Below are 72,089 nucleotides of genomic sequence, written 5' to 3' on the forward strand. Positions count from 1 at the left end.
TTGCCCCTGTAACTTGTTTCCTGAGTCCATGCAGCCCAGCTGGCTCACTTCTTCTGCCTCTGTGACTTTTCTTTCTAAAAAGCTAAATAACCTTCTTACACTAAAGTTCTTGGCTCTGAACTTTTACTTTGCCAAACTCAAGAACCAAGGTCTAACATGGCCACTAACAGAATAACAGAGTTTCTTGTGTTCTTGGCAAAACAGTAAAGTGGGCCAAGTTTGCCATGGGTACCTCTGGGCATCTCCTGCTTTCATCTCACTTCATGGGTGCAGTGCTTTTGAATTGTGTTTTAATTTTCCCTTTGGGTAGACGCAACTCAGGCCAAGCTTACCTCAACCCCCAAACACTCCTCCCCATCTTCCAAATTTGCAGATCTAGGAGTGAATATAGGATTTTTTTTTCTTTCTCTGTTTAGGTTAAGTTGAAAACATGACAGCTTTTTCTTACAGTATTCATTGTCAGGTGTGTGTATGTTTGTGTGTCTGTTACTGTGCCATTTAACACAACTGTGTGGAAGGTGCCTTAACATGCCATAGAATACATTCATTGTGTTCCTGGGTTGTCATCGTTTCAATTTGATTAATTTACTGTCTCATAGAAAACCTCCTGTGTGACTTACATTAGCTTTGTTGAGCCCATTGTGTACAAAGGCAGTCTGTGTAAATACTGTTCTAGTCTTGACAGTTTCACCTTAATAGGCTTAATATTTGCCTGTCACATGTCCCTTGGCCTTTTAAAGAATCTTGTGAATAGTTACTGTTGAGCAGTCAATATGAAAAACCTTCAAACATGGGAAAAAGAGTAGAATCATACATATAATTCAGTAGATTAGTAGTGGGTAAAAGAAAGTACCTTTGTAGAAAATTTTGAGGACCTTGTAGGAAATAAAAATGTTTAATTCCATGAGAATATCCAAGGTTGAGATAAGGGCAAGTTTGGGGAAAAGATTTAAGCTGAAGCGTAATTTTGTGCAAGGACGACTGATATTTTTAAATTTTAGTGTACAAGCTGCAGTGAAACCTACAAATAGAAACAACAACTTTAAAATAGACCATATAAATGAAACTTTTAACTAAAATAAGATAAATTCTATGGGGAAATGAAGATTTTATTTTAACAAGAAGTTTGGAAACAAAGAGATGTCATTAAAATATTTTAAGCTATGAAATAAAAACAAAAATGTGGTTAATCAGAGAAATGAAATATAAAGATTAAAAATAAAAATAGAGCATGCAGTTGGAATCTGGACTGCCTTAATTGGTTTGGCTTTTATTAAAAGATATATTGTATATGCTAATATTTACTCTAAAATATATTTCTCAAATGAGAAAATAATTTGTATTTATATTACATTGTAAATATAAACTCAATTATGTTTTCAAAAGTGAATACTGGAGCCCTGCTGGTGTGGCTCAGTTGGGTGGAGCATTATCCCAGTACACTGAAAGGCTGCTGGTTTAATTCTCAGGCAGGGCACATACTTAGGTTGTGGGTTTGATCTAGGTGAAGGTGCATATGGGAAGGCAATCGATCAATGTTTCTCTCTCACATTGATGTCCCCCCTTCTCTGTCTCTCTTTCTTCACCTCTCTCTAAAATCAATAAGCATGCCCTTGGCTGAAGATTAAAAATTTTTTTGAAAAAACTTATTTTATAAAAATGTGAATACTGGTAAGTATAATAACACACCTTGAAATAATACAACAAAATCTTAATATTCCCTGTATTTTTAATAAGAGAGAGCTTGTCTTTATGGCTTTTACACTAAGGAAAAATATTGGAAGAACATATGTAAAGAAAGTGAGAGAAAAATTAGGTAGGGCAAGAAAATGCAAACAATTTTGAAGCAATGTACAAGCAAAGCATATTATTTTAGCAAGTCAAGGCAATCTGTAAATACTAGCTAAATATTCTTTTTTACTGGCATTCAAAATCATAAATTATGTAAAGATTCATCATACTGTGAGGTATAAGCAATTCAGAAATGGGTATGGCTGGCTGTCGGTCACATAATTACGAATTTTAAAAATCCAAAAGATTATAGAGCTCTTATATAAGATCTCCTTTCCCCTTTAAAATGTGTTCAGAATAAATGAACAGAAAGCAGGAGCCTAAAGAGACACCATTAAGGAGCTTCATCATAGCTGCATGCCTAAGGGGTTTTATTTACAGCTGACCCTTCCAGTGGTAGCTCTTTCCCCTTTCATGCATTTTGAAAGTCTCTGTAATTTCTAAGTGAGGGTGATTTGTTGGTTACTACTGACAGACCTACAAAAGAATGCTTTTAAATGCCCATTTCAAACACAAGACCACACGGGTATTGGAAAAATGCTGTGAAATCACTTAACTATTTTTGGCTGGAACACCTCTTTGTCCTTCTGTGGAGTCATTAAAACTCAGAGAACTGTAGTTTGTCTTGACACATAATGACTTAGGTTAGTCTTGGAAAGGCCTTTTGTTAATCAATCTGTTTTTCATTTGGGTATAAGTACTAATGTCCATGGCTAGGTCCTGTTTTGTTCCTTCGTTTACTTACTAAAATGTCAGCACTATGCTTCCTCTGGTGAAAATAATAAAATACATGATTGAATATAAGACCTATCATACTATGGCCAGTGTCTGTGGGGCCAGAGTGCATCCTTCACATGAGCACATGTGCTGTTCATCAAATTACCCCTGAAAAGTGGCATTTGTACAGGCGTCTCGAAAACCTCACAGCTGCAGTGCCCAGATGTAGGATGACATGTGCCACTGGGGTCAGCGTGGGAAAAGGAGTCATGATGCTCTGTGGAGGACTCTGTTTAAACTTTATATCAGTAGCAAAATACAATCCAAATTGATGATGGATGAGGGGGCTTGAAAGCTGTTGAGTATTACTTTGTCACCATTGAAAGCCATTACTTTGTACACAATGGACAACCCCATTAACCTCTGGGACTAAATCTCCATCAAAATCATCCCAGGCTTTCTGCAAACTTTGCTTTAGATGTAGTCATTGGTATCAAAAGGCAATGAGCCAACATGTGAAACCATAGACGCAGTTTCTGACAGAAATATACAAGGTGTGGGTGTTCCATGAGCTATAGGTTAAGAAAAATGTAAGATACGCATTCATGTTGATCTCCAACCTTTCACATTATGTTAGCGTTTGTAGAATGCACTTAGAACTAAAGAATCTGAGAGACAAAGCAGATACCCCAAATGAACCCATTTTAGAGCTCTCCCCTTAACGTCTGATCTTTTTTCGTTTATTACTTCCCAGAAGTGTCAGGAGTCAAACTGGACTTCAGTTCATGAGTTATTCTGTCACCACACAGCATACTCATAGCCCAGAGCTAATGCAGTTCATCCAACCTGGAGAGCAAGATGGGAAGGCTGCTCAGAGTGTCGTCCCCAATACTTAGAAGGAATTTTTCTTTAGGTTATTTCTAGGAGGAAGAAAAAGCTAAGTACACCAAAGCACTGGTAATACTCCTGATAAGGTTAAATTAGCTAATTTAGAGAGTAAAAAAAGACTATGCAAGAAAGAGAACAAACAGCTACCCCCAATTAGGAAGAATATGCCATGTCCCGAAAGAGATGCAGACGGGAAGATGATTCTAGACAAAGGCCTGCAGAGCCCTGTGCTGCTCTGTGTTGATTTAGGCACCTGGACTAAAAGGGGAATTTGTAGAACTCTCAAAAGTGGGTATTCCTTCCAAACTATTCCTGACTTCCCTTAGGTCATTTTAGGTATATTCTTTAATTCATTCGCTCATCCAACACTGAGCTATCATGTAAAGGTGAAAAGACATAACTGCTATCCTTGAGAATGACTTATGACTGGGATACAGATTAATGGGAGACATTTACAAAATAAGATATCCAGTGCTTTAATGAACACGTTTGCTATGCAGCAGGGCCATTGAACAGGAACAGTTAAGTCAGAAGAGACACTGTGAAACCTTTAAACTAAGACCTGGGGATAGGCAGGTATTTAATAAGGGATGGTTCAGTTGAATGAGGAGGAGAGGACAGTCCAGGGCAGAGGGAACTGCAAGTGTAAAGGCCTGAGGGAAAATATTCAGAGAAAATAATTAATTAGGACTGCCCGTGGCAGGGGATAAATATGGCATAAAATGAAACCAGACTCTAAGGTGGAGCCAGATCATACAGTGCCTCAAATGGGAAGCTACTGATAGAGTAATCAAGGGTAGTGTAAAGCAGGACACGTTTGAGAGAAAAGGGCTATTATTAATTACCCCAATGAAAATGTAAACCAAGAATGTCCTTGTTGAAACTGAGACCTGTGTTTATCCAAGCTATAGGCAAACAATAGCACTGCAGAATTTTGAAGAGGAAAGTGGTGATAGAAGGTGTGAATGTCAGACTGATAGCAGTCTGATATCATCATGAAGGCTGGCTTATATTTTGACACCAAGAACCAGCGTTTAGAAAGAACACTTTGCTAGAGAGATGAACCTGACTGCCCACCTTTTCCTGACTGGCTAAGGATTACCTCAACCACGCAGTGAACCCACCAGGAGAAACTCCCCATCCCTCTCAGATGTCCAAGACGTAATGTTGCTTTGCTTTTTTGAGTCCATAGAAATCTAAATCACTGGTGAGCTAACTAGTCAGCAAAATGGGGTGCTCTACTTGATTGTCTTGCCATTTCATGAAAGTCAAAGAAAAATATTAGAAAGAAGGCTGGGAAGCTGGTGAATCATCACTGCTCTTTTCTTTAAAATATGTTTTTATTGATTTTAGAGAGAGAGGAAGGGAGAAGAGAGGGAAAGAGAAACGTTAATTGGCTGCCTCCTGCACTCTTTCTCCTGGGGATTAGCCCACAACCCAGGCATGTGCCCTGACCAAAAATCAAACCAGTGACCTCTCAGTGCATGGGAGGACACTCAACCAACTGAGCATACGGGCTAGGCAACCACTACTCTTTCTTTCTCAGTGGTCCCAGAGCACTGGTGTTGATCTAGCTGCAGCTAGAGTCTGTGTTGTGTGGCCCGCTGGGACCCTGAGTGGTGCTCCCTGCCATAATGGGTTGATGGGACCATGAAGTGGAGGCTGGGAGAGATGAGTAAGAGCTGCAGGCATATTAAAGCTTCAGTAAAATCACTGTTGTAAAGCAACTAAGCCTGAAGGGAGTGCGGCTGTTTCTGCTTCCCCAGCAAAGTTTCAGAGTGAGACTGCCACAGCCTGAGCAAGTACACGCCTCTTGGTTTTATTTATTCTGTCTTCTAGACTCTGATTTAGGATTTGAAGTTTTACCAGCAGAAACTTGGAGGCTCCTCTGTTTTGTATTTGCTTCCTGGCTCCTTTCTGCGTTCATTAGGTAATGACCAGTTTTCCTGATGCCTCATTTTCACATCTTATTTTACATTTTTCTTTTTCAGTGATACATTTTACAACATTTCTCTGAGGCAAAATAACCCCAGCCAAAGTTCCCATAAAACAGTTTTGTGTATATATCAAGCAGTAAAAACAACATTATGGTTTTAGACACTTAGCCCTTTCTAAATGAATACTGATTCTCCTGTTTATGTATTTTAAATTATCTTTGCTAAGACAAAATCTTCTTGAGCATGCTTATTTTAAAAAGTACTCTTTTGATGTAATGAATTCCCATTTTTATTCATTTATATATTAAACAATTATTTGTTGACTACCTATCATGCTCTTGGCACTGTGCAAAATCTTGGGCACACAGAATATACAATTTATTGATCGTAAAATGGGGGAGGTCAGTTGAAGGAGATAGGCTATTTATCTGTAGAAGTTGTTCTCAAAGGGTAATCTCAGTACCAACAGCATCTGTATTATCAGAGAACTTGGTAAAAATGCAAATTATCGAGCCCATTCCAAAAGTACTGAATCAGAAACTCTGGGTTTGGAACCATCAGTCTTTGTTTTAACAAGCCCTATGTTTGACTCTGATGCACGCTCAAATTTGAGAACACTTGAACTATAATATAATAAGATGTAAGAGTTGAGTGGTAGGGGAGAATGTGTAAAGGGGATAATTCACTCAAAGAAGTTATTTCTGAGTAGATAATTGAAGGACTGATAGGAATTGGCCAGGCAAAGGGTAGGAGGGAGTAGACAGCAATTACGTCCAAGGAAAGCGTGCACTGAATCAGCCTGGGGGTGAAAAACAGCGGAGCTTATTCAGAATTCAGGAGCAGTTCAGGGAGGCTGGCGCTGTGAACGGTGGAGGACGGAGAACTGTATACACCTCTTACTAGAGGGCAGCAAAGCCCACCACCGCACCTGCAGACAGAAGCGCAGTGAAAACCACACTATTATTGGAGCTGGCAGGTAGGTGTTTTACATTGGGAAGGTCTAGCAAGTCAGAATGAAGCCAGTGGGGAAAGAGGTACAGTTGGGAATGTGAGGTTAGGAAGCCTCTGGGGTCCATCTAGGCCAGAGGTGGGGAACAACCAGCGAACGGGCCATGTACGGCCTGAGAAATCATTTGGTCTGGTTCTGCCAAGGCAACAGCAGGCAGGATACAAAATTCAATAAATCTAGGAGCTTTTTTCATAGCTAATTTTTAAGTTGATAATTTTGTATGGACCTCAAATGGTGTTATAAATATCCAAATGGCCCTTGGCAGAGAAAAGGTTCCCCACCCCTGATCTAGGCAGACAGGCAGAGAGCCAGCAAGAAGGATAACCCAGAAAACATCTGTGGGTTCAAGTTAGGACTCCTCAAGAAGGTGGCACCTTAATTTGCTAGGACTTCCCTAACAAAATGCCACAGACTGGGTGACTTAAACAACAGAAGTATATTTATTTTCTCACATTTATAAAGACTAGAAGTATGAAACCAAGGTGTTGGTAATGTTGGTTTCTTTAAGGCCTCCCTCAGTGGCTTGCAGGTGGCAGCCTTCTTGCTGTGTATTCATGCAGTCTTTCCTCTGTGCATGTACAGCCTAAGTTCCCTTTGTGAGTCCTAATGTCCTCTTCTTACAGGGACACCATAACAACACATGAAGTCCCCAATCAGTCCCTAGCTGGGGTTCCTCAAACTTCCCTGGACTAAAAAGAGATTGGTTCCACATTTAGGCAGTGATGAACTCATAGGTATGAGAAAAGAAAATGGGATATTATGGCAAAGTAAGGGCACAGAGAAATACAAGCTGGTTGCCACAAAGGAAAACTGTGTGGTAAAATGTCATCAGATCTGGAAATCAGAAAAGTTGAACTCAAATGTGGGATCTGCTGCTTTTCCCTTGTGCGATCTTGTTTGAGAAATTCAGGTAACCACTCAGTCTTAATTTCTCAACAATAAAGGAATCCTACTGATACCTGTTTCACAAGAGTAAATGAGATAATATGCAATGAAGTATCATAAAATACAACAATTTTACAAATGTAAGCTATGGGTAGCAGTGCCAAACATAATAACTGTCTTTTTATTGAGAGTTTTATATAAATCAGATATTACATTAATGCTTTTACATACAAGATCCCACTTAACTGTAATTTGTAAATAAAATCATTCAACAGTATCTGAAATAAACATTCAAAAAAACCCACAAAAACAAGTGTTTATCAAAAATGCCCCTTTCTAAGACATGATTTGCCAAGATTAGTTAGTAGGGGGCTTTCCAAGTTTGACACAAGTGAACAGAGTTTATCCACAGTAACACATGGCTGACAGTGTAGTGTATGGAAAGGAAGCAATACTCCACTTACATAGAATGGTCTTATCAAATAATTCAGTGTCATGATGATTAGGTTTTGTGGAGATTAAAAAAAGATTGTGGGCCAGAGATGAAGAGAATTATAATCACCTAATACTGTTATGGCAGCATCTAAACCTTTTAAATTTATTTATTTATTTATTTTATTGCTATAAGGGTTTTTGGCCTATGATTCTACAGAGGTTCTGTAACTTGATCAAACTTAGATAACAAGATAGAGGCACAATCAGAAGAAGACTCACTGCTGCTGACTCTCAATTATTGAGAGTGAAAGGAATTGGAAAATGAGGGGAATCAACAGAAGTTTTAGAGTGTGAGCTATTGCCCTAATTTGGAAAATTATAACACTGAGCATAAATTAAGAAAAACAAGGTTGTGTTTTCAAATCTCCAAAATTTTACACTCATCAAGCATTCTCCTGTATCTCACACAGCTTTGAAAACTCCTGTTATTTTGGTATGGACATTTTGGTAGTTTTTTTCCTACAGTTAATATGATAACCAGCAGTTCCCCGATTCTATTTACATACTAGGATTGCAATCCACAGGAAGGACTTTGTGTTCTGATAAGTGGTGAAAATAGTCATTTCATAAATCAGAAGATAACTCTAAGACATTGCTTTGAAGTCTCACTGATGTTTTCCAACTCATTTCCTAAGGAGAGAAAACCTGCCAAAGCCCTCCCAGAAGATAAACAATTTTTAGCCGGTGGAAATCCGGAGTCTGAAGATAGTCACTTGATCAAATATTTTCTACCAGAAAACTGTACAATTAGTTAGTTTGGAAAAGAGTTTCTTCTATACCAACTCTTTCAAAATTAAGTAATTAATACATTCTTTCTTCATTGCTGAAGAATAGAACTGAAAAAGATAAGTAACTCATTCCTAGCAGCTCAGGTAAATTTTTTGACCCCTGGTATCTTATAGCAGATATTTGTTGGCATACTTAACTCTCTAAAACCACAAAAGGAAGATGATTTTCCAGCAGTAGAATCTGATTTCAGGTTTACCAATTCATCTTATCTTTTACTATGTTTATCTTCATCAGTTTAGGTTATCTGAGCATGGTTGAAGAGGCACACTTGTGATTTTCCAGGGCAGACACAAAGGTATGGTCAGTCTTCCTTTGGCCATGCTTCCTAAGATGTGAAGTGTCCCTCATAAGTATTGATTAAACTCCCTATGGCCAGTTGAGGCTAAAGTTGTTATTCAGTCCTACACCCCCTTCTGAGCCCTGGGTTGCAGCCTCTTCTAGGGTATGATTTCCAGATTCACCAATAACTTCAAAACTTATTTATACAGATGTCTGTCTGGATTTTTAAAAGAAATGTGATGATGCGTCTTATAAGAATACTAGTTGCAGTTGCAAAATTCTTTGGCCAAAAGAAAGTAGACAAATATGATATAGTATGTTAAGTCAGTATTTAGCAATGAGCTATTCTAAATGTTTATTTGCATGTTTAAAAAAACGTGTTTTTACTTAAAAGCAAAACACCATAGAAACTGGGAATCATGTATTATAGTATGCTAAGTCCGATCTTACTTTCTCTTATTTAATTCTCTATTTTTTTATAGTTTTGAAATCCCATGCCTCTTTGGAATGATATAAAATATTCTTAAAGACCTTGAATGGCATTCCAGGCAATACTCAAACTTACAATACCCAAACTTTTTATTGCAAGTTAATAAAAAGAGGATATTTGAGCTCTGAAATCTTATGTACTATATACCACCAATGCTCCAAAAATGGAATACATTAGGAAGACAGGTATCTCTGTCACTTTTATTTGGGAATTTTGGCCAAAAAAAAAGTAACTTGACTTTTCCAGGCCCCTCCCTGTTTTTCAATATGTGAGTAAAATGATGGCCATTTTCAAAGGTATGAGGATTAACAATTTGATCTCCTTAAATATGAAGAAATATTAATATTTCAGGCATTATTGGTTCTGTGAGTGGTACTAAGATTGTCTATTTTATTTGTAGGGCAGAAGATACTAGGGCAGTAATAATGGGCATAGATGGAGCATTTACTCTGCAAGATACACTCTTGGTCCATTGCATTTGAAGGCACTTTTAACACTCCCATCATATTGACCAGAAAAAGATTATAATTGCTGTTCTTCCAAGAAGGACACTGAGGCCCAGGATTTTTGAGAGACTCACCTGAAATAATTTAGCTAATAGGAAGAGCAAGGATTTGAACACAAAGCTGATATATCCCCACTAGAATCAGGTGTCTTGCTCTATTTCAATATTCTGATCAGTAAACTACCTTCCTAATTTGCATAAGCTGCTTATAATGAGAACATTTTCTCAGCAAATTCATTTTGGTAACAAAATAATTTGTCATGTAGTTTAATTTATAGTCTCAAAGAAAGTGCCAGAAGTGTATAATTGGAAAGGTTCTTTCAGATGTCCAGAGCATACTTCTGGTTCACAGTTATGTATTGTTGGCCCAAATCCTACTACTGCTCTAGAAATTCAATTCCTTCGATGTTGTCTTTTTAAAAGACTGGCAACAAGGTAAAATCATAGTTTCAGACTTGAAGAAGAGAAAGAAGTTGTTTCTGTCTTTCTTTTTCTCCTTCCTCATTGAATCCTGCTTCTTCTTTTTTTTTTAATTTATCTTTATTGTTGAAAATATTGCAGATGTTCCCTTTTTCCCCAGTTGACCCCTTCTACCCCACTCCTGAAACCTCCTCATGGGCTATGCATACACACATATAAGTTATTTGATTAATCCCCCACCTGACCCCGGCCACTCTCCACCCCTGCTTCCCTCTGAAATACCTCAGTCTGTTGCATGCTTCAATGTCTCTGGATCTTTTTTGTTCATCAGTTTATTTTATTCATTAGATTCCACATATAAGTGGGATCATATGATACTTGTCTTTCTCTGACTGGCTTATTTTGCTTAGCATAATACTTTACAAGTCCATCCATGCTGTCCCAAAGGGTAAGAGTTCCTTCTTCTTTACAGCTGCATAGTATTCCATGGTGTAAATGTACCACATTTTTTTAATCTATTCACTTACTGATGGGCACTTGGACTGTTTCCAGATCTTAGCTATTGTAAATAATACTGCTATGACACTTCTACATGAAATTCCCCATTTGGTTGATGATCTCTTCACTTGTTCTAAACACTGGACCTCACTTCTCTTAGTGTATGTGCCCAGCATGACTAAAAAGGAAAACTTACATTATGGGTACAATAGCTTGTAAATAATTATGCTTTAAATGCAAATATTGCCTATTGTTGCCACTTACTTTATGACTCCTTAAGAACACCAGTTCTATTATTTTCCATATTTCATTACCAGCATTTCTCCTACTGCTTTTCTGCTGTGTATGCATCCTTCAGTTGCTATATGTTACATCTTCTTACATTTCTCATGCCACATGACAGCCTGAGGGAGAGGGTTGGGGTGAAGACTGGGTAGGAGAGGGTATGGCTATCTCTTTATATGCTCTGTGAGAGATACTTGGCCACAATTGTTGATTAACTGCTGTCTCCTTTGAATGTGGAATACATGATACCTCTTTCTCCTTAGTCTTGAGTCCTAGCAATCAACTCCAGGGCAACAGGCAACATCACTCAAGATTTTGTCACAAATACATCACCGTATTTAAGTTTCCCCAAATCCATTTTTCAGTTGGAGAAACTGAAGCTCAGAAAGTTTAAGCAGCTTGTCAAAAGTCACACAAATACTGTAGATTTGACAGTGGTAGATTTGGGACTCAGGTTTAGGTCTGACTGGCTCTAGGCATCCCATATGTTCAATAGCCATGACTCCTAGATTTCCTGTGGTGAAGTCTTGGAAAACTTTTCTATGGATTTTAGTATAATTTATTACATGAGATATTAGAGTACAAAATATGCAAAGACATCCATGCCTGCTCCTATATTTTGGAGGACAGAGCTAAGAGATCAAACAGGGACCCTTGACCCGTGTTCTGCCCCCCCTTTCATTCCACACCTGGATCTGTTCCACACCAGGAGCATCCTCCTGCCATCTCTTGGCCCTGGGTGATCTCAGTAGAATGAGTCTGGCGAAGGGGCCTATGCAAATCCAAGAAGCAGTCTCAGGGCAATTTTGGTAATTCAGAGTCCTGAGTACCTGGAGGAAGGTCTAGAAGGAAGGGGAATGTAGGTAACAAATGATCATGTTCAATGTACCCTTTTTCCCTAGACTGCTCCCTTACAGTGACAGGTACAGCTGGCAGAGGAGCAATGCAGGTCAGGCCAGAGGCTTCAGTGTCTGGGATCAAGGGCAGCACTAAATATGGCTCTGTAGGACACCTGCTTTCAAAAACTAGCACCGCTTGTATAATTAGTAAGCTATCAAAAGTACAACATATTAAACCTGAGCTGAGACTAATTCACCATGTGAAGCACACCTGACTGTATGAGATGTCCTTCCTATGTTTGCTAATACAAATACGTGGCCAGGGAGGGATGGTAACATCAGTGGTTTGGCCTGCTAAAGAGAATAAGTAGTTCTTTAAAAAAAAAAAAAATGTTAGTTGTCAAATGTCTTTAATTAAATGTTTACTCAGCCACTTGTGCTGAACACTGGAGTTATATAAGAAATAATAATGAGAGGATGATATTATTAACAATCTAAAGAAGATAACCTATCATGTACTAGGCACAGGGCACAGTTGCAGATACTGAGGTTACATTTTTAACCAAACAAACCTGATTCTTGCCCTTCTGGAAACTTATAGCATACAGGTATGTATTAGACATTTAAAAATGACTTGTGCACTTAAATAATTACAGTTATGGTAAGTGTACTGAGAAATTCTATGGTGCTATGAAGGTTTATGTTATGGGAAGAATTGTGTTCCCTCAAAATTCATATATTGAAGCCTCAACCCCTAGTACCTCAGAATGGGACTATAGTTGGATATAAGGTATTTAAAAAGGAAATTCAGCTAAAATGAGGTAATTAGGGTGAGCTTTAATTCAATATAACTGGTGTCCTTTTAAGAAGAAGAACTTTGAGCACAGACATGTACAGAGAAAAGACAATGTGAAGATACAGGAGGGAGATGGCCCTCTACAAGCCAAGGAGAGAGGTCTCAGAAGTGGTCAACCCCCTGCCACCTTGCTCTTGAACTTGTAGACTCTGAACTGTGAGAAGGTTATTCTCTGTGGCACTTCATAATGGCTCCCCTAACAAACTAATAAAGTACGTAACAAGGAATCCACATCTAATGAGGGATGGGTAAAATAAGACTTTTTTTGAAGATGATTTCTAAATAGATACACAAAAAAGAAGTGTCTTTACCCAGACATCCAGGGAATTAAATGAAGCGTGGTGGGAGGGGATAGGTAGAATCCTCATAGGGTATGGACACAGCTCATACACTAGGAGAAATCTGAATTATAGGTGAACTGGGGGGAAAAGTCAAGAAAGTTGAACTACTGTGAAAGAGGTGGAATGGCCTTTAAACAGCTATTTGGGTTGGTGTAAGCTGAAGGCAGTAGAGCTGTAGTGGAAAGTTCACTATCCCAATAGGAGCCTTAGTGCTCTTGTTTATGTGTGGGTATTCCTTATAAATTATCATGAGGGTTAAAGTCCTTGTTCTTTGTTCCTTGTTTAAAAAGAAAGAAAGAGAGAAAGGGGGGAAGAGAGGGAAGGAGGGAAGGAAGGAAGGAAGGAAGGAAGGAAGGAAGGAAGGAAGGAAGGAAGGAAGGAAGGAAGGAAGGAAGGAGAAAGAAAAAAGAAAAGTGTAAAAATTTGATTTACTTGATAGATACTCCTAGATAGTTGAAAACTTTTGAATAACTGAGCAGAATATTTTGGTTGTAAATAGTTGTAGTGCCCTAATATTACTTATACAAGAAAATTTAACATCAGAATCAGAATCCAGGAATCCTAGGTCTTGCGTTTTAAGTGTATATTTATCGACACCTAGTGGCAGGATTCTAAATTGTTCTAGCATGTGCTTGAAAATAAATTGTTCACCTCAAGTCATTCTAAATGAATTTACTCATTTGTTTATTCTGCACTGTTCATTGAATTAATATGTGCATCCAGAACTATTTTTGTGTGGAACTCAACTGAACTGAGCTCTATAGCCTTATTTAACTAACACATACAACATGCAAATTTGATCATGTCAATGGCTACCATTTATTGAGAGCTTATTATGTACTAAGCACTGGGCTAGAAAATTTTTTATATATTAGTTCATTTAAATTTGACAACCAAATTCAAAGTTCTTACTCTTTTTATCAAGTGAGGAAACCGAGGCTCAGAGAGGTCAGGTAACTTGCTCAAACTTAGACAGTTAGTTGAAGAACTGCAGGTAATCCTAGCCTGCCTGGCTAGAATATTCATGTTCATTCCACTGTACAATACAGTATCCTAAATAATTCATTTGTTAATTCACTTATTTAACACATATGGACCTGTTTAGTTTATATATTTATTTAAGATATACTTGTGTGTTTGCGTGTGTGTAAAATCACATATTGTATGCCATAGATGGTATTATTAGGTCAGAACTCATATATTTATTCACAAAATATTCACTGGGAACCACTATTTGCCATGCATTATGTGGAGTGCTGATGATACGATACTTGGCAAAAAGATATGATTCTTGTCCTCAGCGTGTTTAGAGCCAATAGAACGGAGGGCCGTTAATCAGATGATCACACTTACAATAATTTATGCATAATTACAATCTGGGATATACATTTTTAGGAATGACAGCTCAAGTATGTATGTACTTAAGAATCTAAATGCTCTTAAGAGTTCAGAAAGGGTTTCCCAACGATGTGCTGCTTCAGCTGAGACCTGAGGGTGAGTATGACTTAAACATGTGTGTGTTTAGAGGGGGTAGCGGCAGGGGTGAGGGGCAGGGGGAGGAGTGTTTCGGACCGTGGGGACAGCTGTGGGGGAGAAAGGAGAACCGCACAGTCAGGGAAGGAAGAGGTAGTGAGGGGTCAGATGTGCCTGGGTAAGTAGAGAAGTATGTAGAGAAGAAGGAAGGTCTTGCTACAGCCTTGCCGGTGAGGCAATGTGCTTCCTCCAATGTCCTGGCACAGGAACGCTCCATCTGCACCTACAAAGGGAATTTGTTACTACAAAGGGAATCCCTCCCCCAGTGCCAGGAGAAAGAAAGTATAGACCTCAGGCAACCTCTCCTCTGTGCGTATGGTCCTTACTGATGCTGAACAGTTGGCCATATGCGGACTCGATTCTTGTACACCCTCTGGGTTGAAAGCGGGGCCTTTCATGGGTGGCTCTAGTCCATGGCACATTTTATTCTTGCCCATGTGGCCCCTTTCTATCTGCTCCTGTGTACAGAACCCCAAACCATCACTCCTCTTATCTCTCCCCTCTGTCTTTCCTTCTCTACTACTGTCTGGGGGGAGTATTTTCTAAGTGCTCCCCCAAAGCTAAGAAAAAGAAAAGCTCAGTGTCTTTATGTCAGAAGGACACCTGTCTTCTCTCTCCTTTCTTCCTTGTCACATTTTTCTCCAGATGCCCTGGGTGTGACTCCACATTGAGAAGAGAGGAAGATGAATGTGAATTACTAGGAAAGAAACAAACAGATACTGTGAGGCATCTCAAAATAGTATCCCTCCATCTCTCCTGGAAAAATTGCTTCCTTGCAAAATATTACTTAGTTCTCTAGATATTCAGCTTTCAGAGAAAGTGAGAAAGGGTCTTGAATATATGTCTCCAAGACACTATCTTCTCCCCTCAAAGAACATAAGACAGTGTGAGTGGTGTTCCCCACAAGTTCTCCAACGGTCAGGTGAGTGAACCTAAAAGCTCTTGGAGGATAGTTACTGTTAAGGAAAGAAGTTCCAAATCTAAAGAACCGTTTAAAGAGCTTATTTGAGCCAAGGCTTGAAAGCCATACCCAGAAGCAAAATCTCAAATGGTTGAGAAAATGCTCCCAGGGAGAGCAGTTGTGAAGTTTATTTTATACTTTAGAATCAAAGGGGGAAATGTAAGAAATGTTACATGAAATCCATCAGCGGCAGATTAAGGAGGTAGAGAGAGTAAAGTGTGAAATCTCTAGATTGGATAAAAAATGAAATGGAAAGATACACATTCTTTTTACATTGGTGAGTGCAAGATAGTTAATATTTAACCTACATAGTTTACAGAGGTAAGGAGGTAAAAGATAACAATTAGGAAAGTTGGGGTTGTTTTGATACCAGGGTGTTTATCTCCAGAGGGCTGGAGAAGAGATCATTCTGACATTTTATGTTACCCTAGGTGCACAAAAACAATGGATAGGGCTCACTGAAGTTGAAGATTAATCTATCATATAGGCTTTAGGATGTGACTTCCCATTATAACCTGCTCAGTTAGGAATTTTTATAATCAGAACACCTCATGTGGTTACTTTCAGCTGTTGAGCTAGTATCAGGCCTGCCAGGCAGCCCCTTTTCGTTCACGTTGCTTATTTCCCCAGACCTATTGCTGTGGTTGAAAGCCCTCTCCCAGAGTCGGTTTTCCTCATTCCTTAGAGTCTCAGTTTTCCCTGCTTTGTCTCACAGATTGGAGCTTCTGCAGTGGGGCTTGAGATCTGGCCCCTAGGTAGACACATGGCACCTCTTTACAGATCACACCCTATCCCCATACCTTACTGAGTTTGATAATTACTTGGTGCATTATAGTGAAAGCTTCCTGCGTTCTCCCCAGAAAGCTGTTTGTTTCCTTGTTCAACTCTCTCAATGAGAATAGTTTTCCTAAATCTTTCTGTGCATGAAAATCCATCCCCACTCTAGTCAATTTCTTAAATTGATCAGGTCAGTTTTCTTCTTTCACCTTGACTCTCCCATTACATTTTAGATAGGGGGTGGGATTCCCTCCAACAGCTCTTTAGCTCTGATCCAGAAGTTCTCCATCTAGAGCTATACTCTGTTCTCTCCTTGTAGGACCTGAGACTTTACCCCTGACATCACAGCATGGCCTACTGTGGTTTGCAGTGTCAGAGCTTAGAAAGTTTAATTTCTAGAACACATTTTTTTTTTTGAAGCAAACTGAACATTGAAAAATATGCCCACACATTACTCCTCTGTCACCCACTTTGATACAGAGATCAGGAGCAAACCAGGCTCTCCTTGAATGGTAAAAATGAGAAAATCTCGTGGCATCATTCTGGTGTCATCATGGGAATATACTAGGAGACCCAGGTGCGAAGGAGGAAGCATCTACATGTCTGCTAGAATTTGCTTTTAACAACCGACTTAGTTCATCATTGAAATTTCCTGGCTCTCTGGTTCCAAGGATTCACGATATGTGCACAACTATCTTCTTTTTGCAGTGAATAGGTTCTAAGCCTGGTAAAGACTCTGAGAACAGAATCTTGAACTGGAGATGGAGACGTGGGACTTGTATTTGGAATTGATTGACAATTACTGCAATTTGGGCACAAAATATTGACCTGGATTTACCTAAAGCTCTCTTCCTGGACAGATTACCAAAATCAGGAAGCAGTATTTACAGTTTCTTTTTTACTTTTCTTGTCCTAAATCTTGAACTTCTTCTTTGTTTTTTACAATAAACACCTGTATTACATGAGCTAAGAGGGAGGAAGGTTTATTTGCCTTTTCAGGCCTGATTTTTCTCAGCTAGAATTCCAGCTCCTTGTCCTCAAGCACATAGCCACCTGTGTGGCCACAATGGCCTGGTCTTGGACCAGGGCACACAGAAGCTTACCTGCTGCAACTGCTCCTCTAGAAGACTGCTGCTTTGGGCATTCTTTTTTCTTTCATTATATTTCTTCTAAATATTCTTTGATTGTGTTTTGTTTAAAGTATCTTCTTCCTCAGGAGTTAGCTTGGCCCCCTTCTTGTGGCCCAGGGGCAGTGTCCAGTGGGACTCATGTCACTTTGGTAGGGTGTGCTGTCGATGGGCACAATGCAATTCTTTCCTAGGGTCTTGGTGCAGACCAGTTTGCAGTTGGGTGCACTGTAGACAGCATCAGTAACCCTTGCTTTACAAGTACAACACCCTGAGCCCCAGGAAAAGTTGCCCACATCCAACTTCAAGTCACAATACTTCTTGTTTCCTCCCTGCACATGACTGTGTGTATATGCAGTGGGGGCCAATCTTAGTGTTGGCAGCAGGGTGCTCAGCTCATATTTTTGCTTCTTGGGGTAGGACTTTCTCTTGCCCCAAGTCTTTTGGCACTTCTGCCTGTTGTCCCAAGAGATGCTCATGGCTTGGCCCTGGCTGGAAAGCATCTTGAACTTCTAAATACAGCACTCCACTAATGGCTTCTGAATTCTTCCAGTCTTCAGTGAAAATTTTAGGTTCTTTGTGCCTAACCTCACTCTTCTACCTTCTCTCTTTATCTTCTCCATCAGTTCATCATCAGCTCACTCTGATACCTCCCTCTCTCATATCCTTAACCTATGAGGGCAGATTTGGCTAGTTGCTCCCTGAATATCTGTACTCTGCTCATTTCTGAGCCCCAAACAAATTTAAATCAGAAGTGTGCCCAGCTAACAGATTATACTTTATAGCATCCCTTCCAGTCAGATATAGATATGCGAGTACATTCTAGCCAGTAGGATTAAGTCAAAGTTTTTGGTAAGGATTTTCAGGGAAGCTTCTTTAAAAAATGTCATGCTGCTAAGAAAAATCTGATATTCCTTTCTCTCTTTCCTTCTTTCCATGTTAGAATGTAGATGCCATGTCTGGGTGTCCAGTGGTTATATTAGACAGGAGGTGACTTTGAGGATAGAAACCACATGGATTTGATGGTGAAACAGAAAGATAGGGGAAGACTCTGCAGAGATAACTTAGCAGTCCTGGACTTCATATACCTGGATTTATTTTACATGAGGAAGAATTAAATTTCTTCCTTGGTATACAGCTCATATTTCTAGTATCTGTTTCAAGCTATGAACAAAATTCTTAACTCATATACTGAGAGGGTGGAAAGTGATCTAATGCAGTGTAGGTGATTTACCTCCATGGGTAAGGAGAGGCACCTCAAGCTCTTGCTTACAGAACTATAGAGATTCGCTTCTTACTCTCAGAAATATATTCTGTCCCTTTGGAATCCTAGATTTTCCTGATCTCCTCCCTGGGGATAATTTTACTCTCCTGAATATGGTGTTTTCAGGAAGGTGAACCTGAATTTCTGTATCACATACTGGAATTACATAAGCTACTACAATGACTCTCTGCCATTGTTATTTTGAATCTAATTAAGCATTGCCATGTATACATGCATATGAATTGTTATTATGCTATAATTCAATAGGTACCCCACATACTTTTGTGTGATAGAAGGTTTTTAGGCCAGGAAAATTAACCTGAGAAGAGGCCAGTATGTCCACCATTGAGAAAAATCCCAAATGGTGAAAGCTATTGACCTGCCCATGCTCCTTCTTGGACTGAAAGTGAGCATTGGGAAGGCATCGTAGAATCAATGAAGGACAAGACAGGGGCTTCATGGGAGGTGGCAGAACAGTAGGAATCAAACCCAGTTGTACTTTACTTTTTTCCTTCTTTGAACTGAATGCCCCTGCTTTACTCTGATAACTGAGAAGTCAGTCAAATCTCCTATGGAAGCCACCAAACCCAAAGAAAGCATTTCTTACCCTTTGATTTAAGGATACAAACACTGATACTTTTCCAGATGGAATGATTTCTCCTTGTTAAGACACCATATGCCCAGTTTTTTCACAGAGGTTTGGCAGAATCGGCTATCACTGGGAGGCAACTTCAAGCCTGCAATTCCCAACACAGCAGGCACCTCAGGGAGTCGAAACTTGTGTTCCTTCAGAGTTCTGCCAAGAATAATTATGTCACTAAACAGTCTAACACTTCAAAGTAATTCATGCTCCTCAATGATCTTTTCTGTTAGGCAACAAACCCTGACAGTGGTCAAAAAAATAGGAGCATTCTTTTAGGATTGAGAGAATCCCACAGGATGTATATGTAAGCAGTTTGTTTTCCTTTTGTTTGGCTCTCATCAGTCACGCATATGTGATAACATCCACTTCCCAGGATCAGACTTGATAATTGTTTGGTCTCTAAAACACTGTCCAAATTTACTTGCCTCAGGGTACAGTGTACTGGTCTCTGTCAGTGAAATTCTTCCATGTAGGCAGGTCTCAATATGTCTGTTTTTAGTATCCTTTGATTAGGATCCCACTAGTCTTCGATTTCAAGCAATGCAATCTTTTTGAGTTCTAGCTCGAAACTGGCAAATCGATATTCTTCTGCCTTCTGTTGGCCAGAGCAACTCACAAGGCAAATCCAGATTCCATGAATGGGGAAGTAGACTCTTAAAAGAAAACGTTTTGTATATGTTATTGATTTTGGAGAGAGAGAGAAACATCGATGTGAGAGAAACATCCACCGGCTGCCTTCTGCATGCGCTCCAACCAGGGATCAAGCCCACAGCCTAGGTATATGCCCTGACCAGGAATCGAGCTGGACCTTTCGGTCTATGAGATGACACTCCAACCAACTGAGCAACCCAGCCAGGGTGGGGGAGTAGCCTTTTGATGGGAAGAGGTTCAAAGTTCCACTGTAAAGGGCATGAAACAAGCAGGCGCAAACAACTGTGCCTGCCGTCAGTCTGCCCAGTGAGTAGCAGGCCGCCGAGGGAGCAGGTGGGACGTGCCCTTATTCCAGCACAGCAGGTCAGGAGACATTCCCAGAGGATGTGACTTATCTGAATCATCATTGTCCTTGAAAGAGTGAAAATAAAAGTCAAGGGAGGGGCAGGCACTTCAAGGCAGAAGGAGCGACCTAAGCAGGAAGGAAGTCAAGACACAATACTTGAGAATTATATTGGTGGAGGGCAAACGAAGGAGACAATCCCCAAACAGGTTTCTAAAACACAATTAGTTTTTTGTGCAATTTGGAAATTTTCTATTCCTTCCATCAAAGGAAATTTCCTTCTTCTCTGATTATTTTGTTACCTAATTTGGCTAAAAAGTTGAAGTTTTTTCGTTTTCCTTTGTGCACAGGAATAGGAAAGCACACCCTGAAAGAATGTTATTTTGGATGTTCACTATACATGGAAATGTCTTCTTGACAGAGTTGTTTTTACAGCTATGTTTTCAAGGACTAATGAACACTTCTCATCCTGAGATAGCCCCGAAGGGGACCATTTAGGATGAATGACATGTGGATAGATGGCTGTCAATCAATCTGTCTAAAAAGCAATTCTCTGAATGTCAGAGGATGGTGAGGAAGACCAGAGGGATTTGAAAAGAGAAAGTATGATTTCTAAGACATTAATATATATTTTTAAATACTCAATATCATGAGAGGGAGGTAAAAGAAAATTACAACAGTTGTTAACTCAGAACTAAAGGACAAATGTGCAATAAAGAAATCAATGAAAAGATTAGTCTGGATGAGATTTCAAAAAACCACTCAATTCCCATTGTATTTCTATTGATTTTTTAAGTTATATGATATTGCACAATTTAAAATGATCTTGGTTTTCATAACTGCATACAAAATATTAAATTTTGTTATGTAATGAAATATTGGCTCCAAACCAGATTAATTTGTCATTTTTTTATGAATGACAGCCATGGGTTCGGAAGACATATGTGCCAGAACTGGAATATTTTCATAATGATAGGAAGATATTGTTTTTGTTGTTGTTTTTGATAATTCTTTTTAGGGTTTTAGCCTTCCATGTCTAGCGTTTCCTCCTCCCGGCTGTCCTCACCTATGTCTCTGGCATACCACTAGTATGTCTCTGAGAGTACTTCAAGTTTATTATTCCCTAGATGAAGCTTTTTCTGTCTCTGCAACACCTTTCCACCTAAGCTGGTAAAACCAAACAGTTTCATGTGCAAACACTAAAGCTGGTACTAGTGTCTAAGATCTGTTATCACAACACATTGCACTTATTGTCTCTCTTCATTATTAGACTGCTTTTTTCAAAGGTAAAGTATATGTTTTCTTAATCTTTGTGATTTTTCGTCCTATAATGATGACATAGCAGCTGCCTGATACATACCCCTGGAAGTAACTAACCTATGAGTGAGTGGCTTTCAACAGCAAATGCAGCTTTGAAAGAGATGTATTTGTTTTCATACCAAATAAATAAATAAATAAAACATATTAACTTAGATGTCTTTTCATTTATTGTTTATAAAGCCATTTCACATTCCTTATCATTCAATTGATACTTACGATAACTACATCATCCTCAATTTGAAAGTAAGAACGCGCAGGTTCACAGTAGGTTATGTGGCTCCATAAAAGAAAAGGTAAATATTCAGCCATAGCCACACACTCCATAGTGCACACTGTGGAGGAAAATAGCCACTAAAATGGGATGGCAGTTCTGCACTTCACTTTTTGTAACATAAAGTTCGGGTCATTTCGGGGGTTGGATTCACTTTTCTTATGTATAAATAAAAGAAGTAGACAATATGACCCCTGAGGGCCCTTTAATTCTGACTTATGAAACCTCCTCGCTCACATACTCATTAAAACTCTGCATCTGGGCACCACATTGTATGACCACTAGATGGCGATGCAGCTTAACCCAGTGCCCAGGCTGCAACCCCCGCGTCCCAGGAAACTGCACTCAGGGCAACTTCCCACAGTCAGAAGTTTTTGAAAGATAGATGTCTACTATAATTGAGAATTCATCACCTCCCTATCAAATGTGACTTCCTGAATTTTCCCTGTGGAGAAAGTGTTTTAGGATGCCAGCCATTCATAAACGCAAGCCAGAGGAAGAATCAACTTGAGGCCAGTGCTAGAGCGCAGGTAAGAAGGATGTCATGTAAATGACTGCAAAAAAGTACAATATCCAGGTCAAACTTACCGTAAAAATTTAAAAATCCAGGACTGTGGATCCTCATCAGACTCTAAACTTTATTACTGCACACACCAGGTTTGTCCATTGTAGAATTCTCAAGAAATACACAGCAAACAAATAAATGTACTGAGTATCTGCTAGGAGTAAATAGATGTGACAGTGACTAAGGAAGAGATAGTCACTCTTGTGTTAGAGTTCACAATCAGAATCATATATTTAGTATGCATTTACTGGACACCTTCTGTGCCAGGCTCTGTGCTAGGTCTCAGGAAAATAGTAGTAATAATGGTTACTATTATTTATTGATTGTTAACTGCCAGGGACTATGCTCAGCACTCTAATACTTAACTCCTTAAATCCTTATGACAACACTACATAGTAAGGATTACTAACCTCCTTTTACAGATAATAGAAAGGAGGCTCGGAGAGATTAAGGAAAATGCTAAGGTCACTACCAAGGTCACTGACTCCTGTTTTTACAATAATGGAAAGACAAGGAGCATACAAATGAGAGAAGAGAGGTACATGCCAGCAAACATAGCAAATATTATTCCGGACGGTAACTAGAAATGCAGTTGGAAACTTTCAGGTCACAATACTTATCCTTGCCTTGATTCTTTAAAATCACTTACACTGGTTCAGAATAGGAAAAAGAGCAGGATTTCTGATTTAAAAAATTTTTTTAAAAATATCTTTATTGATTTAAGAGAGAGGAAAGGAGAGGGAGAGAGAGACAGAAACATCAATGATGAGAGAGTCATTGATCGAGCCTGTAACCCGGGCATGTGTCCTGACCAGGAATCGAACCCCGATCGCCTGGATCCCAGGTCCATGCTCAACCGCTGAGCCACGTCCAGCCGGGCAGGATTTCTGATTTGTCTCACATTAGCTGTTGTCTACAAATTTCTCATGGATGTGTGGTTTAGGCTGTCTCACTTGGAGATCCTAACCCAGAAAATGTTACTACCCCAGTTGAAACCATTACTACTGTGCCTGAATCCTGGGAAATATTCTTTTATTGGCAAGACTTATCCAACCTATTCAGAAGCTAGAGAAAAGGCAAAGAGACAAGTTCCCAAAAGTGATATAAGACTCCCTCATCCCAGGTTTATTTGGATCTGTGTTAAAACATAGATATTTTTTAAAGTTTGTATTTCTTCTACCATGTTGTGTAGATTACTTTTAAGGCTAGTCTCAATTTAAATGCTTCCTTTTGTTGATACATATATATGTGTGTATATGTATATACATACATACATACAGGGTTGGGCAAAAATAGGTTTATAGTAGTTTATATGGAAAATAATATAATAATTAATATATAATAATACAAGAATAAACTCTGTGTTTCACTTACAACTGTAAACCTACCCCCCACCCCCTTGTATATTCCTATGTTCCTAAGCTGAATGAGACAATTCTGGAAACAAGAAGGAAGAAAACAAAAGAAGTCACTTTGCCCATGACTTATAATATAAAGTTGACTGAGAGTCCCATAACATGAAACATTAAAGAATTAAAAACACATCATATTTTTTTTATCACAAGCTAAAATGAGAGAAACAAATCCAATCAAACAACCTCCACCCACAAAAGGTGGAACTTTTTATATGTACACTGGGAGAAGAGATTGTTTATAAGAGTATGTCTCTATCTCCAAGGCAAATTTTTTCAAATGACCTCAAAGTAGAGAACATTAAACCAAGGGGCAGAGGTTGGGCAGAGCAAAGAGCCAGTGTCTAGGAGACAAACATTCTTGGAGATTGTAAATGTTCAATTTTGACTTTGCTCGTTGACTTAAAGTCTATTGTGGAAGAGACTGCCAATGATCTCTCAGTATTTCTTCCTCCTTTATTCCTTTTAGTAATAAAAGCCTTCATTCAGCCTTGTCACTGAACCCCCCACCTCCCAAAGGAATGGGAATGCAAGTAATGTGCCCAGCTTCCACATCACCCTCCTTCCTTGGGCACAGGGACTGAAGAGAAGTGTCGGTTGGCGGCTGCCCGCAGTCCTCCACAAATCATCTCTGCTTATGAGAGTGACTTAAATACTATTTCTTTACAACATCTGATGTGTTTCTCAGTCTTGGCAGAGTGGTGTTATGCAGGAGGTGTCCTGTAGGCTGAGTGGCACAATTTCCCTGGTCACCTGAGTGAGAACTCCAGGTGTGTCCTTTGTGTGGTTGGTGTGTGCCATTCTGTTGTAATTGAGCCTTGATCACTGTCAGCACCTCAGTGGGTGGGATTGACCCTCAGCTGACTGGCTGTGAGGACTGGCTGTAACTGTGGCAGACAAGATGTTATCTGGGGGTTGTTTCCATGGAGCAGGATTAGCTATAGCATGGCTCTGGTGCTTGTCAAGTTCATCCATTGGGTGTTTTGTTTGTGGCATTAATAGGATGGTGCTCTGGTGTGGTCTGAATCTGGCCATCAAGTGTGTTTGTTCTGGGACCTCCCCAGAGGGGCTTTGGTGCAGGCCAAGGCGAGCCTCTGCTTGTGCCCTCCACAGGGCCACCTGGTAGGAGCTACAAAATGATCTGCAGGTGTTAGCTGCATGTGCTGGGCTTGGAGACACCTGGGAGTAGTTATGCTATGACCGAGATGGGCTGCCACTAGTACCAATCTTGGGGCCATTTAGCAAGAGGTACAAGGAATGCCGAGGCTAGCTGCTGCTTGTTTGAGGTTTGTGGAACTTTGATAGATTTTAGGAAAGTCCATAGCTTGTGCCTAGGTCAGTCACTTCTTGGATTAGCTTCTGAAAAATGTTCCTGCCAGGCACATGAATTCGGTGGGGTGGGTTCTCAGAGAATCACCAGGGTAGGGTGAGAATGGTGTTAGCTAGGTTAATGGAGACTCATATTTGGCTCCTGCCTGTGCCTGCAGGCTGGGTGGGGAGAGGGCTCAACAAAGCACCAATGGTGCCTACTGATACTTTAGTTCTGGAGATACCTGCCCCTTCAGCCTTCTCTCTGAAGCCAGACAATTCATTTCCTCCTCAAATGTCCCTGGTGCTTTTTGAGCAGCTGTCCCTTCTCTGGAGCTTGGGGCAAGTGTTCGTCAGCAAGTGAGTCTGTGCTCAGGCCCTTTAGGAGGATGCTTGGGTCTACAGAAGCCCTCCATCTCTCCGGGACTGAGTCCTTGCTGATTTTTACAGCCGGCTGTTGTGGGGACTCTTTCCCCCTGCACTAGTATTCCAGGCTGTGGATGGGGCTGGGACCCCCCTCCTCAGTGGGTACCTCCACAATCAGGATATCCTCCCTGGTTCTTAACTGCCACATGGGTGTGGGGCCAGCCCATTTTGCATATCTGTCCCTCTTACCAGTCTCAAAGTGACTTCTTCCTTATATCTTTAATTATAGAAGTTCTGTTCAGCTAGTCTTTAGGTGATTCTCAAAGGTGGTTGTTCTATAACTTAGTCGTAATTTTGATGTGGTTGAGGAAAGGCAAGCATAGTGTTTACATACTCTGACGTCTTGTCCAGAAGTCAAGTCAGGGTATGCAAATATTATCTATTAGATAAATATTTTCTGCTTTCATTAGCATTATAAATATAAAGGTACTTTTCTTTGGGGATGTTAATAGATAAAATTAGCTCCTTTTGCTTGACATTCCTATTACTTATCAACTAACAATGATTTAAAACAGAGCTGGAAATTGAGTATCATAAATGCCTTTGCTAATCCCCACCCTACACCAAGCTCTCTCCAATTCCTCTCTCAGCTAGTAGACCGATTATTTCATACTAAGTCTCTACTTCTTCTCAAAATCTTCCTCAACCCATTCTCTGGGCAGCTGTATTTACTAACAGAATCAGCACAGAATAGGAGAGTAAACCTATCTGGCTTAAGGTGGGCTCAGGAGTTTTTACACTCAAAAGGGACACCTAAAAGACACAAGTGACTGAAGAGATCAAATTTCCCAGCATGCAAGAAGGCAGATGTGAAGGAAAGTATTTCATCATCTTTGCAAAGACAGCCAAAGGCTTCCACCTCTTCCAACTGACAAGGACAAGGGCAGGTCTATGTTTGTTTTCTCATTACTTCCATCTATTTGAGTTCCAAAATTTTGCGATTTCACAGCAGTTTTCTTGGATTAGAAAACTAACAGCAGCGTCCTCACTCTAAGTTGATAAGTAATGATATTTGAGAGAAAATGTTCAAGAATAACTACCAATGAGGATTTTGTAATTATTCTTCTCAACTTTAGGTGTGGCAAAGTACGGCATTCCACCAATGTAAGGCACTCCCATATTTATTCCCAGAAGAAATGGAAAATTAATCTTTGAAAAGTAAAGAACCATCATCATTCTTTGCATTTTGTCTTGGCATTTTGGCATTAATCTTGGAATTTCTTCCCAATTTTTTGCTATTCCAGTTTTTCACTGTGACTATGGTCTGTTAACACCATTATTTTGTTATTGCAAAAGAAAGAATGTTCTGTTGCTTTTTGTGGAATATTCAGTGACCCAAGTCTATAATTAGTGTTTCTAAGCACAGTTTCTATATTTTCTTTTCATTTGAAATTGAAAGACCCCCAAGTCAGTATTCTAGCATCACTTTTTGTTTAAGATTATTTTGACAGCAGCTTTGTCAAACTTATTTAATAACTAATCAGAAAATATTTTTCTTCTAAATAAATAAAAATATTTACCCTGCTGAGATCAAATTTATACTAGGAAAAATGTGAAAACATCAAAGGCTAAAATTATGTAGTTTGAAAAAAATCTTTAAAGATGTTAAATTTTATATTCTGGGTGGATTTAGATGTTGGATAGAGTATTTTAAATATAATTCTAGATGCCTTTTACTATAATACTATAGCTTTAGAAACAGGAAAGAAAACACTAAATTGAATTCAGTTTAGTTTTGTGATCTTGATTAATTCAAGAATTGCCAACCCTTAACTTTATTTATATCACCTAACATGAAAAGAAAATTTAAGATAAGCACATGGGTGTAACCTTCCAAAATGAATGGCCCAGGCCCTAGGATATCCAGCAAGGGGCATCAGGAGCCAAGAGCGTCTAATCAAGTTCTCCAAGACCGGGGGCCACCAAGATTGTTATGGGAGCAGCAACAGTTAGCCTTGATGATGTAATATTAGAGGCAATGGCTCTGTAAGGCAAACTTATTTATCTTTTACTTACACAACTAGCAGTTTTATTAAGAATGCTAATCTATGTATATGACATGCTTTTATAATTATTTTCAACTTATCAACAAAAGTCTAGCTTTGGTATAATATAAGAAGAACCAAAAAGGATTTAGGGTCAAATTACTTCTCATTAGTCATGTGTAAAATAAAGGAGTTGGGTTTTTTTCCTATGGTCTGAGAGTGGCTTAGTGAAAATAACAGAAAACATTGATTTAGACAGACATTGGTCAGAATTTCAGCTCTGCTAATTTTTCTTCATGGTACTTCTGTCTTTATTTTTTGATAAATAAGTTGGGGGTAGGAATCTCTACCTCCCAGAATTGTGAAAATTAAATGAATTAGTAGAAGTAAATCTACTACCACACAGTGGAAAGTATTATTACTGAAGGTCTAATGTTGTACAATTCTCAATGAATGCCTTTCCTCAACTCCATTTCACTCCCACGATCAATGTCTAAACCCTCTCTTCCAGTTGGACCTTTCTTCAGTCTATGCTGAACTAGCTAAAACTTGTGGATCCATGAGCTAGAGAAAAGTCAAAATTAAAATAACAAACAGTTGAGGAATAAATTGTAGGATGGCACATAATGAGATCTATGTTTGGAGGAAACACCTCTTAGTCTCCTTCCTCAACCATGTCTATGGCAATAATTCCATCCATCATTCATTCATACATTCAGTAAGTATTGATTAAACTTTAACTGTGTGCCAGGTTCTTGTCCACGTTCCTTGACCTATCCCTTTCCCAACCCAACATAGGCTAAAAAAATCTGTTTTATGAGTTAAAATGATAAATATTTTGGTGTCAATTTTTATGTAATTATGATTTTCTCATTTCGAAACACCAAGACAGCTTTTCTTTATTTACTTCCAGATTATTAGATGGCATATGGTTTATTTTTTGGATATTTTTTCACACCTTCCTAATTAGATCAACTTTATCTTCAAATTCCCTATTTAGAATATTTTCCAAGACCATGTTCTGGTTACTTGCATTTTTAAACTTGAAGATAATTTTATTCAAGTTTCTGTGATTTTGTTCTCCACCAGGCAGATCCTATCCCCTTTTACATTTGCTTTGAAATGTGCTGAAATGTAATGGGAATCCAAACGTTTCCAATTCTGGGAATAAAAGAGGATCTATGTTATACTCTCATAGGTCATATTTATAAAGTATTGTACATTAGACAGACCAGTAGTGAAGAGACATAGGTTCTGGCCCCAAATTCATCACTGATGTGTTGTGAAAGATGTGGCAACTTTGGCCGTTCGTTTTCTCATGTTGAAAAATGGAAAATAATAATATATTATTTCTTAATGAGAGTATTATGAAAAATAAAATTAGGTAGACATATAATAGAACCTTGATCATTATAAAGTGCTTTACAGCAAATGTCAGTAATTACCTTATCTTGCTTGTGTGAGGTGAGACCACTAAGTTGGTTCAGATTTGAGCACTGGAGAGAATGAAGATTTGGAATAGATCTGGGTTAAATCTATTTGCAGTGAATCAGCAGATAATGCATAGGATAAACACAGAGTCAAAGATGCCAGGATTTCTTCATTTGCTCTCACAGAGGGATGCCCTATGCTGTAACATCAGATTCAGCCGTGTTCATAGAGTGAGGAATCTACCAGCACAGATCACACCAGAACCACAGGTAACCTGCCTCTCATATAATTTTTTATGGAAGGATGCAGAAGGGGAGGTTGTGCACATCAGCACCAAGTGGTCCACCTTATTTCCATGAAAGGAAATTCTTGCTGTGCAACTAATGCATGCATTTAAAAATCATTTCTTTTTGTGTTATTGGGCCTTCTCAAAGTTTTAATAATCCGTCCAGCTTTATCTGACGACTGTGCCCAACAAAGGTCTTCAGTTTGGGCCTTGACTTCAGCCTCTGAGATGTTACTGAGTGCAATCAACGAGAAGACAAAGCAAGCCAGCAACCAACCAGTAAACATTAAGTCATGAAAGAAACAAACACACAAAACCAGGCCTGACTCTGGGATAAATTAAGCTATAGTAGAGTTTGTATTAAATAATTAATTTATTTATTCTCTTAGATTACTCCAACTCCTCAGCCATGCTCCACTCTGAGCACTCTCATTACCCCCATTTCCCACTCTGCCCTCCATTTAATCTAACAGTTGCTTCAGGGACCACATAAACACCCACTGTCAATAGTCTGCACTGCAGGAACTCTCCTATTCTCCTCCCTTTCCTTAGAAGGTTACTTAGTCTTTTCCTTCTCATATGCATCCTGATCTTCAAGGTCAGTCTTCCAAGGTACTGAACACATGAGTCTTTATGAAATACAAAGCAACTGAACTTAAGAGAAAGATTGCTAACTTCAGAATCTCATAGACTCAATGATGAATCTTGCTGGAGGATTGGGGGCAAACGATCTAATCTCTCTGAATTTTTGTCTCCTCACTCTTAAAATAGATGTGATGAATCCTAGGTTGGTGTGAGCACTACATGCAAATTTTACATAAAATGCACATAGTAAATTCTCAACAAATTTGCATCTTTCCATGAGTATCAATTTTAAATGTTGACAATTTCAGAAACAGGACTGTAGGACTTGATCTAAGAAACTTGACCCACCAAATGGTTGCTCGTACTTTCTGCTGTTCTTTGACTAATTAACTTCAATTCTCTGCCAACTAGGGTCCAAGCCTTAAGGAATCAAGGTGGAGGGTAAAATACTACATATGCCATATTTTCCAGACACTGTTTTTCAAAAACAGTCCAACTGATATTTATTTCTTATAGTATATATCTCAAGTACATTGATCATTTGCCTCTAATTAGAAAATGAACTATAGTTTTTTTTTTTTTAATTGATTGACTTTAGAGAGAGAGGAAGGAAGAAAGAGAGGGGGGAAGAGAGAGAGACATTATTTTTTGTTCCACTAATTTATGCATTCATTGGTTGATTCTTATATGTGCCCTGACCTGGAATTGAACCTGCAATCTTGGCATACCTGGATGACACTCTACCCAACTGAGCTACCCAGTCAGGACAGAAAATGAACTATACTTTTTGCTTAATTTTTAAATAGTTTTATGTCTAAATTTTTCAATTTATGTTAGATCTTTTAGCTTATATTAGATCTTTCTTAGATATGTTTGTTTTATTTTTTGTGTGCATTGTGTATGTAAGAATATCTTCATGGTAATGAAAAATATTTAGAGTAATGCTCTCTGACTGGGTGGCTCAGTTGGTTGGAGTGTCATCCCATACAACAAAAAGTTGTGGGTTCGATTCCTGGTCAGGGTACATACCTAGGTTGTGGGTTCGATTCCTAGTTGGGGCATGTTCAGGAGGCCACTAACTGATGTTTCTCTCACATTGATCTCTCTCTCTCTCTCCCCCTCCCTCTCTCTCTAAAAATCAGTAAAAACATATCCTTGGGTGAGGATTACAAAATATATACTTTGAGAGAGTGACATTTTTTTCTTTTTTTAAAATTTCTGTTTTATATCTTTACATTGGTCCCTCTGCTGGTCTTTAGTCATCACTGAGCATGATTTATAGTTGCAAGCACTTTCTTTGTAGAAAACAAATTTTTCTTTTACCTGGAAAATGTTTGTGTGTGTTTGTGTGTTCATTAAAACAATGCAAAAGAGAAGCACCTTTAATACACAGATTCTCTTCTGGAAATCTGCAAGTCGGAATCATTATACCATTTACTAGAATTATTTTGCAATTTACATGCCTCATGGGGGAATGTTTCCACTTCTGGGAAATAGTATTCTTAAAGATCCTATGGGACTTGGGGAGATGGGAAGGGCAAATGAGAATCCAAAAACCAATCAGTATCCATGGTGACTTACTTCTTCACCTAGGTTTATTAGTGTTCGCCAACGTCTTCAAGGCCATTGTTGACTAAATGATTTATGACTAAATTAAAAATATTCATCAGTTAATAGTAAAACAGCTCAGGCTTTGGATATGTTAGCCCTAAAGGCTGTCTATTACTCAGTTACATGATGATCTGAAGATATGAAAAGAGTGTCCTAATAAGACATGGAAGGTTGGTGCACTGGGAAATGCTCAGAATGAAATAAAAATGGCGCATTTGAAAGGGAGAGGTGATGTGTATATTTCAAATAGAGCATGGAGCAATAAGAAGAATATTGGGAGAAACACCCATAACAACCATAACAACAAAAAGAGTATAATAGAAAACTTGTGGCTGCATTGTATCCCCCATGTTAAGATAAAGACTTTGCTTGAAATATAAATGAAAAAACTGTTTTTAAGTCACTATTAAAACAAAAAGAAAATTTAAAAAGTATTTTTTCTATTTATACTCATGCCACCAAGGCACAGTTAAAGTTAATTCCAATTCTGCAAAATATCAATATCTGTGACAAAGGTTCAACCTTTTGTGACTCTTGCCAATGAAACATCAGAAATCTCTCAAGAATCTACAAATATTTCCAACTCTGGTGTTTATTGGGCCTTTTGTAATATAGATGGATACTGCAGAGATTGGCATTAAGTTATATTTAGTGATAGAAATAGTCTATAATATGGAAAGAATGTATTATTTTCCTTGATCCATCAGTTCTCTGAAGACCTGAATTATCTGCAATAAGAATGCAAAGAAAATGCTTGGGTATGCAACATTCAAAATAACTATTTTTCATATGCAAATATATATATCCTTGCAACTTGGTGAATGAGAAGACGACACGATTCTAGGTATGCTTTATTCCTTATATTCAGAAAGTTCAATTCTAATTGAATTAGATTTATTTAAAGGTCATACTGAAATTACTTTATTTTTAATTTTGTGGGTTAAGCCACATTATCCAGTATGTTAAGCTGTATCTTCTAAGTGAAGCTAATATAAACATTCGCCCTTCCAATTTAGAATGGTAAGGTGTTAAGTTGACACAAAGGTCATATATTAGAATTAGATATCACTAGTGTGAAAATTTAGGACCCATTCAATTCTATAAATATTTCATCAATGTTTAAAAAACCAGTACAAGCTCTCTTAAGAATTTCTGTGTACTGTCTACCTCTCCTGTATTAATCTTGCTTGATCAATATTCTTATAGATAATTAATAAAACAACAACTGGGAGAGGTTATGTAGAATATTTGTCCATTTGTAGAACAGACATAACTCCTTTAATCTCCGGGTGAGGAACCCTGAGTGTTTTTAATGAGTTTACCTGACAAATGTACTTTTAATTAGCTGTTTGTTATTATGAGTTCTTTAAATCAAGGTGTACATCTTGAAGAAAACCCAGCCATGTCATGAATTCAATTTAACCCTTACTTTACCTTTTATCTTAACATGGGGGATACGATGCAGCCACAAGTTTTCTATTACACTTTTTGTTGTTACGGCTATTTTCCGTGTTTCTCTAAATGGAGACTTGCCTTGTTTCCCCTAACCTCTTCTTGATCTTCTCTTAAAACTCATGACCAAGGAATAAGAAGTACCATGTCTACTGCCTCGAAAGATAAGATAGGTCCGTATTACTTATCATGAAATTGGTCTGAATTAAATTGCAAGCATACTTTTACAGCTGGAGATGCAAAATCGCCTGAAGTTAAGGCCTACACATGACCAACGAAATGTGTGACGTGTTACAGAGAGGAGGAAATTTAGCTCATCATTTTGGTAAAAACCTGATGTTACCAAAATAGAGTTAATAAACTGTTGCATCATCTTTGCAGATGCAGATTGCATGGGCACATTTTCCTTTGCTTAACAAATATAAGTAATTTGCATGCTGTGTTTGTTTTGTTTTCTCTTCTGAGAAACACCAAAAACAAAATATTACAATATTTTTGTAACAAGAAAAAAAGCTAAAAATGAATTATAGAGGACAACTTTGTAAGAAAAAAATTCTTAACGTTTTTTATATTTTTTTACCACTTAGGTTTTACAGTAAATCAACAGATGTGATTATGTACAGATTTGATTTTTTTCTATTTATTCTTGCAATGACAAGTATTGCTAACAGTTTTGAGCTGGTCTCCAGGAAAACCTGCCAAATATGCAAGTTTTCCCCATTTTTCTTATTTGAAATTCAGCACTTTTCTTTACCCTTCTTATATTTTTAGGTTGGTGATGAGAAGTTGAAATATAAGGCTTCTTGAAATTTTATGAACCTGAACAGATGAGATCTCAGTTCTCTCAGCTGAACCTGCCATAGCTTTTCCTAAATGGACACATCCACATAGACATAAAAAAAGAAAAAGAAAAAAGCCTACACCATATACAAAGGAATTTTTCCTGTGGTATTAAATATACCCAAAGATAGAGACATGTTGAAATTCATAAAGTATATGTGAAAAGCAACTGATGATAGGTACTTGAAAGAATCAGAATCTTTAAAATGATTTATTTTGCATGGAGGTTATTGAATTTAAGGAGAGATAAGGTATATTTGATGGGAGGAAGAAGGCTAAGAGATCCCCATTATCTAAGTCTAATTCTTGGTATGCTCGCCTCCAGCTCACACAGGCCACATTGCTGTGTCTTGAGTATGGCCAGACATGAGACTGCCTTGGATTTTTGATATTTGTTGTTCTCCATACCTGAAACATTCTCCCAGATATTTACATGACTCACTCCATCACTGTGTTTAGTTGCTATTCAAATGCTTCTTTATCGGAGATAAATTTCCTTTCCTTTTATTTAATACCACATCTTTATCAACCTCTAATCTCCATCTTTGCTTATTTTTTCTTCATGGCATTTATCACCACCTAATACATATTCTGTTATCTGCTGTGTAGCCCCGATGCCTACAACAGTGCCTGGAACTTTATGGGAGCTCCATTGATACATGTTGAATAGACAAATTGTTTAAACTATTGTATCTATTATCTAGTGAAATCTTTTCAGAGTATCTCAAATATTATAATAATACTCACTAGAATATTTTGAAGGATATTTGATCCAAGCTTTAAAAAGCCAAAAATATTTTTTGAACACCTCTCTCTTCAAGAAGACAAAAACAATGATAGTTCTCTGTTTATTATATAATGCATACTTATTGAGTAATCCAAAAGATTTCTGATTTAGAGAATTCTGATAAACTTTACTATTTTAATATTGTATTTAATGAAGTGCTTATGATGTGTCTTGATATTCTCTGCATTTCTACTTCATTTTAGAGCATGTTGTTTGGAAACCGAATGTGCTTTACAACCAATGGGCTTCTCAAAGTAACTGTGCTGCTTAGGAAAACTTCTTCCTGACACAGGTTTTGACAGATCAACCTTGTACTGATATTGTGATCTTCCTGACACAGTTGGTTGCAGAGGATATCGGTTGTCATTCATGGGGAACCCCTCAGTAGTTAAGGCTTTCTTGGAGTCACTCACATCACATAATGATAGACAATAGTGACTAATCTAGGATGTATATTCTAAAAGCTTTATTGACCTCTTGATGAGTGCAGTCATATCAAGGGAATGTTTTGGATTTTAGAAGCAACTTATGGTAGAAAGTTTTCACAAAATTTTAGGTGAAGTAAACTTTTGTAACTTTTAGTAGCTGTCACTATAAAAAAACCAAAATCATGGTCCACACAAGGACAAATTGGTAAACTGGATTTTCTTAAAATGGAAAGCATCTACTCTTCATAAGACACTGTTGAGGGAATGAAAAGACAAGTCACAACCTGAGAGAGAACACTCGCAAAGCATATATATACATATATGCATATGATATACATGCTGAATTTTATATGTTAAAGAATATGTCTTCAGGAAATATAAAGAACTCTTAACTCAAGAACATATACGGATTACAAATAAACATGCCAAAAGATGCTTACCATCGTTAGTTATTTTGGAAATACAAATCAATGTGATAACACAGTGAGCTAGCACTATACATGTATCAGAATGGCTAAGGCAGAAAAGACCTACTATACTGAGTGTTGGCAAAACTGTTGGGGAATGAAAACTGTGGTACACTTCTGCTAGGGAACTAAAATGGTAAAACCACTTTGGAAAATAGTTTGCAGTTTCTTAAATAGTTAAATATTCTACTCCTAGTTATTTACTCAAGAGAATAAAAGCATATGTCCTTACAAAAAGTTTATGTGAATGCTAATATCAGCTCTATTTGTAATAGATTAAACCGGGAAACAATCCAAAATGTTCAGCAGTAGATGAATGGATAAACTTCTGAATATTTAGAAAAGAGTACTAATCAGTAATAATAAGGAATTTATGCTACAACATGGATGTAAATGTCAGAAAAATAATTGTTCAAAGTAAAAAAAAGCTATAGAAAATAGGACGCAATGTATGGTTCTATCTATTCCAGCAAATGAATATTTAGGATGCTTGGTAGAAAGCAGATAAGTGGTTGCCTTGTATGGGAGGAATGTGGGGAAGAACAAGAAAAAGGGATGACAAAGGAGCAGGAGGAAAGGTTTGGAGGTTACAGATCTCTTCAAAGTCTTGATTTTGCTCAAGATTTCATAGGTGCTATGTCTGTTAAAGCATGCTATGTGTATATGTTAAAACATGAAACTTATATAATTAAATGTGCAATTATTTTATGTCAGCTATGTCTCAATAATTTTGTTAAAAAGAGCTAAACATAAAATTCCACAATAACCATTATCCATGTACGTCAGTTTTTTGCCCCAGGCCACCACATAGGTATTGCTGATTGTATGTATAGATTGACTGACATTGGTCAAGGACCCACTCTTGGATTTGTCATCTATGGGTAGAACATGCAAATGTGGTATCCATTTGTTGTCATCATGAAAATGTTTGTTTAAGAGATTGCCTTAGGTTGAAAGCTTGTAGGCATTCTCAGTCTTGGACTATTAAGTACACCATCTAATATAAAGAAAAATGCAGATGTCGCCGAGAATAGAAATAAAATTACTGAGGCAGGTTCGAATCATTTCTTGCCACACATGCCCTTCCAGCTGGTGTACTGGTCCAGTTTAAATGAGACTCCTTTAAACTCCTCTAGCAATTCCAATTATTCTGATAATTTCAAATTTCGCAATTCACATTCCAAAAAAATTAGATGTTGCTGAGAGTTTGGATTTTGGTTTGAAATATGATGATATACTCAACCAGCTATCTTATTTTTACTACAACTCTTTAACAGCTGTTCAAGGCTATTAATATTGAATTGATGTTCAAGGAAGTTTACAGTTGCTCACTTGGGGGAAAAGAATATAAGTTAACCACAAACATTTTTTGCATTGGCCAGCAAAAAGATCCTTGTGTTTCATTGCTGAATAATACTCAGATTTCATCTTTCTCTGTCTCACACAATTTGGTTTTTCTTTCTTCAAAGGGCTACTCAGGTTGAATAATTATATATGCATGATCCCGAAATATTTAGTGGCAAGATTTTAGGAAGGCATTAGAACAGTTGCAAAAGAGAGGAATAAATGTTGAACAAATCACAAAATAGGTATTGTATGTTATGCTTCTAACACATCTTCATCAAGCATTTTCTGTGCTGCAGGCATTGTCCTGGAACCGAAAGAACAGTAGTGAGCAGAACCAACCTATTTCTTATCTTCACAGAACTTATGGTACAGGAAATGCATTCAATTAGATATGCAGTTTATCCCAAGCCCCAGCTCCTGGTTCCTTCTTCATCTTTCCCACCTGAATTACCCTCATTCCACAAATTCATACCTACATGACGGAGGCTATGCGACAGCTTGGAGCGAGAGGGTTTATTTGGGTGTCGCTCTTTGGAGGAGGTAGGCCCATGCACTCCTTCTCCTCTCCTTCCCCCTCCTATTTTTTCTTCTTTTTCTCATCATACTTCCCCTTCTTCTTTTACCATTTTCAGCTTTTAATTTTGAAATAATTTGATATCAAAAATATTGCAAAATTAGTACAAAAATTCCCATATACTCAAACCCAGACCCCAGATTCCCAAACTTTTTACCACCATCCCCCTTATGACGATTCTCTCTCTCTGAACCCCCCACCTCTCTCTCTCTCACCCCTGTCCCCAGGGGTATAACTATGGATATAGATATAAATACAGATAAAATATACCTTAGCTCTATATGTTTCTTAAATATTTGAGAGTAAATTGCAGACATAATACCCTTTATATCTAAATACATCAGTAGACATCTTCTGTTACTTAACCATATTATGATGAATAAAATCACGAAGCTAACATTGACAACACCAGTGCCTAATCTAGAAGCCGTATTAGTAACCATGTACGCTGCTAGTGTTCCCGACCATTCCAGGATCACACGCTGCCTATAGTTGTCACGTCTGTTTATCTTCCTTAAATCTGGAACCGATTCTTGTTTTTCTTTGCCTTTTTTGACTGAGATATTTTTTTAAGAATACAGTCCAGCTATTGTGTAAAATGTTTCTCGGTTTGTGTTTGTCTGGTATATGCCTATTATTAGATTCAAGTTACGAATTTTTTACAAGAATACCACAGGACTGATGTGTCTGTCCAAATGCGTCATGATGCGCATTAGTGGGACAGCAATTTAACTTCATCCACTTATTAAAGGTGATATCTGCCAATTTTCTCCAGTGTAAGGTTACTCTTTCCCCCCTTGTAATTAATAACTATCTTGTTGAGATCTGATTTGAAATTATATAATCATCCCGCTTCTCACTATATTTTTATCCACAAATTCACGGATGATTCTTACCTGACGCAGTTACTACTACAGTGGTTTCCAAATAGTGATTTTCTATTTTTAATCATTCCTTTGACTTTTATTAGTTGAAATTCTAGTGTAAAATAGAGATTACCTTTCTCCCCAGTAAACTTTTTGGAGGGTTCTTTATCTGTGCATCCATGAATCTATCCATCCATTCATCTCTCTATTTACTTTTTATTTTATCTATTACAGCATTCTATGTAAAACTGAAGTTCTGTGGCATAAACCTATTTCATTTTTCTCACCTAAATGAAGTTTTACAAGAGACTTAGTGATGGCTCTACTCACAGTATTATTTCTCCAAAGATAACTAAGTATTCATGAGTTTTTTAAAAATTACTACTGTCTATGGGATTAGATAAGAAAAACAGGATAAAAGTTCATTCTTTAAAATCTGTTGGAGGCTTGTCCATGAGGGAGGGATCCGTGCTTTCCATAGTGACCTCACATCATCAACTGAACCCAAATGTATTCATGAACAAGTGTTTGTACGTCTGGACTTCTCTCCAAGTCTCCTTATTGAAAACTAGTCCACGATTGAATTGTAGACTGAAACTATAAGGCTCAACTACCATGAATCTTAATTTTTGTAAGGTTGATTGAGTGTCTTCTCTACGTTTATTTGAAAGGCAAGACCTCTTAGGTCTTCTCATGCCCTGACGTCTGTCCATGATCTGATAAGATTTGAACTTCCCAAATTTGGGATTTTAGTGATAGTGCTTCACTATATTGCCAAGGCTACAGATAGGGACCACAGAAGATTAAAAATGAAGTAAATTAAGTCAATTTAACCAAACCATGTGCTCCATTGTTGAAATGGAAGTTTTAATAAACTTTCATTTGAACATTTAGAAGAAACCTAAGTTTTTAAATTTTTCACTTATATGAAAATTGTGGAATAAAAGAATAATCAGAGATACCATTTTCTCAGTGCCTAATATGTATCCCCAGTGCTTTATATATACTCTTTGAAAGTCTCATAAAACCCTACAAGGCCTATGTTCATATCCCAATTTTAAAAATTGCAGCAGAGGTTTTAGGGAGGCTATATAATTTGACTGAGCTCAGAGCTAACAAGTGGAAGGGTTGGAATTCACATCCAAGTTTGCCCTAATTGAAAAGGACATGTTTTCCCTCTGCATTATATTGATAATATATGTTACCAGTAATAAATATACAGAGGAATAAACATGTATAGTCACTAAGAGTAATCAGTAACAGTGAAAGTTGATGAGATGTTGTGGTAGAAAAATCAAATTCTCTTATCTTTATAGTACAACAGAGTACTCAAGTTGAAAGGGTTTATTTATTTGATTTAACTTCACTTGTTTTGTTCTGCTTAACTCTTCTTCATAATATCAACATATTTAAAAATTGGTACATATGCTCAAAAATATATTATTTTAAAACTTTTAAATAATGAGAGATAATAGTGATAACGGAACTTTATCCCTTTATGATGACTTATAACTGTACCACACTTTAAGCTCTTATTTCCTTAAACTAATTGAACTCCCTAAATTGAATTTTCTGTTTCAAACAGTAGGTGGTGGTACTGGGTTATTTTATCTAGTTTAAGTACTTAGTTATAAGTTTTGCTGTGTTGTTGAAAGTAATATGTAATCTATATTTTGGATTCAAAATCATTTACATCATCCTGTTAAGATTTACTTTATATATATACATGATGGAAATAATAATATACATGATGAAAAATATTGCACAAATGTAAACCCTTTAGGATAAAGGAAATAATTGTACATATACAAAACATATATTATTTAAATCATTCAATCAGGTTTGTCCTACAAATATTTAAACAATTTAGATTTGAATATGTATTTTAATAATACATGTGATTTAGTTTGGGGATTAACTATTTATATTGTATATGCTTTCAGTTTGTAATGATTATAAAAATAATAATATATAGTGCTAAATGGTAAAGACTACAGAAATCTTTGTTATTTAGGAAGAGAATTGGTAGAGAAACAGAGCTTTTTATTCTCTTCTTCAATTAATTCCTAGCTCAGTACAATGACTACCTTTAATCACTTTCAACTAATCTTATAACACACTATGTATTTTCAAAAGCTCATCATTTCGTTATATTCAAAATCTCCAAATGACTTGAGTATCGGCTACATTTTAGTTCCTAATTGTTTCTTAGTGTAACTTGAAAGGGGTGGCATCTTCCAGAATCTTTGGTTCAGAGCTGGGCTTGGTTGGGTAGTGGGAAGGGGGTAAGAGAAAAGGAGGATACTATACTCACTTAAAAGCCATTGTTCTTCCTGGGGAAATAATATTTGAATGTTATAGTCTTCCAGGCCATCACGATAATTACGGTGCTAAATTATTGGAGCTGGTGTCTCAGAGGTCCCAGGCCACACAATGCAAAGGCAATATTTATAACCTTGAATGATTCATAGACAGTACTAGGTAACAGATGGCCTGTCGAAAGATTTTAATATCGATTTTGCAGTAGCTGCTTTATGGCAGATGGATGCAGGAGTAAAGAAACAGGTGGCTGGGAACTGTTGGGATGAGGTAGAACTGGGAGGTTGGCAGGAATTACTGGCCCCGTGGAAGGAACAGAGGTTAAAATTGAGACAGGAGTTAAGGAGAAATGAGGTGAGTTAGCAATGGGGCTAAAAAAATGCTGTGTGTAGATAGCATCTACAAAATGGAGATGTGGAAACCATTTACATTTTATTTTAGGACCGATCTATGCAACTTCATTTTATTGTGGCCGCTGTGAAAGTGGAACTGAGGTTTAGTGGTGAGGTCATTACCGAAGTGTTCAGAGTGATTAGCATTGACTATGGCAGGGTTGATACGAGTATAATGAATATGTCCAAATGTCTGGTCAAAGGACTATTTGAAACTGAGCAACTAACCAAATTCTACCCCCTCTCTAACCCCTTGGAGTTGTCATCCTTTTTGAATTGGAAATTACCCAACAGAGCAGCAAAAACTTCAGCTTATCGTAAAATAAAAAAATGTCACTAGCAGACAAATTCTAAGGTTTCTTTCAATTCTAAATTTATTAGCCTGTATTTGATTGTAAATGTATGATCCAAGACTAGCAGACCTAACTGCTAGTATATTGGATATATACAGGTATATAGGATATATAGATAGATATACACACACATATATAAATAAAAATATATTGCATGTAGGATATGTTGCATAAATATAATATATAAAATAATAATATATTATACACATCATTTATATCATATATAATATGTATATCACATATGCTAAATATATATATATATATATATATATATATATATATATATTCTTAAGGCTACAAACTAGACTACTGAAACAAAAGCTCGATAAGGTGGAAACTTGGGAATAACATTTTAAAAATTTCTCCAGATAACTATTATATGTAGTATAGTTGACAACACTGGTTTGGATAGTAAGGACTATTGCTAAAAGAAATAGCTTCATAAAATAGGGAGACAAAACCAAATGCAAAGAAGCACAGTTCTCGTAAAGGCAAAGGTAGTAGAGCCAGGTTTATGTGTCTAGAAACCCATAAATTCTTTATGGAATAAAATTAAAAATTACAAATACAAGATCAGTACAGTGCCCTCAGAGTAAATCTCCTGCTGAGGAATTAAGGATGAGGCCAGCCAGCTTCACGTCTCACCAGCCTAGACAGTTTCTGGGCCTGAGTTAAGAAAAATGGCCTCAAGGGATTGTCGAAATCAAATGAGCTTAACAGCCCTTTATAAACAGAGCAACACCTTGCAGCTATGAGGACTATTACCCTCCTCGTCTCTGACCAGTAGTTCATACGCAAGAGTGTGAAGTGAATAGAGAAAGCTGCTCAGGATTCCAAGGTGCTCAGTAAAACCATTATGCATACTCGCATCCCCTGCTCCTCTCCAACTTTTCTAGACAAATCCAACACTCCTACACACACCTTAATTCTTGTTCAATAACTTGACTAGTTGAATGATGAATGAATGAGTGAATGAATGAGTGAATGAATGAATGAATGGAAAGGCAAGGCTCCTGGCCTACCTGATGCTATGGTAAAATATGATTGGCAGAACTTTAGAAGTGACTTGTTCTTTTGAGGATTTTAAATTGATTAACTGTATGCTGGGAGGAATCTAATTAATTGAGCTGGGTGGAGTTTATCTGTAAGGCATTTAGACTGGAAGAAGGACCTTCTTGCAAAGCTTCGGGAGGAAGGAAAGTATGTTTACAAAAAGCAAGAGAGCCTTTCTAAAAGGATTTCTTCATTTCCATTCCAACATTAGGGCGCTATTAGTGCTCATTCACTTTGTGCATCAGGATAGTTTCAGTGAACAGTATTTGGCTTTCAAAATAAGTAAAAGTAATATTTATTAAGTGTCCTCTGTGGAAAATCACAGGAAATTACAGGGCATCTAAAATATATGTCTTTGTAATCACACTATGTCTTCACCACAACCCACAGAGGCAGGTTCACTAGGAAACCGGGGCTACAGGAGCTTACTAACTTTCCGATATCACAAGTTCTTGGCTATTACACAAGATATTAGAAATAAGATTCAAACCCCAAACTCTCTGATTTAATACCCATGTTCTCCTACTATATTCTTTTCATTGACAAAATATTTTTGAATTTTGTAAAAGTATAAGTAGACAAAGAACCTCTGGATTTTCATAATTTCCCCATTGAGAATATAAATGATTTGCAATTATATGCGTTAAGTTTATAACATTTTCTAATGGGGTAAAAAAAGGCTATACATTTCCTGGCAATGGCCACCAGGCTGTATCTAAATCCTACCGTTTCACCACACAGAATGTGGTGAAAAGTGAGGCATCGAAATACCTGTATACACACATACAATACACACCACACACACATACATACTTATGTACATCTGCATATACATATATCAGATACTTTTTTTTTTGAAAACAAAAATAAATTTAAAAATTGAACTTTAAATATGGTTTGAATGCTTGCTTACTTTAATACTGAAACATATGTAGGCTAAAGTATATAAAATTAACTACAAAGTAGACTGGTTTTATAAACTGAGCTGAAGACTCTCAGGAATGTTGTGGATATATGGGTTCAATGTATAATCCTTGCTTCTGTTTTTTTTGTTTTTTTTTTGCCATGTCCTCTATGAATTTTGATTAAACATATATTAAAAGAAACAAAGATTTGGTAGAAGCTAGTGTTTGCATAAAATAAATTTATCAAAAAATAATTACAGGCAGTAAAATAATTACTTTATACTTTATTTTATTTTATTATTTTGTTTTTTATTTTATTTAGGGCACCATCAAGATCTTGCAGTCCTGAAGGAACTCTGTCTTATACTTGCTTTATATGAACAAATATGCCTTGTTGTGTGTGTTTGTGTCTAAAGAAGACTTTTGAGACCCACCCCCTTTTCTAGACCTCAAAAAAACTGAGTTTAAACCATCTGGATCTTACTCCATAAATATTTAAGTCATATTTTATTTTTTCCAGTCATTTCTGATCATTCCTTTGTTTTGCAGCCCAATGTGGCCGAATTTGAGGACACATGTTATTTTGTTTGTTTGTTTTTTGTTAATCCTTGCCCGAGGATATTTTTGTCCATTGATTTTTAGAGACAGTGGAAAGGAAAGGGGGGGGAGGAGAAAGAGAGAGAGAGAGAGAGAAACATCTATTATATCAACTAGTTGCCTCTTGCACACAGGCCTTGGGCACATGCCCTTGACCAGGAATTGAACTTGCAGCCCTTTGGTGCACAGGCCAATGCTCCAACCCCTGAGCAACACTGGCCAGGGCTGAGGGCCCATGTTTTAAATGCATCTGGCTTGTGGTTGTTTGGGGTTCAAATTGAATGCAAGAGAGCAACCCCAAATAAAGTTTCAGAGGTTTATGCACCCATAGGGAGAGACCAGATATAAGAATTTTAAGGAAAATAATTTGATATTGTCTCTGGGCTACCTAAAGTTTATTCAGATGTTAAGTTTTTGGACATTCTTTATATTTACTTTTCAGTTGAAGTTCCATATTATTTTTGGAAAAATCAATTCTAAAAGATACTGTTAAAATGGCTGCCTTCGTTTTATTTCCACGGTTCAAGGATTGTGGATGTGTACTTTTGATTTAAATTCTGGTAGAAAGGAAAAAAATGCATAACACTCCTGAGCCCAACATGCCCATTCGTCAGCTCTGAAGATGCCAAGTTGTCAACCAATATTCTGGCTATGGCCTTTAAAGCATTTGAAAGAAAGCTGGATAGCTTAGTGTAAAAGGCTGGATTTTATGGCCTTGCCTATGCCAAATAAATTGTCCAACAGAAAGCACCCTGGTAAGCCTAATTATTACTCTACATATGATACGTGGCATTATAAGCTATTTTGAAGTTTTTGGAAAGGGAGAGCCATGAGTGACAACCACAGCAGGGCGTGCTGAGGAATTTTCACTCCAACTCTACCACTTCCATGTTGGCAGAACATAAAACACAAAATGCTGTTTTAGTAATCAATCTTTCATGTATTTCTTTTCAGGGCAAATCATTTTGTTAAACTGTATAGAACGGACTAAGGAAGGAAGCTATATGCAAAAAGTCAGTGTAGTAGGTCTGCACTCAAAGAAGATTTTCTTCAAAACATGCTGTTTTTACAGGGCAGCTTTTATTTACTAATTTCAAATCATTGCAGCTTTTATGACACTTTATTTAGAGAATTAGGTAGGATCTGATTTGGAGCACAACTTAAACACTAAAAACACTTTGAATTTATGTGTAGGTAGTTGTACACAAAATATGCTGAAGGAATGAACTCAGAGAGATATGGAAGCAGTCAGCTTCCATATTTCACTGATTAGATTTTCCTCTATGCCTTTGATTATGTTTGAAAGGTGCTCAGAAAGTGCAGAGAACTAAAGACATTCATGAAGAGGATTGTTTTATACTTATGATTTCAATGTCAGTCCAATGAAAACTATTTCTAAGTCAAACTTGTGGGTTTAAAATGAAAGTCAGGCATCCTCCTCCCTCCATCCATCCCTGAAGTATATTAAAGGCCACCTCCCTAGTGAGTAGTGGCAGAATTATGACAGTGGAGGGCATGCCCATAATGCCTGGGCCATGTGAAGGGTGTTCACATATATTCAACAGTAACTATGCTTACATCCCGACTACACTGTGTGGGATCTGAAAAGCTTTTGACTTTCCAAGTCCCAGAAACTTAGCAGATTCTTGGCACCACTTTCTCCTGGTTTGGGATAAAATAAAAATAAAAAATAACTTTCTTCTCCAGAAAAATAAAAAAGAGAGAGAGATTTGCCTCTCTGGTTTTCCATTCTAAATACTAAAAACAGGACACTACTTAAAGTTAAGGATTATCTTAGCTAGTGCAGATTAGTAACTAGGAGCAGGTAATTAATATTTCCAGTAGATGTAATCATGGTTAAGGCTAAAAGAAAATCATGACAGCAGGATTTTGGGTAGCATTTTGTTCTCTGTGGTTATTTTAGATATTGTTTTAAAACAAATCCAGATATACTTTATTTACTGCCAAATCTAGATTTTAATTCAGTCTTTACTTATATTTAAGTCAAATGATTTGTAAATCTCTGTGGATGTAACTTCCCAACATTATCATAAGGTTAAAATGATACTTACCACTTCAGTTTTCCCTTTGAGAGTGAAATAGAATTTAATGTTTTCACTATCTGGCCCTTTGCTGCTATTACTATTTTCTCCAAAAGGTGGCACTTGTGTCATCTTTTTCTTCCTCAGGGTGCAGAGAACCAGGGGAGCCAGAGGGACCACAGTGAATTTTCAGAATATAAACTTTAAGCAGCCATGTCAGAAATCTGCATTTCTGCAACTGTAGCTCCTTTATGCTCAAAGAACCCTTCAAATAAGAATTAGCCCGATTCTATGAAAGAAAAACATGCTTCCTGTCTTAGTTTGATTTAAACTTGGGAGTTCTGTATCCCAAGTTTATTTTATAATATTCTTCTTCTCTTCTGATCTTTGACTAAAGTTCTAATTCTTTTCATAGATAGCATTGGTCCATCTGAAGCTGTACTTGTTGGTTAGCATGCATAAGCAGCACACCAGTGTGTCTGGACTCTATCTAAACAAACCTTTCTGACAGCATAAATCCAGAAGGATAAATCATTCAGACAGGAGAAATCTTTTGAACTGCAAACAGGCAAGAAAGAGTGAGAGGCACAGAGGGAAAGGAAACCATGTTGGAGAGATTCTGGGGATGAGCCAGGACTAACCAGCTGAAACGTAAGATGAAACACACAGGTTCTCCCCAGCCAGCCATGTCCTTTTGCATCCAACCTCTGCAGCTGAAAAGAATGTTAAGTGTGATCTTCTGAAGTCCATCCACTTCATTTTTTTAAAAAAATATATCTTTATTGATTTCAGAGAGAGGAAAGGAGAGGGAGAGGGAGAGAGAGATAGAAACATCAATGATGAGAATCATTGATCGGCTGCCTCCTGCATGCCCCTGACTGGGAACAGAGCCCTCAACCCGGGCATGTGCTCTGACTGGGAATCGAACCCCGATCGCCTGGATCCTAGGTTGATGCTCAACCCCTGAGCCACACCTGGCCGGGCCATCCACTTCATCTGACATATGAGAAAACTGAGTCCCAGGAAGGTAAAAGAGTGTGTTCAATGAAACACAACTGGATTCTGTTTCTACTTCTGGTGAAAGAAGGCAATGATCTACCAAGGAGATCTGTTAAGTCTTAAGTTCTAGAAAACACAATCTCCGTTCTGAAAAATCAAAATTTCTTTAACAATGATTCTTTCTTTCTTTTTTTTTTTTAAATATATCTTTATTGATTTCAGAGAGAGGAAGGGAGAGGGAGAGACAGAGATAGAAACATCACTGATGAGAGAGTGTCACTGATCGAGCCCGTAGCCCGGGCATGTGCCCTGACCGGGAATCGAACCCCGATCGCCTGGATCCTAGGTCGATGCTCAACCGCTTAGCCACGCCTGGCCGGGCAACAATGATTCTTTCTTTCAGGCACATGTTATTTTGAATCACTATGCTCTCTTAAAAATCCTCCTCTGCTCCAAGCAAGAATATGGTCATTCATTAATCAGGTAGGTTATAGATCTGGGCTGTTCAAGACAGTAGCCATTAGCCACATGTGATTATTAAAATTAAAATTAAATAAAATTATAAATTTAGTTCCTCAGTTACACTAGCCACATTTGCAATGCTCAACAACTATATGTGGTTAGTAGCTACCTTATGGATCAGGACACACATAGAACTTCCCATTGTTGCTGAAAGTTCTCTGGGATACCACCATTATAGATTGTTAACTGTAGAGTATGCAGAGAGTACAACACAGGGTCAGGTACATAGTGTGATGGGCTAATCAGTACATAATTACTAAAAGCTTTTGTGTCATAATTTACATGGGTTTGTAAGCAAGTTTACAGCCAGCAATGGAAATTTATCAGTTATAATTATGTCTTTCATGCCCTCCATTTATTCCTCTATTTTCCCCTAATCTAATGTTCTGTATTTGTGAGTGTTTAATAAGTGTTTGTGAGTACCTTAGTTATTCCCTCTGTGTGCATCATGTGATTAGAAATCACACTGTCCACTGAACGCCTACCGTGTGACAGACACTGCACTAGGTAACTGAAAGGAAGAATCAGATGGGCTGTGATAACGAATCAGGCAGGAGGAAACATGTTTCTAGAGCCCAATCAGGATAGGGGATGAGCTCTTTGCACTGCCTGTATTAGCAAAAGCAAGTATTATTAGCATAATTGTACAGATTAAGAGATGGGAGCTTATTCTTTATTTAATGACTTGCCTAAAATAATACAGATGGTAAAATAAAAAAGGATTCTTAGACTGAAATCTACCTTTTAACAACAAGTTCAGTGCTTTTTCTAGTCTCAACCCAGGGTAGAGATTGGTTTATGCCAACTTCCTAATTTCGTCTGACATCTGCCAAGGAATCATCAAATAAGTTAAGCCTTGCATAAACATTCTTTCTTTTTAAGCCCAATTTTCAGAATGTTTTGAATACAGACAGAATTATGTTTTTGTTCTAACATGGGCTTCTCTTTTTTTTAAATGTATTTTTATTGATTTCAGAGAGAGGAAGGGAGAGGGAGAGAGATAGAAACATCAATGATGAGAGTCATTGATCGGCTGCCTCCTGCACGCCCCCGACTGGGAATCGTGCCTGGAACCGGGGCGTGTGCCCTGACCGGGAATCCAACTGTGATCTCCTGGATCCTAGGTTGATGCTCAATGGCTGAGCCACGCTGGCCAGTCATGGACTTCTCTTTGTAACTCTCAGCTGAGTGCTTCTGGAAGGCCCTTGTGTTGAACTGATCTGTGCTTGATGTTACATCAATACTTTGAATACTTGGGAGTTGACAAAGTTTAAATGTGAATTAAACAAATGTTCTTTCTATAAAAAATATAATTCTTATCAGTTGGCAGATAAATAAAATGATACCATTTGTAGGCAATCAGGACAGCATCAGTAGCATTCAACTTCTCAGATTTGGCACTGACCAAGCCTTTTGTTTTTATTTTTTAGTATTTTTTAATTAAATGTATTAGGGTGACATTGGTTAAAAAATTATATAGGTCTCAAGTGTACGAGTCTACATCATCTGTATATTGTATTGCGTGTTTACCACCCAAAGCCAATCTCCTTCCATCATCATATATTTGACGCCCTTTACCCTTTACTACTCCCCCCCAACCTTTTCCCCCTCTGGTAATCACTATATTGCTGTCTGTGTCTATGAGTTTTCCCCTCAACTTTTTCTGTGTAACAGCATGATTTATTTAGGCACACCTAAATCCAGATGTTATCTAAAGTCTAGGTTATATATAGATTTTCTCTTCACAGCAGCTCTTGCTTAGAAATTTGACACCACCACCCTGTCATTCAAGTGGCTTTGCCATGGGCTTTAAGCGGGCCCGTTACTAACTGTCTCTGCACCACAGTCCTTGGTAGTGCTCCACCCACACCACATGCCACTCGGTGTGAAGGTTGGAGTAAGAGAGACTTTTCCCCACACATACAAGTCATCAGTCACTTACTTGTTAACTTATACGTTTTGAACGGGGTCTCAGCTAGCCTGTGTTACTTGCAATTATTAATCACAGATTGTATTATAGTGAGATGGTGCTTCATTTATTTATAAAATAAACCTCTATACAGATTGTCCTTAGCTTTATCAATGGAAACCTCCAGCAATGCCACCATGTTTTCTTACCCTAGTCATCAAATTTTCCATCCAGGATTTAATTGACTGGAACTTTTTAAAAAAGTTTTCCCTCTCCTTCATAGAGCACTGCCCTGATTCCATCCACTTGGTCATATTTTCCTACCAAAACAAACAAAAAAATACAATAAACCAGCAAAAATACTCTTCAGAATGACTTTGCTGCTTTTAGTGGCATGTTCCCTTCTTCTCGAATCATCAATTCAAAGAATCTTCCCATTCTTACTTACAATTCAGTAGTTCCCATCTTTCAAGGTTTTTCTCTAGTATCTTAGAATTCAAAGGGTCTAATAACCAACAACACTTTTCATGCATTTTAAATATACTCTTTTTTCATAATAAAATTACCCTTATGCATTGAATAATATATACTGCCCAGTGTAATAAAGCAAATTAACTTTTCAATAGCAGAATACTCCCTAGCTATCTGACTTTGGGCAAGTGACTATCATTCTGCACTCCAGTGTTCTCATCTGAAAAAATGAAGTAAAAAATATATAATAAAAAAGAAATCTATATTACTGGTACTCTATCTTTCTCAGTCATTTTTATTTTAAAAAAGTGTAGTAAGAAAAATATAGTAGCTTTTTTCCCTATATGACAGAGAATAATTCAAAATATTCTTCTCTAGAATGCATTATCACTAGAGAAAGTAACTTTGGAAAACAAAAACTCTTGGTCAAAGATAAAATTTGTTATTTTGTTGAGGATTTATTTGACTCTCTGCTGGTAAGACTAAAGTTAGAAATTTTGCAAGATAAATATACTCAGCTACAAAAAAATTTTTTAAATCCCTATATGTTTAGCTGCAGAATGAATTTATACCATTAAAATGTGTCCCAGTTTATATGACATAGCATTAGAAAATGCCACATTATTCTTAAATAATTCACACTGGGACATCGAGTGCACACTTAAAATGGCATTTGTACTTGTTTCAGCTGGAATCATTTGTATTTGTTCTGTGGTTTGGGAGTCTCTCCACTGACTGGAGGAGCATAGAGTTGGCTTTCTCCTAGTCAAGTCTCCAATACACAAGCCTCCACTAATTGCCACAACACGTTTTAAGTAGCCAAATTAGCATTTTAAAAATCTTGATCACGTTCAGATATAAGGTTTTTTGTATTAAAGGGAAATTTTGTATACAACAGATAAAATTCTAAATCTGAGTTATTACTTTAAAAATATTTTGGAAACCAAACTAGCCAGACCATCACTTTATAGACTTTGCTTCCAAATAAAAGTTACTTATGTGATCTATACACTGGCTAAATCAATCTTGCTGTGGTATCTGTTCAAATCTCAGGTGCTCCCTAAAAGCCTGCTGAATATTTGGGCTTATATTACTCTATGAATACTTAAAGCACATGTTGGCTGCTGTCACAGTGTTCTTTCCCTCATCAATTGTGTCTTTAATATGGTTTTACTCTTGATAGAGAAAATGACGTGAAAGAAGCATGAGCTAGACTATTGTAATTCTCCCTAAGATATAAATTTGATCAAATTACATTGCACAAAAATTACTTTGGACAGAAAAAAAAATAAAACCTTGAGAAATAAAGGAACACAGCAACATAAATTATTTACTTTTGTTAATTTTGACTACTAGATTCTGTACTCGGTGGTACATAGTAACTACTTATTGATTTGTCATGCAAGACCCTTGCTTCTTTAAGATTCTATGTTTAACAAAATGCAATTTATATTTACCATCTATTTTGTGATAGTAAAGTATCCACCCAAAGAAAAGAATTGTGTAAGAACTAATCTTGTTTGAAAATGACAAGATAGTTTATAGTATTAATTTAGTATGTGAAAGTAATGGTTTACATTATTTTATAAAGTGACTTTAATTGGGAAGACAGTGAATTTTTGTATCTACAAATTAAGGTCTGTTAATCTCAAGTATGATAGCAAGAAAGGTAGCAAACTGCTTTTCTGATAGTATTTAAATTGCAAAAATATTTATGCTGTCCCATCTCAAATTTAAGAGTGTAGAGTCACTATCTTCCAAGGCTCTTTTCAACAGAAGTCAATGGAAATTCAAGGGATATTGGAAACTATAATTTTGCTGTAGTTTGAACTTGCCCAGATTAAAAGAGGGACAAAGTTCTAAACAAACTCTTCTCTGGCAGGCTAAACTCTAGTACTACTTTGTGCCAAATACTTTTTTTTTTTTTTTGCCTGTAAAATGAATAAAAGAGGTTCTTTATAAGGAAAAGTTGTTATTTTTGTTGAAAAGGATTTTCATTCATCTTGTCATGATTATGATAAATTTCACTAATCTCATATTTCTAAGTGTCTTGACCCCTGAGTTTGTTTTTAAATTTTTTTCTTTTCTTTTTATTTTTTAAACTATAAATTACCTAGAATGACTGAAGAATTTCCTGCCACAGCCATCAACCTTTTAAACATTAACATGTAAACAATAAATGGATGGATAAATGACATTGGCCAATTCTTTTATTTATTAACATTAAAAATAGAGACATTGTCTTCTATCTCTCTAAATATTTACACCCTCGACATGCAATGACATCACGAAGACAGGCCCATTTGCTTATTTTCTAAAATCCATGGTGTCAACATTTAGAACTTTTCAGAAAAAAACAAACAAAAACAAAACAGGAACGAAAGCATTCTTGTAGGATGTAGTCAAATCAAGGAATTCTGTCCAAATCTTGGAAACAAACAAAATTTTTGGCTTATTGGCTGGAAAAGTTTAGATCAAGCCTTTCACTTTTATAATTTATAAGCAATCTTTCAAGTGATGTGTGTGTTTGTGTGTGTGTACAGTGTTTAAAATTAGAAGCAAAGTGCTAAGGGGATTCCATATTGTTTGATTGTTATGTATACCTGGATGACATGAAATTAGATATAGGAGTGTGTATGGTCTTGGTTGTGGATTGACCATCAGCATGGAAGGAGAGGATTGAGATGGGGAGGAGTCACCCTTATCTGGATATCAGTTACTGGGACTTGGACAGGAACATAAAACTAGAGAATAGCAAAGTGTACTTGGTTGCTCTCTCTTTGCCCCCTTAGTCTATGCTCCATCTTTTTCTACCCCATCTGGGCCTTCGAAGGCTAATTTCTGAAAACTGCTTCACCCTGGCTCCCTTGCCAGCTGGCTTCTGCATAGAATCAGCCAATGACCCCAGTAAACTAAGATACAAAGGTGAAAGGGCAAGTTGTATAGTCTCCCTTTTCACTGCCTTTGTCGTCAGCACCCTGGCCCTGGTAATAATTGTATTCCTCTTTCCCACCAGAAAAGCACTCCTTTGCAATTCCAATTCTCAGTGAACTCTGGTAACACCATTTCTTCCCCTTGCCCCTTTGGTCCTATGAGTGGAAACAACTTTCCACTGTTGCTAGTCTCTGGATGCCCCACCACCCTAGTCAGGGCATATACCTAGGTTGCACTTTCCACTGTTGCTAGTCTCTGGATGCCCCACCACCCCAGTCAGGGCATTTACCTAGGTTGCAGGTTCTATCCCCTGTCAGGGTATGTACAGAAGGCAACCAGTCGATGTTTCTCTCTCTCTCCCTTCCTCTCTCTTTATAATCAATAAAGACATATCTTTGGGTGAGCATAAAAAAATAAAATTAAAAAGTAATTCATATTCATTATCAGATAATTTTATAAAATATATAGCATGGAAAAATTGATACCTGACACATCCATTTCCTATTTTGAGAAACACTTTTCCTTTCTAGGTCTCTGATACCACACAGTATCATGGGTTTCCTTGTCTTTCCTGGATACTCTCATTTTCCTTTGCTTGTTATTGCTTATCTATTCAACCTTTAAAATGTGTGAGTGTTTTGAGTTTCCTTACTGCTCTTATTTTTTCTGGTTGAGCTCATTTAATTAACTGGCTGTAAAATGCAAATTATATGCAGATGACTCTAATCTCTGTTTCTAATTTGTTCCCTCTCCAAAATGTCATTCCTGCCTGTTCACTTGCCTCCTGAACATCTCTGTCTGGGTGTTTAATGAGCATCTCAGACTTAACATGGCCAACTGAGAAAGCTTGGTTCATTTTTTCTTCAACCTGCTTCTCTTTGTGTCATCTCCATTTCTTTAAACAGCACTATTATAGATTCCAATGAATCAAAATAAAAATTGAAGAATGATCCTAGAATATTCATGCTTTCCTTCCCCAATATCTAATTATCAATTCCTTCTCTTAGTTTCTCATGCAGAAATCCAAGTCTTTTCCTGCTTATGACCATCATCTTTTGCCCCTGTCATAGTGATAGTTTTCTAACTGATTTTGTTATTTCCAGGTTTCAAGGATTTCTACAGATGGCAGCCAAAACAATTATTTTAAGTATATTGGTACGTACTATTACTTAAAATTTTATTGGTTTTCAAACAAAATGCAACCTGACCTTTTCTTTGTATAGGATCAAAACCTTACTTAAACTGGTCTCTGTTAAATGAGTGAGTCCTATTGACTACTCTACCTCCTTGAAAACATTGTGCATTCATTTTCTTATGGCTCCAAATTATATACACATTCTTTTTTTTTTTTCTTTTGAAAGAGTATAAACTTCTTGTCAGGGTTAGATTTCATTATAAGCTGTGTTTGTAGATGAAAGGCAAATACAGAAATTTTATTCAAAACCTAGTGACCACTTCTCTTTGGCTTGACCCAAAACAATTACTAAAGAACTCTTAAGTGTAAAATGCAAGGAAAAAGGTCATTTAGTATGAATGTTTAAAGAAAATTTGTTAAAGAAATAAACTTTTTATTGACATCTTTTTAATTTGACCTCATTACACATAGTTTCTAGGCAGCTCAGGAATTTGTAATTTAAAAAATCCATACCAAAAAAATGGAATCATTTACACATGTGGTTGTTATCAACACTCCTCTTATAAAGAAAAAAGTAATTTAATATGAAGTGGTTTTGATTCACACTGGAAGGAAAGAACACAAAAATATTGTGTTAGTACTTAACATAAAAATTGACAGACAACATGATACCCAGATTCCACTAAACCAGACATCAGATTGATATGCCTTACACAGGGATTCCATCTTATTCATGCTGGGAGAAGAAAAACATATTACAATTTTCATTTTGAATAATGATCTTAAAATGGCCAGGAATTTAGTTTATAAAACTTGCTGCTTTGACAGTGGTGATTGTATTAATTATTGTTCCAAGTTAATCTTTTGCAGAACTATTTCTTTTTCATGCCCAAAGAAATCACAAAGGGAATATATTATCTTGTTTATTCCAAATAAATTATGAATCAAGCTTTATTTTCTTTCTTCACTTGTAAAACTACAGCCAATAAAAAGCACTACCAGTAAGAAGTCAGGGAATGTGGTTCTTAAAACAATTCAAATTGAAAACTATATTCAGTGTTACTTAGATTTTTATTCAAACATACCTTCATTTATATTCACACAGATAGCTTTCTTTTTCTTTTTTTTTTTCTATCAGCAGCAGTTTATTTTGCTTGTTCTTGAACTTCATATCAATGGGACTGTATAACATTAACTATTGTGTGTCTGGCTTATTTCATTCAGCAACATTATGTCTCTGAGATTTATCCATGTAATCAAATATATCAGTTGTTAATTATTTTTTATTGTTGTATAGTATTTTATTGTATAACTATACCACAATCTATTTATTTATTTTCTCTCAAAGACCTTCAACCCATTTCCAATTTGGGCCTATTATGAATAAAGGTAGCATTCAACAATAGTATTTTCATTCATTTGTTTTTAAAAATAAAGATCTAGATGCTGTAGTAAAATACAAATATGTAGTCAATAACCAAAATTTTATGGGAATGATTTTTCATATGACTTAGAAGTGATTCTGATAAGAATTTCTGGGAAATGTTTCAAAAGTCTTGAGCAATAGAAATATTATTGTATGATAACTCCTATGATAATTCTTATAAAAGAGATAAGCTATTTTTGTGTGCATATTCTTTTAAATTATTATATTTTTAATTATTTTTAATGCTTGACCATTTTTCTTTTGTCATTAACATGATAGTAATTGTACCTCTACTCTATTTTTCTGCACTTCCCTAAGGTTCCTTGAATGAGATACATCATAGTCAGTAATGATTTATGTGGTTATTTGTTTTTGGACAGTTTTCCCTCCCTTCCTCAGATAAACTCTGAAATAAATTTGAGAACATTGAGTAATGGCAGAACTGGATATGTACCAAGTCCAATTAGATGTATAGTGGTCTGCCTATCACATAAGATTGATCTTTCCAGTGAGTTTATGTAGCTGAAAATTCCCTCAAAATGAATACCCTCCGGTCTTCCATCCCTATGTAAACATTACTTAGTTTTACCAATATATCTGGAAAGAATGAGATAGACACTACTATTAAACATTACTTTCATAACTCAAATTGACTTATCAGATGCTCAGTCAGATGTCTATGAGGACCTGAAGGAAAAAGGAAATGAGAAAGGCCTGAGTATTTTGTTAGCAGTGTTGAAAAGAGCAAAAGTCTTAGGGAAATTATGAGGCCAAACACTAGGAAAACCAGGAGAGTTGAGGCAGAGAATGAGTTGAGTTGAGCCTCTGTGTGATGAAGACTCTCCCCTTGACAAAACTGTAGTGAGGCTCCTGTAGGCCCATTTTCTCCACTAGGCCTCATCTTTAGATCCTGTCCTCAGGCCCGCATAGCCCAGTTTTAGCAAAAATCCTGCTAGGTCAGTTTAGCAAGGATTCCCCACCCTCAATATTTGATCACTCTTTACAGCTGATCAAATTCCTCATTCTGCCAACCCCTCTTCCCAGGTGATATCTGATTATCCTACCTTTTTTCAGCAAGAATCCTTTTAGGTCTTTTTATCAAGAATCCCCTTTAATGTTTCCTTTTAGTAATTTTCCACCCACCAATCTCCTCAACTTGCTCCTTGGCTGTGAATCCTCACTGTCCTTGCTGTGCTTGGAGTTGAGACCAGTTCTGTACTGAGGTCTCTTTTCCTCTATTGAAATAGTTTCTGGAAAAAAAAAAAAAATCTTTACTATGTGGTTCTTATTTTCTTTAACAGGGTCAAGTATCCTTTGAAAGAAGATGGAACTGCTAGTAAGTGAGTGTTAGAAAATGGGAGAAGAGCCAAAAAAGAGGAAAATCATTGCTGCTCATCAGGACAAAGCTCAAATATAACTGCTGTGTTTCTGTCATAGATGAGTGGAAACTCCCCAACTTCCTCCAGCTGAATTGAGTTCTGATTTTTAGATTTGCAGACTCTTCCCTCGCTCTGCTCTCCATATCACGCTTTCCAACCAGTCAGTCGTTGGTCTTTACTATTTGCCCTGCCACTTTATTTCACCGTGTTCTTTACTTATGTTGTTCTTTCCAACTTTAAAAAATAAGTTTTACTCTTGTGATTCAATCCCTTTCCATCAGTCTTAAATACAGTTTCTTGGAATTTGTCAAAACTGGGGTTGATGTCATCTTTTTCCTTCTTAATAGTGAATCATAAAAAGTCAACTTTGTGATTTTAATTGGAAAAGTCACCCTTCGAATGTGATTCTTTTCCCTTTTAATTTTTCTTTTATCTTCCTGCATTTTATGCTTGATTCAGGACTTAGTCTTTCTCAATGGCTGCTTTGACTTTTTTGGTCAGTTTAGTTCAGAACACAGCAGGTACCGTCCCATTTTCTATAGGCTCTCTCCCTGACAGCTCCTCTAGATAACTTCTCCCTTCTCTCCTTTCCTTCCCAGTGGATTCAGATGGACTTCCCTCCTCTGTACACTCCCCTCAGTAAGGGTTACATTCCCCAAAGGGATGACATGTAACATCCATAATGACTCTATTTTCCTTTTCTGTTTTGTTTTGCCACTACCTGGAAAACATCTTACTTTTTTTCTCTCTTCTAAGCCTCTTCATCCTTGACAGCTTTGGGGTCTTCTCCGTACTGTGCAAATGTTACCAATCAATTTTTCAAGTTCTTCTTTCATTCTGAGTCCTTGGAGCTGACCCAGCTGCATCTGTCTCCATTCATTTTGATTTATTGTAGAGACATTTGATCAAATGTGTTCTTCTCTACACAAATTTTGTACACTACTGGCTCCACCTTGTTGTTCTGTGCTGCTTAAGCAAGTTGCCACTGTATTCTATATTCCTAAACTTTTCTCAACCACAGACTACTTGATTTATGTGTGTGTGTGTGTGTTTTAACCTGTTCTTGGTTACTCTTTACCCTGTCATATAACCACCTCAAATTCATATCCCTCTATCTAAATTTCAAATCACTCTCTTATTGTAATGTCTAGGACATCAGAATGACTCTTAACGTCCGGCCGGGCGTGGCTCAGCGGTTGAGCATCGACCTAGGATCCAGGTGATCAGGGTTCAATTCCCGGCCAGGGCAGATGCCCAGGTTGTGGGCTTGATCAATGACTCTCTCATCATTGATTTTTCTGTCTAACTCTTTTCCTCCCTCTGAAATCAATAAAGATATATTTTTTAAAAAGAAGAAAAAAAAAGAATGACTCTTAACTAGGTGTCTGTGCCCACTTACCTTCACCATCTCTCCAATCACTATGGAAACCAATTGGCCTTCTACCTTGCTACTCAAAGTGTGATTCCTCGTCCAGAACTATTAGCAACACCTTGGAGCTTGTTGGAAATGCAAATGTTCAAGCTGAACCACAGATCTTCTGAATTATAATATTAATTTTAACAAATCTCTAGGTAATAAACATTCACACTGGAAGTGTAAGAAGCGCTGGCGTGCTACAATATTCATAAACTTGAGAGTGTATAAGAATCACCTGAATGATAGCAAGAATTTTGTGATTTGTGCCCAAATCATATTGTCTTAAAGCCTCCTAGTTTATCTCAGAGTACACGCATAGTTATTGCATGTATTCTCTCTCGTTATTCAGATTTACCAATCACTTTCTTTCCCAGAATGCATCATGGTCACATGAACTTCTTTCTATGCCCATGAGCAAGAGAAGGCCATTATTTTATTTTTCATTTTACTAACATAAAACTGAAACAAGAAACATCATTTTCTTAGGTTACCCAGCTAATCACAAGTAGAATGAAAACTTGTACTCAAAATCTTAACCCTTGGTTTAAAATTTGTACCATTGCCATGCTGTTGTTTGGTGAATAAATATACAATGCTATAAATGTTGTTTTTTTCTATTTCTTTCAATATTTTCTGATATTAAGATGTGTAAGTTCCAGATTATTGTCAAAGACACATTTGGAAGTATGATAGTATCTATAACATTCTATCAAGCATACCTTGAGAGAACCTAATCAAAATAAATTGAAGCTTTAGAGATTTTATTCAAGAGAGGGTGCAGCATTTATTTAGAAATACACAGAGGTTGGCAGTAAAATTTCACAAGACAAAATATATTAAACTTACATATCTTTTGAGAAGATTATTAGAACTATTCAGAGGTACATGCTCTCCTCTTTAAATATTTACTCTCTCCTCATCTATTTTGTCTTGAAACTCTTCCCCCTAATTCACCCACTAGCTTCTTCCCTTTTTCTTAAATCAATGCGAATGTTATCATTTCTCCTCTTCTTCTTATATTGTAAATCTCTCTGATATTGATGTTGGAAGGCCATGGTTTTGTGGGGAGAAATGGAGGCACATTGAGGGACATAATAAACTTATGAACATTCACAAAAATTAAGAATTACTTATTTTCACAGCTTAAGTAGAGTGCTAGTCTAATTTGAAAATCTCAACAACTATTCCATAAATAATTAGGTGATTTGTAATGTAACAGTATGCAAAATAAATCTATTAGCTAGTAATTTTGGCATGTAATTAGAAGATAAACATCTGTAGCTGAAATTAGACTCTGCTACTGATCATAATTTAAAATTTTGTTAAAATACCTCACTAGAATCTTCTCATTTTTCTGCTGCTCTTGAGAACCATAATTATTGGCACGATTTACAGTGTACAGATACTGTACATGTTATGGATGAAATCTAAATCAAGGAGGCAGCATGTGGAATGAATCTAAAATTTGGGAGCATATGAAGGACTGATTTTGAACTTTGTATCTGCCACTCATTGTGTGACTTTGGATAAGTGATTAAGTGAACTACTTTTAATTGGCTTAGGAGTTTTCTGGTTTTAAAATTGAAGTCTTGCATCCAAGGAACCCTCTTTAGCTTGGGCAAACCAGGATGGTTCTTTATGCAAATAAGCGACTTAGGCTTTCTAATATCAGACCCTTTACTGACAATGTATGCATGAGGTGCGATTTAAATCATACTTTGTTTCTACATATACTGTTATGTTCTACCATAGTACTTATAAAAGCACCTTCTTTAGTAAGCTTTATACATTATTGCAATACATAAATTATAGTTATAATGAGGGAGAAAAAAGTAACATAAATTGAGCAGCAGAATTTGCACTTTGAACACAAATTCACTAACTGAAGAAGTTTCACTAAGAACTGGTGGGTTAAAATCAAATTTTGAGTAGGAAACAAAATGCAACCTTGAATTAAATTAGTAATAGTGGAAGGAGACAAGGATTTGAGACATTTTGCAGTCTGGAAACCAAATTTTCAGTTTTTAATAGTAGAATATTTTGGCAATACTATTTAGGACACAATTAAAATGAGGGAAATTGATGTCATTTTCCACTGAGTCTCAACAGAGGTTTATGGGAAGATGTTCTTTAAACAAAATAGCAGAGGCATCACTCTGATTCATTTCCTGATCTTTTTCAGTCAAGTTTTAACAAGAGGCATTATGAAATGTTAAGACTCTTGATTGCTATGTAGTAATTCTGTTTATTCTGTAATTCCTGAAGTTCTCAAATAAACACATACTGGATTCCTTCATGTCCAGAACTGACCCCAACCTTGTGGGTATAAGGTCATCATCTCTAACTTTGAAGAACTCATGATTTAAGGAGGAGTCAGTTAAGTAGTTGAACAATTAAAATACAATCTGATACATGCTAAAATAGAACTCTGAACAGCACTATGGAGACAAAAATGAAGAACAGCTATTTGTCTAAAGGAGTTAGGAAGCCTTCAGAGCTTGTGACACTTGAGGAGACTCTGAAAGGATGAGTTAGAATCTACCAAGCAGAACAGGGTCAGAAACGCATTCCCACAAAGGAAACAGCATATCCAAATGCAAGAAGGCATGGCAAAGCCTGTCATCTCTGGAAGAGAGCAAAGCTGGCAGAATATTGGTGTCAAGATCAAAAAGATAGGCAGAAATGAATTGGGAGAGAATTTCATAACATGTTAAGACCTTTAGCTTTTTCCTTGTAGGAAATAGGGAAACATCAAAGTTCTTCGAGGAGGTAATTGAGAAGCTTGGGTTCTTGTTTTTGAAAAAAATAACATTGGCAGAAGTGTGATAGAAGGATTATATGGTGAGAGAGACTAAAAGTAAAAGCTCAGGGAGAAGGTTGCTGTATTAATCAGGAGAGACATGAAAATAACCAAAGCAAGCTGTGGGCATTGAGAAGGGGCAGGAGGACAGGGGCTGGACATTTTTTATAGGACTTTTCCAACCATTGAGTGTTGGGAAGGGAGTGGTATGAGGCAGATTTGTTTGGACAACTGGTTGGATTATGCTTTTTTGATGGAATTTTACTAGTTTAAACTACTGAAGCATCTGGATAGCCATAAAAAGAATTCGTGCTTAACCATGGGGATATTTGGGGGCATTGTGATTTGAAAGCCTGGAATTTAAAATAAGAATAATGTTTTCAGAAAGAGAAAAGTGAGTGATCTTAAGGTCTGTGTTCTACATAAATTCTCAGAGGGAAGAACTGATCCAGTAAGAATAGGATTTGGATTGTCAAGGTGAGCCCAGGGTATAGAAATCAGAAATCTTATGGTGACAGGGTACACTGAAGCAAAGTGTACATTTGGAAGTTCAAACAGGCTGTTTTTAGCTTGGAGGTAAGGCCACTCTTTCACAGAGAATTTAAGCTTTTCAGGACCCCAAGCAATATTCAAGCAATTTATCTTGGGTTAAGTCTAGAGTCTTTGTCATTCAATAAAAGGAGTGTCTCTCAGAGAATCAAGTCAGCAAATAGTATCAGAGAAACTGGAATGCATCAAGAGAAAAGTGTGCCTTTGGGTGCTGGCAAAGCATAAAAAACTTAGATGAAATCTTTCAGTAAACAAAGTAGAGGGATGAGCTATAGCAAATTAATAGATAAAAGTGTTGTAAGTGGAGAGCATTTACCAGAATTCCCTTTTTAACTTGGCGGCAGTCATCTCAACACACTGTAAATACTTGTAGGATGTAAGTAACCCTTATAATAAAAGAAAAACTGGCATAGCTAGACTGATTTCAAGGGAAGGTAATGAAAGTAGACAAGAAACAACTGGAATGGAAAGCTCTAAATGGGTGAGGCCCAAAGAATGAGGTTATAAGGAAAAGAATGAAAAGTGCCATATATTTGATCTGTGAAGGAAATATTTTTCTTTATAAATATTCTTAGCTTTTCAGCTATGTAAATACCCTTTCATTGTGACAAATGAAACAAAAAGGAATATAAACAAGTTAAAGATATTTCCAGCTGACCTCCAGTCTCCTTCACTTCCGTACTTCCAAGAGTAATAGATTAACAATGTTTTTTCCAAATCCTTAGAAATAAAATGGTCTGTGTGACAATCTTTTTAGAGAACCCAATATGACCATAGATTTCTGCAACTTTATCTTTTCATTTTGCAAAATTAATTATGGACAGTCCTTCAAGATGAGTAGACAAATATTTATTTTATCAATAATGGAGGCTGAGATTGTTCCTATTGTTGCCATTATAAACAGCGGTGCAAACAAAAAAAACAAAAATATTGCACATGCATTATGTATGGTACATTATTTTAGTAGAGCCAAACAAAGGGCATCTAAAACTTTAATTATAGTAGATAATAGTAGATATTGCCAGACTATTTTCAAGAAAAGTTTCAGTTAACACTCTCCCACTAGTTATGTGGCTAAGAAAGTTTCTATTTTCTCACATTATTAGACTTGAATGTTATAGGTATTTTATAAAATTTTGCAAATATGATTAGTATAATACATTATGTTATTGTTGTTTTAACTTTCATTTTTCTGAGATTGTCTTTGAAGTGTGGTTAACACCTTTGAAATCATTTTTTTCAACCTTCACGTCTCCCCTGTGAATTGACTGCCCATCCCTTTTGCCAATTTTTATTGACTCTTTCCTTTTTAGTTAGTTTTTATCAATTTGTAGGCTGCCTTTGTATATTCTGGAACCCAGGTCATATACCAATTTATTTAGGTTTTGTTTTACAGTTGGATTCACATAGGCAACTTAGCTGTGTTACTATTTTGTTAATAGGTATTTATAGTTTTGTTGTGATTTGGATGTTTTTGTTGTTGTTGTTTTTCAGTGTTCACCTGAGGATATTTTTTCCATCACTTTTCAGAGAGAGTGGAAGAGAGGGAGGAAGGAAGAGAAAAAGAGAGAGAGATCGATTGGTTGCCTCCTTCACATGCAGCAACCAGGGATAGAATCTGAAACCCAGGCATGTGCCCTGCCTGGGTATTGAACAGGTAACACTTTGTTGTATGAGATGATGCTCCAATGAACTGAGCCACCTGGCCAGGGCAGGTTGAGCATTTTTGATGTGCTTATTTGTACTGGACACTCAAGTATCTTCTTTGCAGAAATGTCCATACAAATCTTGCCCATTCTTGAACCATGTTGTTTATTGTTCTAGAGTTTTTGGAGTTTTCTATATATTCTTGATATTAATCTCTCACCTAATATATGATTTCAAAGGTTTTCTTTCATTCCATAGGCTGCCTTTCACTCTGTTACTTGTGTTCTTTGATGTATAAAAGTTTTAACTTTTATATAGTTAAATTTGTATATTTTTGCTTTTGTTGCCTTGCCTTTGGTGTTATATCAAAGGAATTGCCAAATCCAGTCATGAAGTTTTGCCCTATGTTACCTACTAAAGGTTTTACTGTTTTGGCTCCTATTTTGGGTATGTGATCCATTTTGAGTTAATTTTTGCATGTTGATATTTGGTCCTGTAAAAACCATTTGTGCTTATAAAACGTCCCTGGGTTCAAGCAGCTATATGTTTATTCATACTTTTGGTTTACAAGATTATACATAAGAAATATTATCATGTTTTGTTGGTCCAATAATTGTGTTGTGGCTGTATTGCCAGTAAAACCCTCCTGCTTCAGTATCCTAGCTGGTAATGGCACATATAGTTAGGTAGATGGGTCAAGGTTTTGATCTTACAGAGAGTGGGATTTATATTAACTATGACCAAGTGTTTCTATGGATGGTTTGACAGGATCAAATATCAAGGAAGGACTTTTTGGCATGGACTAGATGTCTCCATGGACATTTTAGACAGAACCAAATGTTTGCTAATTATAATGACATCTTAACAGTACTGAATTTTTCTGTCTTTGAACATGGGTTGTCTTTTCATTTATTTATGTCTTTAATTTTTTTCAGTAATGTTGTATAGTGTTCTTTGTACAAGTCTTTTACCTCCTTGGTTAAGTTAATTACAAAATATTTTATTTTTTGATGCTGTAGTAAATAGATTTTGTTTTATTAATTTCCTTATTTATTTTTATTTTTTAAAATTTATCTTTATTGTTGAAAGTATTATGGATGTCCTCTTTTTTTCTCCCCATTGACACCCTCCACCCTGATCCTACCCCACTTCATTGTTTATTGTTAGTGAATAAAAATGCAGCTAATTCTTGCATGTTGACTTTGTATATAACTAATTTTCTAAATTAGTTTTATTAACTCATTTTTTTTTTTTTTGCATGTGTGTGTGGAGTCTTCAGGATTTCCCACATATAAAATCATATTATTCATGAACAGAGATAATTTTACTTCTTTCTTTCCTAATTTGGATGCCTTCTATTTCCTTTCTTGCCTAATGCCTCTGGTTAGGACATTCAGTACTATGTTTAACAGAAGTGAAGGAAGTGAGCATCCTTGCCTTGTTCCTGATCTTAGGGGAGAAGATTTTGGTATTTCACAATGATGTTCACTGTGAATTTTCATAAATAGCTTTTATTTTATTGGGGTAGTTTTCTTATATTTTTATTTTGTCTTTATCATGAAAAGCTATTGAATTTTGTCAAATGCTTTTCCTGTATCAAATGAGATGATCATGTGTTGTTTTGTTTTGTTATTATGATGTATTACGTTGATTAATTTTTATATATCAAGTCATCCTTGCAGTTTAGGAATAAATCCTGCTTTGCATGATGTATAATCCTTTAAATATGCTTTTGAATTTAGTTTGCTATCATTTTGTTGAGGATTTTTGCCATTTTTCTAGGTAACATTAGTGATCTTATGGAAAATGTATCCAGTCTTCTGACTTCCCAGTTTCTCGATTTTATTTCCAAAGTCATTTTCCTTCAGTATATCTAAGCCACTGATACCCTCAATCCATATAACCACCTAGTTCCCAACCTTGTTCTTCTCTGTTCTTCCCTGTCTGTGAGTGTTGAGTTTGAGGTGTTAGTTAAGAATTCAAATGAAGATATGACATATTCAGTTAGATTAGCTTTGATTCTGGAATTCAGAAAAGTTGTATGAAATGAAGGTATAAATTTAAAGGACATAAACTTAGGTAAGATGACACGGGGATAGAGTGAGAGTAGAAGAGTACTTAAAATTGGCATGACTAGATACAACACTTAAAGACCAGGCAGCTTCAACATTTTAAGTCTGTGAGCCAAACTAGGAAAAGAGACAGGAACACAGTGGCCACAGAAGTAAAAGGAGATTCTATTGTCATGGAAGTACACAGAACGGAGTGCTCAGGAAAGAGGCAATTTAAGGATAATAAGCACTCAAGATTGAAGAACGCCCAGTAGTTTCAATGTTGAGGTTATTTGAGTTTATATTAAACATGACTTTAGTTACACGGAGGAGTGGAAACCACATTAAAGAGGGTTAATAAGAGGAGAGAAAGCAGGAGGAGGAAGGACTTGTTTAATTTTTTATGGGCACAGTTAAACCACAATTTTTAATGTGTTTACCTCTTCAATTTCTTTCAAGCAGAATACCTTGTCTTCATCTTCTCTTTTGATCCACTTGCACCTCCCCCCGTAATAATACCCTCTCCTGCTACCATCACGACCTTCTTGCTCCAAGTTACCATCCTTTTCACAGAGGATATAAGAATGACATTCCCATTGATGTCTTCTTCCCCATTCCTCCCCTCTACTAATTGATTTTCCATGCAAAGCAAGTTTGATTTTTCTTAAACATAAATCATATAATCTCCAAACTTAAAATACTTTTTGTTGGCTTCCTATTGCTCTCAGCATAAAGACTAAAATTTTGTATCTAATTTACACCGGCCTCTGATGTGTTTCTGCTTTCTTTTCTGATCTCATCTCAAGACATTAACTTTAAGTGACATCGGTTTTAGTTCAGTCCCCTCAACATGACAAGCTTGTCTACCAGACTCTAAGTTTTAGGAGGGATGGATCTAGGTCTGCCTTGCTGAGGAAATTTTCTCAGGATCTAACAGAGTGTCTTATATGTACTAGATGTTCAATAAAGGTTTCTTGAATTAATTAATGACGCTTCTTGTGCTTAAATGAAATACAAGGGGGGAAAGAAGACATCAAGAGAAAGAAAGGAAGCAGGAAGCAGAGAAAAAAAAGGGGAGGGAACAAAAAGAGGGCAGAAAAAAATGTGGGGGAAAAAGAATGAGAACAATGATTATCTTTTACATCCCAATAAAATTCAGCTTTTAACGCAGCTGTGGCTTACATGTTCCTTGATGACTTACTTCTTGACTAAGCCTGCAGTTCACTTCTGTCTGTCCACTCTCACTTCAGCACATTCTTACACCTTCAGCCTACACTCGAGCCTCAGAAAACTACGTGCATTAGTTCCATGTGAAATAATCTGATGATCCGCTATGTTCTTTCTGACCACTAGGTTTTTGAAATGCTGTTCCTTATGCCTTAATTATTCCTCCGGACCCAAAATCCAAATCAGTTTTAAAGCTGTTTCCTCCTAAGTCATGTGTCCCAGCTTAGACCTTGCTTCTTTCCAAAGTCTTCCCTTGAAGCATTCTGGTGACCATTAATTATCCAACGAAAGGGAACTTTAGTTCCCGGCAAGGAGTGGGTCCCGCTGGTCAAATTTAAATGCTGACCGAATTTAAATGCCTTCTTTTAAAATTTAAATACTCAGAAACCTAAGCATATACGTTCTTTTTTACAGGAAAAAGGAAAGAAACCATTATTTGTACAGTTGATCCTGGAAAATATATGGAGTTTGTATGATGCTGTCTTTTAAATTCCATCTTTTAAAGGTTAATATTATAGCAATAATTGAGTAATAATAATTTTAAAAAACTAAAACTGCTCTTGGTGCACAGTTTCAGTTCATTAAATAATACATACTATTTTGTTGTTGTTGTTTTTATAAAATATTTGGAGAGAAGAAAAAATATATATTTTGTTTCCTCCTAGAATTTATTACTGAGCTGTGACTTTAGAGTTGAATTTCAATATCAACCATGGAACAAAAAATGATTAAGTAAATTATATTAACCAAATAAGCCACAGCTAGTTTGTAATTAAAAGTATTCAAGCTTTACTTCTGCTTCTTTTAATGGCTGCTAATAATTGTTGCACTAGGGATTTATTGTTTGTTGGGAGTTTGCAGTAATTAATCAGCCCCACAGTGATGCACATGTCCTGGCACTCAGAAAGAGAGAAAGGGCTCCTTTATTTGAAATCACAGAGATGTGGGAGGGAGTGGGTAACATAGACAGTGAAAGCTTGATTACACAGTGAGTATCTTCATCCAAGAATCCATGTTTTTCTTGACTCTAGGAGACAAATTCAAAGCAAAACACTGTTTTATTGAAGTTGACAAGAGATATGCTCTTGGAACAATGGCATATGCTTGCTTTTTTTCTGAGACAATCAGCCTTATTTATATTAAGAAGACAAGGTCCCCTGAAACAAACAAACAAAAAGCCAACAGAATTTTAGTTATATTATAAATGGGATAAATTGGAAAAATGCTGAAATATTTTCCCTATATATATGACACTTTCAAATATTACTTTAAAATCTGAGATCAGGATATACATGGTAAAGGGCAAAGGCATAGCTAATTAAACTTGAAACAATAACTTAGATAGTTACAATTCCAGGTTAAGGCTATTCTATAATTATGATAACCTTATATCAATTTCAAAATATTTAATTGTTTGGTGATAAATATACATTATACCTTAGTTTTCAAAGGAAAGGAATTCAATAATTTACTACCAAATATATACTATGTGGCACATATCTGCTACATACAAATAATATATTTACTATATATAAGGTGTCCCAAAAAATGTATACACACACTTTGAATAATTATAAAAGCAATGTTTATTAAAATACATTTCATTTTCAAAACTGAACTGTCAGCTGTTAAAGTGTGTATACATTTTGGGGGCACACCCTGTATTTCAGTAGCTGAGGGCATGTCAATGAACAAATACATAAACATCTCTGCCTTTTTGTAGTTCCATCTAATATGGGTGGATAAATGAATAAATAAATGAACAAATAAATCATATCAGAGTCTTATGTAGTATGAAATAAAAGTAACTAAGCAGGACAAGAGGAGGGATAGAAAGTGCAAGGAACAAAGGAGAGCTGCTGTTTGAGAAAGAGCATGAGGGGGCCTTCTGATAAGTTAGACGAGACCTAAAGCTGGTAAGAATGTTTCTAGCAGATATCTGGAGGAAGAGCATTTCCAAAAGCAGAGAAGAGCAAGTGCAAAGATCCAGATATGAGGTTTACTTAATATGCTTGGGAAATGGGAAGGAAGCTAGTGTAGCTGGAGAAGGTTAAGCACAATCGGAGATATGGTCAGAGAGATAGGAGAGAGATAGATTTTGCAGGGTTTGTAAGTAATGAGTATTTACTCTAAGGAAATGGTATGTCATTTAAGGGCTTTGGGGAAAAATGACATGATCAGCATTAATTAAAGTATTGTTAACTCCTGGAATAAACTGACCCAACAATTTAAAAGTTCTTAAGTCCGATAGACTAAACATAACAGTCCAAAGTAGATGCCCCTTTGTTGTGTATGGTTTTCCTATGTGGGATAATTCAAGCACCCACTCTGCATCTTGCAATACCACCATTGTCTGGATTCTGGTTGGCATATCCAACTAGCCAATGAAATGGAAAATGAATTCTAGCAGTTTCCCAGGACTCAATTGAAGAGAGATTCTGTTGGAGAATAGTTAGCTGTCTCAGACACTTGATATAACTTACATTTTAAAAGGATTACCCTGCTGCTGTGAGAACAAAGTGTAAGAGTGAGAAGGGTATATAGGTAGAGAAAATAGAAGTAGAAAAGAGATCTTACTGTTTGAGTAAGCCAAATAAGATATGGTGATTTGAATCAGAATGGTATTCATAGAGGTAGTGAGCAGTCATGGGACTCTCCATATTTCTGAAGGAACAGATCAGATATGGGATGTGATAGAAAAGAAGTCAGGACTGACTCTGAGCTTCTCAGTTTGAGCTACTGGAAAAATGAAGCTGCCATTTATAGATACGTGAAAAATTGTGGCAGATACAGTTTTTATATTTAAATTTAATTTAATTGTTGAGAAGCAGAGCTTGGTAGTTAAATTTTGGACATAGTATATTTAAGATGCTGATTAGGCATCCAAATGGGAGTGTCAAGTGAGTAATCCGGTGTTTAAGTCTAGATTTTGTGAGCAAAGTACAAGTTAGAGCTAAAATTTAAGAGTACAGGTAGTTTTAAAGTCATGATAAAATAGCCTACTGATTAAATGTAGAAAATGTAAAGAAGAGATCTAAGGACAAAATCTGAGTTTTGGAGCACTCCAATATTTAGAGTTTTCAATAAGGAAGAACCAACAAAAAAGACTGAGAAACAATAGCCATGGTTTTAAGTAAAATAAAACATGGAGAGTTAGGAAATTATCTGAAAGAGGAGGGACTAATCAGTCATGTGAAAAGCTGTCATGAAGGTCATGAAAATTGAGCACTATTAATGGACCATTAGGGTTAATAATGTAAAAAAAAAAATCACTGGCCAAAATATCAAGAAAATATTTGGTGGAGTTGTGGTGGTGGTGTGAGTGAGTGGATTCAAGGAAAAGAATAAAATAATTAAGGATAACAAATAGAAAACTTTTTGAGGAGTAATGTAATAAAGAGAAACAGAACAACAGGGTGGTAGCTGAAAGATGTAAAATCAAATTAATTTTTTAAGATGTGAAAGACTGTAACATTTTCTAAGTCAAATAGAATATTGCAGCAGAGAAGGGGAAAATGAGGATATTAAAGAAAGAGGGATTAAATACTGGTGAAATGTTCTTAAGTGCACAATAAACCGACAGTTTTGTCTTGAGAACAAGAATAAAGCCTCTATACTAACAAGTCAGCCACAAGAAAACAAAGTGCAATTTAAAAATGGACAGAGGATCTGAAGCTAGTTCTCCACAGAGGACATAGAGATGGCCAATAGACATATGAAATGATGCTCAATCTCACTAATCATCAGAGAAATGCAAATGAAAACCACTATGAGATATCACCTCACAACTGTCAGAATAGCTACTGTCAACAAATCAACAAACAACAAGTGCTGGCGAGGGTGTGGAGAAAGGGGAACCCTTGTGCACTGCTGGTGGGAAAGCAGACTGGAGCAGCCAGTGTGGAAAGCAGTATGAAGGTTCCTCAAAAAATTAAAAATGGAACTGCCATTTAACCCAGTGATCCCACTTCTGGGGATATATCTGAAGAAACCTGAAACACTAATTTGAAACAATATATTCACCTCTATGTTCACTGCACCATTAATTATGATAGCCAAGATTTGGAAGCAGCCCAAGTTCCCATCAGTAGATGGGTGGATAAAAATGTTGAGATACTACTGGGCCATAAAAAAGAAAGAAATCTTATTCTTTGTGACAGCAAGGATGGACCTGGGGGGTATTATGCTAAGGAAAATAAGCCAGTCAGAGAAAGACAGGTACTATATGATCTCACCTATATGTGGAATCTAATAAAATTAACAAAATAAAAACACATTAATAGATACAGAAGGCAGGCTGACAGCTGTCAGTTGGGAGAGGGGCTGGGGTCTGGGTGAAAGAAGTGAAGGGAATCAAGCAAACAACAACAATAACAGCAACCCACAGACACAGACAACAGTGTGGTGATTACCAGAAGGAAGTGGGGTGGGGGAGGTAGAAAACAGTAAACTGTGGAAAAATGGTGTCAGAAAGAGACTTGACTTTGGATGGTGAACAAGCAATACAATATACAGATGATGTAGTATAGAATGATACACCTGAAATCTATATAATTTTATTAACCGATGTCACCCCATAAAGTCAGGTCTTTTTTAATCACCTGAAGATATTCTTTCCATTGATTTTCAGAGAAAGTGGAATGGCGGGGGGGAGAGAGAGAGAGAGAGAACCATCAACCTGGGAGACACATCGCTTGGTTGCCTCCTGCACTTACTCCCACCAAGGCTGAAAATCAAACTGCAGCCAAGGTGCATGCCCTTGACTGGGAATCAAACCTTCAACCATTCGAGTCGATGCTCTAAACACTGAGCAAAACCTGCCAGAGCAATATATATATATATATATATTATTATTTTTTTTTAAAGAGCAAATACAGGCAGGTAGATAGTGGCAATAATTTGTAGAAGTAGACTTTTGATTGTTTTTATTTTTCCAGTGGAACAGGACCCACAAGTATGACCTAAGAATGAGGCTGAGGGAAAGCTTTGTAGTTTGGAAAAGGTCAGAGTGAATGGGCTAGGGAGGGTGATATAAGTGTTGCCATCACTAAGGATCCATTTATGGTTAGCGAGGAAGGATGTTTTTGTATTTTCCTGCAACATATTTAATTATGTGGATCCAGATGCTGAGTACATGGAAAGGGGATTTAACCAGGCAAGATGAAGGGAGAGAGGGCAATTGAATTTAAAATATGTGTCAAGTAATAACTATATTGCATTTAATTATAATATAGAATCTAATCAAAAAGTACGGACATAACAGGGGCAATCGTTGTAGGATTGCCAGACATGGGATGCTAAGAAAGTGGAGCTCAAAAGTGGGCTAATTTAAATGAAGATGGAATGCCATTTATTGATAATGACAAACTCTAAAGTGTGACCATGAGAACAGTTGATGAGATAGGGTGAAGGACAAGGACAACGGAGGAGTGGATGTCAGGGAACAGAGAGTCCAGAAAATCGGAAAGATTATTTATGTGGCTCTTGAAATCATCATGAGCGATCACCTAAGCAATGCTGGAAAGTGTGACTGAGTGAGGAATCGCTGCACACTAATTAGTTATCATATTTGTTCACAGATTTGGAGGCAGAAACAGAATTGATGCCAAGTTTTTCTAACTAGTCTGAATATAAAATACACAGAGCCTTGGCTTTGTTCCAATTATAGAAATCACTAT

The 72,089-nt window shown here is 36.8% G+C and overlaps 1 pseudogene across 1 annotated transcript; it reads right to left on the bottom strand.

Moving 5' to 3' along the window:
• Positions 1-17,306: 17,306 nt before the first annotated feature.
• On the bottom strand, positions 17,307-17,901 carry LOC308552506 (small ribosomal subunit protein eS8 pseudogene; annotated as a pseudogene). The gene has a single exon. The product of its transcript is annotated as a small ribosomal subunit protein eS8 pseudogene (transcript).
• Positions 17,902-72,089: the final 54,188 nt, after the last annotated feature.

Source organism: Miniopterus schreibersii (assembly GCF_964146895.1).
Source record: "Miniopterus schreibersii genome assembly, chromosome: 2".
In the NCBI taxonomy this organism is placed as follows: Eukaryota; Metazoa; Chordata; class Mammalia; order Chiroptera; family Miniopteridae; genus Miniopterus; species Miniopterus schreibersii.